The sequence below is a fragment of the Leiobunum rupestre genome, chromosome 2 (genome assembly GCF_980474605.1).
Source record: "Leiobunum rupestre chromosome 2, qqLeiRupe1.1.hap1, whole genome shotgun sequence".
In the NCBI taxonomy this organism is placed as follows: Eukaryota; Metazoa; Arthropoda; class Arachnida; order Opiliones; family Sclerosomatidae; genus Leiobunum; species Leiobunum rupestre.
In genome coordinates this window covers 2292046-2364134 of record NC_143385.1, presented here as the reverse complement: position 1 = coordinate 2364134, position 72089 = coordinate 2292046, and the positions used below count along the sequence as shown (strand labels likewise).

General features: G+C 38.5%; 5 protein-coding genes and 1 pseudogene across 8 annotated transcripts; 5 read left to right on the top strand and 1 right to left on the bottom strand.

Annotated features, from left to right (window-relative positions):
- The window catches only part of LOC149954668 (tubulin beta chain pseudogene), a 2163-nt pseudogene extending 1074 nt beyond the window's left edge, over positions 1 to 1089 (bottom strand).
- Positions 1090 to 16940: 15851 nt separating this feature from the next.
- LOC149954667 (uncharacterized) lies at positions 16941 to 21984 on the top strand. The gene is made up of 2 exons (XM_090165311.1): positions 16941 to 19602; positions 21670 to 21984. The coding sequence occupies exon 1, from the start codon at positions 16987 to 16989 to the stop codon at positions 18688 to 18690; it is 1704 nt and encodes a 567-aa protein (XP_090021437.1). The 5' UTR covers positions 16941 to 16986; the 3' UTR covers positions 18691 to 19602; positions 21670 to 21984.
- Positions 21985 to 27275: 5291 nt separating this feature from the next.
- Positions 27276 to 38035, top strand: LOC149954666 (uncharacterized). Of its 4 annotated transcripts, XR_016478453.1 has the most exons (6): positions 27276 to 27362; positions 31506 to 31638; positions 31735 to 31842; positions 32564 to 32776; positions 32850 to 35630; positions 37721 to 38035. XR_016478453.1 is itself a non-coding variant. In XM_090165308.1 (5 exons), the coding sequence occupies exons 4-5, from the start codon at positions 32774 to 32776 to the stop codon at positions 34716 to 34718; spliced, it is 1872 nt and encodes a 623-aa protein (XP_090021434.1). In that variant the 5' UTR covers positions 27276 to 27362; positions 31506 to 31638; positions 31735 to 31842; positions 32564 to 32773; the 3' UTR covers positions 34719 to 35879. The 4 variants fall into 4 exon arrangements, 3 of the variants coding, with proteins under 3 accessions (XP_090021434.1, XP_090021436.1, XP_090021435.1); XM_090165308.1 differs by lacking the exon at positions 37721 to 38035 and having other exon boundaries at positions 32850 to 35879; XM_090165310.1 differs by lacking the exons at positions 27276 to 27362; positions 37721 to 38035 and adding an exon at positions 27499 to 27647 and having other exon boundaries at positions 32850 to 35879.
- Positions 38036 to 41872: 3837 nt separating this feature from the next.
- Positions 41873 to 42952, top strand: LOC149954665 (uncharacterized). Its single transcript, XM_090165291.1, has one exon. It carries the CDS (start codon positions 41873 to 41875, stop codon positions 42950 to 42952), a length of 1080 nt encoding a protein of 359 aa, XP_090021417.1.
- An 88-nt stretch (positions 42953 to 43040) lies between these two features.
- On the top strand, positions 43041 to 44129 carry LOC149954664 (uncharacterized). The gene has a single exon (XM_090165290.1). The coding sequence runs from the start codon at positions 43041 to 43043 to the stop codon at positions 44127 to 44129; it is 1089 nt and encodes a 362-aa protein (XP_090021416.1).
- Positions 44130 to 44294: 165 nt separating this feature from the next.
- LOC149954663 (uncharacterized) lies at positions 44295 to 47127 on the top strand. Its single transcript, XM_090165289.1, has 5 exons — positions 44295 to 45669; positions 45718 to 45889; positions 46569 to 46752; positions 46830 to 46917; positions 47000 to 47127. Exons 1-5 carry the CDS (start codon positions 44295 to 44297, stop codon positions 47125 to 47127), a joined length of 1947 nt encoding a protein of 648 aa, XP_090021415.1.
- Positions 47128 to 72089: the final 24962 nt, after the last annotated feature.

Here is a 72089-nt window from a genome sequence, read left to right as displayed (position 1 = left end):
AAGGAAGAAACTTCGAACATTTATTGTAACTTGTACAAAATACACATTTTCCTACTTTGTTCTTCTGTTTTATTTAAACTCATTGCACATTTCTTCTTTACTTATTTGTTTTTGTTATTTATCTCAATTACAATGTATTGGCAAATTTATCATACCCCTGCAATTGCATTTCCCTGCTGCTTTTGTTTGTGTTTGTTGCAGCCTACTTCAAGGGGCTACTAGGCCACACTTTGAAGCCCTCTGGCGCTCTTTTAACTCATCGTAGGAGCATGGGGCAAAACAGGCATACTTCAACCCACCCCCTACAATTCCTTACAATTTTTGCATAACCTTTTGAAACACCTTGTATAATCTTTATGGCCATAGGTAAAGCAATAAGTTTCCGAAATCGTTACTGTACAATAAAGATTTTTTCACTTACGTCACTCTGATAAGAATAGTAAATTTACCAAAGCAACTGGACAAAAGAAAATTATGACCATAAAATGCGATTAAAATCGGTAAGTAACAGCGGTAAAGACCCTTAAGACTCCAGTTACACACTGCTATTACACATTTTAAATTGAATATCTTAGGATTTGTAACGAAAACATGTTACATTCCTGCTGAGTCAACACGGAGACAGATAAGGATCTGTTCTGTTGACTTCCTATCGCTGTTAAGGGAGCAAATCCTGGCATAAAATACAATGAAGTCAAGGAAAAGGGACCATGTTAACAGCCAGTTTGCGCAGATCGGTGTTGAGTTGAACAGGAAAACTCAAACAGATTAGTAACAATGTAGAGGACTCCAAATGGTAAGGTCTCCGTAGGTTGAACTTAATAGTTTCCGAGTTCCCAAACCAATGTCGTACAAAGCTTCGTTGTCGATGGTAAATGTTTCGTCCGTGTTTTCCACCAACTGATGGACTGACAGCGTCGCTTTGTACGGTTCCACCACCATGTCAGATACCTTCAACCGTATCAACATTTACTTATTTCTACATTCAAATGCAGTGAAGCCCACTTTTGGAGAAGGGACGACGGGGAAAATAGCCATGATCCTGTCGGGAAACTCTTCTCTAATTTGGAACCCAAGCAGCGTTCCCATTCCAGATCTAGTTCCACCACTGACGAGATTTGGTTGAAACTAGGTGGGTAGGTAGACCTTATGGTAACAAAGAATTTCACCAAGGGAAAAGTTGCAATGGGCATTAATTTTTCCATGGCAACCGAAAATGTTTTTGACAACACTGTATTTATATTTTCCCATTGAAAATGACATGGGAATCTGAGCACTTCTAAATAATAATAATAATAATAATCAAATTCAAACAACTAAATTCTATTTTATTAATTTTGATGAAATTCATTTATTACCGTCGAATTGGCAATTGGTTGGTAAATACAACTTTTTATTTCTATATTTCGCTTTTCTCCATTTTTACCGATTCTGATCAATTTTGATCAAATTGACCAAAATATCATAAAATTAATTTCCTTTGTCAATTTTGATCTATTTTTTTGAGTTTAGAAGCGCTCAGATTCCCATGCTATTTTGAATGAAAAAATATACGTACTGTGTTGTCAAAAACATTTTCGGTTGCCATGAAAAAACTAATGTCCATTGCAACTTTTCCCTTGGTGAAATTTCATTTTACCATAAGGTCTACATACCCACCTAGTTTCAACAAAATCGGTGATTATCACTTCGGGTAGTCTCCTCGTTAGTGAAGGGGTCAGTTGGACGCTATGAAGACAGTTTGCGGTTTCGGATTATTTTCGGACGACGTCCACCACGCTGTCGACCAGCTTAACATCCTCTATGTAGTGACCGGCATTGAGTTTCAGGGCTAGCTAGTTAATTAGCACGAGCTACGTTTAAAAATTCCAAATGAATATGAAACTGTCCGGCCTGAAGAGCTGCCCGAAACGTCTCGAACGAACTGAATTCAGAGGTCCTGGTTCAAGGTCCCCCAGAATTGCCCGAGGAACGTACTATCCGGCTTTAAATTTATTAAGAAACAGTTAAAGTTCGTATTTAGAATAAATGGTAAGGTTTGCGATGAAGATAGGGTTTCTAGTTATTTTACAATTAAAAAACCATTGGAATATTGCGGGGTACACGTTTTGTTTTCAAGTAAGAAGCGTAGTAATCCTAAATTTTACCCAAAAATGAAAGTAACTATGCAAATACTTGTGTACAACGCAGAATTATGCCACTAATAATTTGTTAGAAACACCATGTTTAGATTATATAAACATAAATTTACTTTCCTGAGTTTTAGAAATTTTATTTTTAGAACTTAAGGGTTCTCAAGAATTTATTTATACAAGAGGTGGGCAAACATTGTGAGCGTTCATTTTTGAAAAGCTTCTCGAATGAGTGAGCACTGCAAATACGAAGGTCGGTTGGTCTTGTTAAGCGAGAAAGAGAAATTGAGCCAGCTCAGGGTGATCGCCGATTATTTCGCTCAGTCAGTGATTTTTAACGGCGCGGTGAGCGAGATCTGCCGATCGAGTCGCTAGCCTGCTCAATTTTAAGCGCCGCTTCCCCTAGCGGCGGGATAATTCGTTCACTAGAAAGCGCTGACGGCGGGTTGAGTGAGATCGCGCCGAGAGAAGCGCTAGTTTTTTAACATTGGAATTTCTCATCCCACTGAACGACGGGGTAGACTGTTTCCCGGAATTCGCCCAAAGCGCTGTGAGAAAAAAGTTTCATTTCTTATAAATTATTTCATAAAAAAGTGCATTGAATAAAAAAATAGACAGTAAAATATTATTTGTATATATTTTCCCACCGCGCTGTGAGCGAATTGCGGAAAAATAACTATCCCGTCGCTCAGTGCGTTTAGAAATTCTATGTTAAAAAACTAGCGCTTCTCTCGGCGCGATCTCACTCAGCCCGCCGTCAGCGCTTTCTAGTGAACGTATTATCCCGCCGCTGGAGGACGTGGCGCTTCAAATTGAGCAGGCTAGCGTGTCGATCAACTGATTTCGCTCAACGCACCGTGAACGATCAGTGACTGAGATAATTTCACGGCACTCGGCCTGAGCTGGTTCAGTTTAAGAGAGAGAAAATAGCATCGCCAGTATTGAGCACTAGCTTACTTGATCACTCAAATTGAAAAGGTCTGAGCGTTCATTTCAGAATTCGCTCACAATATTTGCCCACCTCTGATTTATACATATTACGAAAAACATTCTTGATATTTTCGACATTTAGAATCGGTATTAAACTGATGTCAGTTAAATAACTGTTTGCTAACAACAGAAAGATTAGACATTGGTTCTTTTCGCGTTGCAAATTTGTGAACAGTCCATCGGGAGTGATTCATCAGATATCATCTCCCAAAACTAGAAAATATAACGAAAATATTGTCGCCCTCTGGGTTAATTTTTTTAATTACACTTTAGACCAATCATACGCGCTACATACGACTTTGTACAGTCTCTAAAATATAGGTGTTTCTTTAAAATACGGGAGGTCACGTGTAAATGTTTTTTCTACGTCACTAGCTAAAGTTATTGAAGATAGAGAGCGTGCGCTCGAGTCGATAAAGATTTTGGTATTTGAGGTCCACGTGCGAAACGCGCGTGCCAATAAAGCACTAAAAAGCTTAAGCTGGTGACGCGGGGAAAAACATTTTATACATTTAATTTTTTTATTGATTTATTTTATAGAAACACCTATTAAAACTACGAAGTATATTACTGAAATCAATATAAACCTTTGCCCTCTCTCTGTGCTTATAAATTCTTTTAGTTTATCTCTCAACCAAATAATTTTATAAGAGTCCCTCTGGTGCAAAAATTGAGCACTAAGTGGCACTTGTTGATTTAATTATTACTATTTCAAACGCAGTTTCCAATTTCGGGGCGAAAATTAAGGAAAATCGGGTCGATACTGTAGAAGGGATCTACAGATAGGAGAAATTCGACACACCCGCGCAAATAAATTAACGAGACTAACTCGTCCACCGTTTATAATCCAAATTTTATATGATTCTTGATAACCGTAATGTTATCTTGGGATAGTTGAAGTGAAAAAACAGAATATTCCAGGTTAATGCAACTAAGTCTTTATCCGGTCGTTAGACCCTAATATCAATACGAAATACAAAAATATAACAGACTTGGGTTCAGGGGTTAAACAAACTCAAGATTTTTTATTGGTACGAGTTATTAGTAAGTTTTTTTAATTTCTTCAAATTTGTTTAGGATTTAGCTATATTATCCCTTTTAATTATGGACTTATCTACTTTTTCGCGTATTTTATCATCCTTCTCATAGTCCATAGGTGGTTTCTTCTAACTTAACTTATCGTATATACTATTCTCCACCACACTCCCCCCTTTTCGGCTTTCCGTTGCTATATGCAACGCGTTTTGAAATTTTTAATGTTTAGGCTTAATTTCTCCTTTAGATTTGACAGTCGCCAGCCAGATTTCCCGCACGGTACTGATGAGTTCCAAATAGAACGAAACCGATCTACCGTTGGAATTGCTGGCTATTTTATTTAGTTTTTTTATGTAGTTTATTACTCGAAGATCTATTTGATCCGAGATTCGCGTCTTTTTGTTTGCTCGAAGACCTATTGGTACGAGTTATTAGTAAGTTTTTTTAATTTCTTCAAATTTGTTTAGGATTTAGCTATATTATCCCTTTTAATTATGGACTAATCTACTTTTTCGCGTATTTTATCAAGATTTTTTAATATAGTTACCCGCGGATTTTAAAGTAATTAAATGGTGGAATTTATACTTTGTTAGCTGTTAATATAAATTTAAACGAAAAAGTACGAAAATTTTATGAATTTTTCAACCAGAAATGGTTTAAATCGTTACACAATTTAGGCCATTTAAGACAGTAAACCATAGTATAAATACGTTTCGGACAAACCATCTTTCAAATTGAAAATGAAATATGAATATTTAGCCCAACACCCCGAAATTTATTTAAAATAAAATTAAAGTATACAGGCCTTTCAATAATAAATATCATCCGTTATAAACACGAAAACCCTACTACCATGGGATACGATGCCATAAAACCATTGAGTTGGCCGGTGTAACGAAACCACAGCAAGAACAAGAATTTTCGTACCATCGTCCCAATTTGGTTACCACATTGTCCTACTTGAACATGGACGATTTCACGCCTTTGGAAATAAATATCAAAACTTAACTAAACGTTTAAAAATTAACAATTTTAAACTAGTCAACCCTTCGGTCAGATTATTCATCGGAGCTGGTTGCTTATCGTTTATATAGCTTCATAAAAGATAAATTTTTCTAAGCAGAGCCCCTTGCCAATTCCCGATTCAATGCTTATCTGACTAAAAGCGCGGGTATTTTATCGCGGAGAAGCTGATCTATTTTCTCAAATGTTTATTACTTTCAATTAGGTGGTAAAATTACGTTACTGCGGTAAAAATATTTCAAATTTCTTAATTGTTTTTATAAATCACACAACTATTGATTTTTAAATCGGTTTTTGTGGAGAAGCCTTTTTCTAATTTTAGAAATTTTGTATATTTTTAAGCAAATAAATACTAGGGACCCTGGTCTTCAAATGCGTGCCTCCTCTAAACAGATATCGAAAAATTCGATATTTAGCTGAGAAAATTTAGCTGAGAAAATTAATCAGTTATCGAAATCCACAACGGCTGAAGTTGAATCAATATTCTTAACTATGGAAGAATAGGCGAAACTATAAAGTCGATGAGTAGTGAAAAAAGGGACTCACGTGACCAATTAACTTCGTTGGCTCGTGAATAGGTCTTTCTATAAAATGCGGTGATTGTGTTAGTTTCGTCGCGTGCACATTTTATCTTTCAGGACGCGTGCGAAAATGCACGTAGAGAATCGAACTCATCCACGTGGTTTTTATTTCCCATTTTAAAAAGTTGGGCAAGACCAAAATAACTTTATAATTTCGCCTATTATGATTAAAAGTAAACTCAACAGCAACGAAAAATATTGTAAATGTTTTGAATATGCTTGACTTAATGACCATATTCAGAACTGCCGATATTTAGCAGAGTAAATGAGTAGCAGCATGCCAGCACCGTGTCTGTGTACTCGGAAGAAAATAACAGAAATTAGCTAGGACAGTAACAGGCGCTAATTCCACATTTATTTTACATTTTAATTAAAGCTAGCGTAACTGGCACTAATACCCTATAAGCACCATGTTAACATAACTTCTGATAAAACTGGTAACCATAGGCCAAATAATGATAAATCCAGGACATGACTGCCGTACCTTCGCGCGTACTAAATCCGACATCTACTAGAAATAACAAGCAGCCATTTTAGAGGGGGGAGTAAAAGTGTATGAAAACAAAATTGGGGACTAATTCAAGCGGTAATTTCCGGTTTAATGGGCGCCATCTATCGGTGTTTAAAATATTACTATCTCTCCAGCCATAGACCTTCCAGTCACGTGGTTTTTAAAATGTTGTTCCGAAAATGGCGTATTTCCGCAATAGAAACATTATTCCGATAGGTGGCGATAGTAGTCGCGTGTTAGCACGGCTGTACCCGTTTTGGAGAAAAGTCATGTCCTGGATTTATCATTACTTGGCCCATGCAAGAACGTAGCCATTGCAGGGGGTCTGGGATGATACAATACAATTTTATTTAAAATAAACCACCACTTTTCGAGAAACATTGAGAATTTAAGTTATATTTCCGATATATCGGCTGTACCCATATCGGTTCACCCCTAATTATATGGCGCAATTTTGATGATATTAATACATATTGCTATATCGTAGGGTACACGGCGGTGGTATTACTTTTTTTGTAATTGTTAAATATGATATGATTATTAGTAAGTGGTTTCGCGTATACCCCATCAATTCCTTATGAGAAATCAAATCTGTAATATTATTTTTAATTAATAATAATAATAATCAGTTAAGGTAATACCCAAGGCACCACCTTAGGCCTAAATCATCAAGCGACTTTTCAAGCCATTAATTTGATGGCCGGGTTACAATGCGCAGGAGGGTGGTCCCAGGCCCTTCATGCCACGCGACGGAACAGCTCCCTACGCTAACTATTACCGTTAATTATGAAAGGAAAAAGTTATAAAGGCACTTAAACATATAGGTAAATTAAGAAAGGAATTCCACTTTTGTATATAACAGTTTTGATTTTTTAAATTTTAAAAACGTACGACTAGTTTCGCTTTCCCTTTCGGGAACATCATCTGGTTTTTAAGGAAGGGGATACCGAAAAGCTCGGAGGGAAACCTTTAAACCAGTGCGAAGAGAACTTGCAAACTCAACGCAGAAGGAGTTGTTCCGAGTTTTCACCCAATGCGACAAGCCGGGATCGAACCCGGCTCTTCTTGCTGCGACGCGAGAGTGCTAACCATTTCGCCAGCCCACTTTTTAGCCAGGAGGTATACCCCCGTTTCTTCACCCCCGTTTCTTCACCCCCGTTTCTTCACCCCCGTTTCTTCACCCCCGCTTCTTCACCCCCGTTTCTTCACCCCCGTTTCTTCACCCCCGTTTCTTCACCCCCGTTTCTTCACCCCCGTTTCTTCACCCCCGTTTCTTCCCCCCCGTTTCTTCCCCCCCGTTTCTTCACCCCCGTTTCTTCACCCCCGTTTCTTCACCCCCGTTTCTTCACCCCCGTTTCTTCACCCCCGCTTCTTCACCCCCGTTTCTTCACCCCCGTTTCTTCACCCCCGTTTCTTCACCCCCGTTTCTTCACCCCCGTTTCTTCACCCCCGTTTCTTCACCCCCGTTTCTTCACCCCCGTTTCTTCACCCCCGTTTCTTCACCCCCGTTTCTTCACCCCCGTTTCTTCACCCCCGTTTCTTCACCCCCGTTTCTTCACCCCCGTTTCTTCACCCCCGTTTCTTCACCCCCGTTTCTTCACCCCCGTTTCTTCACCCCCGCTTCTTCACCCCCGTTTCTTCACCCCCGTTTCTTCACCCCCGTTTCTTCACCCCCGCTTCTTCACCCCCGTTTCTTCACCCCCGTTTCTTCACCCCCGTTTCTTCACCCCCGTTTCTTCACCCCCGTTTCTTCACCCCCGTTTCTTCACCCCCGTTTCTTCACCCCCGTTTCTTCACCCCCGCTTCTTCACCCCCGTTTCTTCACCCCCGTTTCTTCACCCCCGTTTCTTCACCCCCGTTTCTTCACCCCCGTTTCTTCACCCCCGTTTCTTCACCCCCGTTTCTTCACCCCCGTTTCTTCACCCCCGTTTCTTCACCCCCGTTTCTTCACCCCCGTTTCTTCACCCCCGTTTCTTCACCCCCGTTTCTTCACCCCCGTTTCTTCCCCCCCCGTTTCTTCACCCCCGTTTCTTCACCCCCGTTTCTTCACCCCCGTTTCTTCACCCCCGTTTCTTCACCCCCGCTTCTTCACCCCCGTTTCTTCACCCCCGTTTCTTCACCCCCGTTTCTTCACCCCCGCTTCTTCACCCCCGTTTCTTCACCCCCGTTTCTTCACCCCCGTTTCTTCACCCCCGTTTCTTCACCCCCGTTTCTTCACCCCCGCTTCTTCACCCCCGTTTCTTCACCCCCGTTTCTTCACCCCCGTTTCTTCACCCCCGTTTCTTCACCCCCGTTTCTTCACCCCCGTTTCTTCACCCCCGTTTCTTCACCCCCGCTTCTTCACCCCCGTTTCTTCACCCCCGTTTCTTCACCCCCGTTTCTTCACCCCCGTTTCTTCACCCCCGTTTCTTCACCCCCGTTTCTTCACCCCCGTTTCTTCACCCCCGTTTCTTCACCCCCGTTTCTTCACCCCCGTTTCTTCACCCCCGTTTCTTCACCCCCGTTTCTTCACCCCCGTTTCTTCACCCCCGTTTCTTCACCCCCGCTTCTTCACCCCCGTTTCTTCACCCCCGTTTCTTCACCCCCGTTTCTTCACCCCCGCTTCTTCACCCCCGTTTCTTCACCCCCGTTTCTTCACCCCCGTTTCTTCACCCCCGTTTCTTCACCCCCGTTTCTTCACCCCCGTTTCTTCACCCCCGTTTCTTCACCCCCGTTTCTTCACCCCCGCTTCTTCACCCCCGTTTCTTCACCCCCGTTTCTTCACCCCCGTTTCTTCACCCCCGTTTCTTCACCCCCGTTTCTTCACCCCCGTTTCTTCACCCCCGTTTCTTCACCCCCGTTTCTTCACCCCCGTTTCTTCACCCCCGTTTCTTCACCCCCGTTTCTTCACCCCCGTTTCTTCCCCCCCGTTTCTTCCCCCCCGTTTCTTCACCCCCGTTTCTTCACCCCCGTTTCTTCACCCCCGTTTCTTCACCCCCGCTTCTTCACCCCCGTTTCTTCACCCCCGTTTCTTCACCCCCGTTTCTTCACCCCCGCTTCTTCACCCCCGTTTCTTCACCCCCGTTTCTTCACCCCCGTTTCTTCACCCCCGTTTCTTCACCCCCGTTTCTTCACCCCCGCTTCTTCACCCCCGTTTCTTCACCCCCGTTTCTTCACCCCCGTTTCTTCACCCCCGTTTCTTCACCCCCGTTTCTTCACCCCCGTTTCTTCACCCCCGTTTCTTCACCCCCGCTTCTTCACCCCCGTTTCTTCACCCCCGTTTCTTCACCCCCGTTTCTTCACCCCCGTTTCTTCACCCCCGTTTCTTCACCCCCGTTTCTTCACCCCCGCTTCTTCACCCCCGTTTCTTCACCCCCGTTTCTTCACCCCCGTTTCTTCACCCCCGTTTCTTCACCCCCGTTTCTTCACCCCCGCTTCTTCACCCCCGTTTCTTCACCCCCGTTTCTTCACCCCCGTTTCTTCACCCCCGTTTCTTCACCCCCGTTTCTTCACCCCCGTTTCTTCACCCCCGTTTCTTCACCCCCGTTTCTTCACCCCCGTTTCTTCACCCCCGCTTCTTCACCCCCGTTTCTTCACCCCCGTTTCTTCACCCCCGTTTCTTCACCCCCGTTTCTTCACCCCCGTTTCTTCACCCCCGTTTCTTCACCCCCGTTTCTTCACCCCCGTTTCTTCACCCCCGTTTCTTCACCCCCGTTTCTTCACCCCCGTTTCTTCACCCCCGTTTCTTCACCCCCGCTTCTTCACCCCCGTTTCTTCACCCCCGTTTCTTCACCCCCGTTTCTTCCCCCCCGTTTCTTCACCCCCGTTTCTTCACCCCCGTTTCTTCACCCCCGTTTCTTCACCCCCGTTTCTTCACCCCCGTTTCTTCACCCCCGTTTCTTCACCCCCGTTTCTTCACCCCCGTTTCTTCACCCCCGTTTCTTCACCCCCGTTTCTTCACCCCCGTTTCTTCACCCCCGTTTCTTCACCCCCGTTTCTTCACCCCCGTTTCTTCACCCCCGTTTCTTCACCCCCGTTTCTTCACCCCCGTTTCTTCACCCCCGTTTCTTCACCCCCGTTTCTTCACCCCCGTTTCTTCACCCCCGTTTCTTCACCCCCGTTTCTTCACCCCCGTTTCTTCACCCCCGTTTCTTCACCCCCGTTTCTTCACCCCCGCTTCTTCACCCCCGTTTCTTCACCCCCGTTTCTTCACCCGTCAAAATTTTCCATACGCGACCCCTTTCCCTCTCTTGAATGTTCCTTTAAGGAAAGGGTTGGTTAATACTGTCAGACAAGTTTATTGAAAAGAAGGATACCTGGAAATCTCAGGGTAGAGCTCGGCGTTTGGATAAGAATTAATCACTTTATTTATTTTTATCCATAACACACAATTATCCACAAATTATCCGAAATAATAATAATAATATCCACGAATAAACATTTAATCGTAATTTTTATGGTTAATCAAAATTTTTGCGGTTAATTTATCCGTTTCGCCGAGCTCTATCTCAGGGAAATTGACAAAGGGTCGATAATCAGGGCATTTGGTTTAAGAAAAAATAGAAAACAGGAACTTTACCTAGAACAAAATTTTATGATTATAATTAAGAAAAATACAATATGAAAAATAATGAAATTTCGCTTTAATAAATCGGTTAAAATTACGCCTTAAAATGTCAGGGAAATTAAAACCAAAACTTCCGTAACAAGCCTGATAGTGAGACACTTCGAACTAGATTTATTATAAGCTTCTACTTAGATTTGATTTGAAATAAACACTGCCGTGCGTTAAGGCTTCGCAATATCAAACAAACCGTTATAATTCGCGTATATGTGGTTAAAAATACTGTTCGGATCATTTAGTTTTACATCGTTCAAGCGAAAACACAGTTTTACGCGGATGTAGACGTATATCAAAGAGCACGTACACCTCGTTGCAATTCCGTCTACATGTATGCTACTAGCGTGCCGTATTTTTTGAGGATGACTCGTCGCTTCGCAGATGTAATAGAGTAAATACAACTCGCGTCGAATGCAACGAAGCATGCTTTTAATACATATACTTAACAACGGCGTTTTACGAACCAAAAAATTAGTTCCAGTCGGTGCTTCAATGTACGTTCCTAGCCGCCGAGACGTGTTTTAGCCAAAAACGGTAATTTGAACTTCAATTTAAATATTGTTGTAATATAAAATTTTGTTGAAGTAATAGGTCTGTTAAAATTAGGTTTATACAAGAATTTGAGTAACATTTTTGGGATTTTTTAACGAAAATTTTAATATTGAAATAAGCGAAATTTCAAAGGCTTCGTCGGGGATTCAAAAATATGGGTGAAAGTTTAGCAACTCCTCCGCCTTTCCTATAGATTAAACCAGTCCCTAGTATTAAAAGATAAATTAGAACGACGGTAGGTACCTTTACAACGTTTTTTATATACAGGTGAGAAACGTTTTTCTATTTGATAATTATTCCTGAAAAAAATTGCCTTTTTTGTGACATTTTTTATCGTTGTGGGGCGCACAAGGCGCAATACGGAGAAAATAATTATCTCCCTATACAGGGTGTTTTTTTTTTGGGGCGAAAAAGTGATTATTTCAAAAACCAGGTTTTCTAGGAAGTTGAAATTTGTACTGTACATTATACGTGCCGGGGGACACTTTCTCCTAAAATTGCATCTAAATCGAAAAATAGTTTCACGTTTTTTAAAAATTTAAATTTTAACCGCTAGGCTATAAGAAAATTGTTAATGAGAAAATTGTAGAGCGTTGGCCCGAAAAAAATAGACGTATTTTTCACTGACAAAATACGACTTGAAAAAGTGACAAGTTGGGCAAGCTAAAATAACTTTTTAATTCCATTGGGAGAGTAGTGTAACTTTATGAAAGTCAAAAATTTGTTAATCTGGTGTTTAATGCAATTTCAATTTTGGCTCTTGAATGTTTGGATTGGTTGGAAACCGGAAATTATTCAAGCCCCCTTCGACAATATGATTGTTCGCGCCCAAGCCTGCATCGCAGCCGAAGGTGGTATTTTCGAAACGTACTTATAAATTTTGTTTCTAAATAGGTAAATAAAATGTCTCTTTGTTTTCAAAACAAGTTGGCAAGCCAAAATATACCTCTCCTCGGAAGAATTGTCCCTAGTGGTATTAATCTCTCGAGATAACCCTTAAAGATATATCCGCAATTCAGAGTTATTTACTAAAAACTTAATCCCGGTTCAATTCCGCACGGTATACAATTTAATTATAATTAAAATAATTAAGACGGAACAACCGAGTTTAATTTATTCAGAATATTATAAATTAAGTAGTTACAACGGTGAGTTAGACGAACTAGAACAACGCACAATTGAATTTAACCCTATTTACAGAACAAGTTTATCAGTTAAATGTAATACGAAGCAAATTTTAATGAAAGAAATATCTACATAGGGTATTTGTATTTTTCTCGCTTACGAAATAACAACACAAAAAACCTTCTTTAAACCACTTCACACGAAAAAAATGATAATTAAAAGCCAACAATACCGGCCAAAAGCTCAACACAATCAAAAAATTAAAATAACAAAACCCAATCGACCAAACTTTTTAGCCAAAACGACCAATAGAAAAATATATAATAACAACCCAATCAATCAGACCAGAGCAGAGCAAAAATAATTAATAGAAAAATATATAATAACAACCCAATCGATCAGGCTAAGAGCAAAAATAACGAATAGAAAAATATTTAATAATATCCCAAATTATCAGGCTTCAGAGAAAAAATAACGAATAGAAAAATTTATAATAATATCCCAATCAATCGGACTTCAGGATCAAAATAGCTCATAGAAAAATATTATTACGCAGTCGAGTAATAAATTAATTCAAAACCAAGCAATAGAAAATAGAAAATCAAGAAGCGCAACACCTTACAATTGACACTAAGATGAATATCGTGAACAATTGGTGGAAACCCTGCCATTGGATGTTGAGAGGTTGCCATAACACTCAGCACTCTCTCCGTCCCGAAAGTCAAGAATAAGAAGAAGTTTGGAGAAAAAACGAGCGTACATACAAAACAGAAACACAACAAACACAATCGTCATAACACAAACTCAACATTCCCACCCAACACATAAACATTACAAAAAAATATCCACTCAAACTGAATTAAAACTGCCGCGACGGTGAGCGTTAACGAAAAGCAACAACCAAACACAACGCAATCGCAAATTTATCCGTTAACGCTTACCGTCACACGGTGGTTTTGGCCAACCTTTAATCTGCTAAAACGGTTATTCGACTGCTTACGCAGTGAACCAAGAAACTGCGTACGCGGTGATTACCCTTTGCCCCGAAAATCACTTTTTCGCGCAAACAAAACACCCTGTATATTTAAAAATTCATCAATTGTAGAAAACAGTATAAAGTAGTTGAGACTTGTTTATAAACAATAGGCTGAAAATCGAGTCAAAATAGTGTAACCAACGCGGCCACCGCTATTTTGGTCTGAGTGGACTAAAGGTACTAAAATGAGGCCAAAGTAGTTGTCAGTATATCGCATACTTTTTTAGCCAAATCAATCAGACGCCCGAATATCAAATAGTGTAGCCCAAGCGGCAACTACTATTATTTCCTGAAACATTTGTGACCCAAAAATCGGGCCAAAATAGTGCACGGCTGAATCTCGGAAATTTTGGCCTGAGCACAACGGAGCCCGAATAACAGGCCAATGGACTATTTTAGCCGGATTATTGGGCCTTAATAGCACTCCGAAAGGGATAGCTATTTTAGCCTGATAATCAGGCTAATATACCTTTGGCTAATTTGGCATAGAGTACCGATAACCTTCGCAACTCAGTACACATATCTCGGAATCGTATCTGCAAACGTCGGAATTAAGGGTGAACTAGGGTAAAGCACTGTGCTGGAAAGCGAGGCGGCCATATTAAACATTTGGGATATCTGCCGCTTATGCTCTCTCATATTTTACAATCACCGTGTCTGTTTGTCTGTCTTTCTGGGCTGCGCATTTTCGGGGCAAAGTGTAATCACTGCGTTCGCAGTTTCTTGGAATTTTATTTTTGTCATTGGGTGTATCATTAATTATTTTCAATTTGCGTTAGTATCGGGCGGGATTCGAACCCGAGCCCTCCTGCCGAACAGGTGAGCGTTTTACCACAGAACCACGGATAAATGTAACGCTTCACTGAAAACTAGAAACTCTTCCGAGGAGAGGTATATTTTGGTTTGCGAACTTGTATAATTATGCCTTACGCCAATGGGAAATTCGAGCGAGTTTCTTCAAACGCGTTCAATAGCTCTTCGGCCTGTATAGTACAGCAACTTAGAGGGGCATTTCGTCAAAAGAACGCCGTTGGGCCCCTAGGGCTATACGCTGGGTTTAAAAAAAACGGGTTTTATGGCGTTTTTTTGGGTTTTATGGCGTTTTTTACCTAAAATGATAACCTAAATCGATGATTTACTTCATTTATATTTTTTATTTTCAATTTAACACTACATATTTCTCGCAATTATTCTTATCATTCGTAGACGTAAAGTATCGTCTGCTCCATGTTCTGCTAAATATTGATTGAAAGTTGCAGAAGTTTAAAACTTACTGTTTAGTTAACACTGTTAACTTGCTACTGTTAGATTAGTGTTTACCAAAACACTGGTTATGTATTTTGTGTAAATACGTTGTATAAAAAAGCAATATTTTGTAATATTATAGAATTTAAAGAATTAAAGTTTAATTCTTTAAATTCTTTAATATAGTTTAATATAGTTTAATCATTAAACTATATTTTTAAACTTTTTCGTCATTTTTGAAACTTTTTAAGGTGGGTTTTTTTAAGTGGGCTTTTGTAAAGTGGGTCCAACCCAAAAAAACCATGGGTTTTTTTTTGGGGGGGGGGGTTAAATTCGAACCATGGCTACACGGGAGGTTGCAGTAACGCCGATGATGGGCAGCTTAGAAATCACACGTGGCTCTAAATCTCACACCCTTCTCACATTATGATTGGATAGATTCCATCGTCTTTTAATATTTTTCAATTCGCGCATTTAGTATCTTAATAGAAAACATTAACCGTTTATGATTTTGGCTGGCCAGTGATTCCAAAAGGGTGCTCACACTCGAATCGAAATTCCATAATTATTTATCCCGGGTCAGTGACGTCAGCCTTTGACCTCAAGAGCCGCGGGTAGGAAGAAAGAACACTTTGCGCTTTTGAATAAAAGCGCTATTTTTAAACCTACCGCTGTTTTAATTTTGTAAAAACTATCATTAACTAATTTTGTTCGTTTAGGTTAACAAATGTACGATCAACCCCGACTCGTTATCATGAAAGGATTACTGAATTCGTAAATCCAGATAAATGGAAAAGGACCGGAAGGTGTCTGTATTATTACTTCATAAAAATAACAGGGCCAGTTGCTAAGGTGATTGGGCGTTACATAATATTTTCTACTTTTCATATCTTATTAAGTTCTCTAAATAGTGGTTGAAATGATTTTCCCTTTCCAATTATATTCCAGTGTACCGATTGTCGCTTCAGTCTATTATAAATTAAATACTGGTTAACAGTAAGCTGCAATTGCGGACACTGCGGATCTAAACTTCGCCCGATGAGCTAACCATTTAAGGTAATTAGTAAAAGATTTAAAACTGATTACAGCTATTACCATAGAATAGCAGAGTTACATTACAGAGTGATAACAAAAGATTACTGTAATCATCTCAGTCAGAATGTACATGTACACCTATTACGGGAAGTGATCAGCCGCTCGTTTCAACACTAATCTAACCTAATTTTACTTCTAAGCCTCATTATTTTAAAATGAATTTCCGCTTCGTTAATATCAAACCTGAGGCGGGTAGCAACAGACGTAGTTTCTGTACTTTTTTAATTTAGTTTTTATTTTAATTGGAATGGTCTATTAAAATAATCCATAGATGTGATGAACATGATCATAATCTAATATTTGAGTTGTTGGTAATTTTTTTGTATAACAACTTGTTAAAAATAACTCCTTGAGGTATAGTAAAGAAGAAGCTAATGGATTATGGATTAATTGTGTCAAATGTAAAGTTTGGAAAATATTGGATTTGAAGAGAATGTTGGGAACTATTCCCTGACAAATCTCCTGGTCCCAGTGGCGGACACACATGGGGGGCACCCATCCCCCTTTAAGCTTAAACTTTGCGTGTGACTTGATGATTTGTTAATATACCTTTAGCTCAAGATGTCTTTTAGCACCCCCCACCCCCTTTAGTTTTTTCTGTATCCGCCTGGTCCATTGGAGGTAGAAGAACTAAATAAAAAAATGCATTATATAGTGTTATGAAAGTGTATTATTATTTCAGATTTGATTTCCTAAAATCATGCGAATATTATCTTCCAATGCCAAAATTACCTCTTGGTGAGGAATTCACCGGAAAGAAAATTCAAGCCACTTGAAAAAAGAACATTTATACATCTCCGCTCAAAGAAATAGTAATTCAAAGAAATAATTAAAGTTTTAGCATTGAATCGAGCTCAAAAGAATCTGTTGAATTACCTGGGTACGATAAAAAATGGTAATTGACGAGAGAAATATATTTCTAGAACTTAACTTAGGTTTCGAAATTTTAAATAACTTTTTACCAACAGCTAGAAAATTTTTCTGCTGATGATTATGATGACCCTGACGTCTACCACGAGGTATTAGCACTTTTTACCGACGAAGTACCACTATTAGTTGCCATGAATCAGAACAATATGGCCGTGACAACGGGAGACAATACCACTTTGACAACAGGAGACAATTCGACTTTGACAACGGGAGACAATTCGACTATGACAACGGGAGGCAATTCGACTTTGACAAATGGAGACAATTCGACTTTGACAACGGGAGACAATTCGACTTTGACAACGGGAGACAATTCGACTTTGACAACAAGAGACAATTCGACTTTGACAACGGGAGACAATTCGACTTTGACCACGGCAGACAATTCGACTTTGACAACGGGAGACAATTCGATTTTGACAACGGGAGACAATTCGACCGTGACAACGGGAGAAAATGCGACCGTGACAACGGAAGACAATGCGACCGTGACAACGGAAGACAATGCGACCGTGACCACGGGAGACAATGCGACCGTGAAAATGGGAGACAATTCAACCGTGACCACGGGAGACAATGCGATCGTGAAAATGGGAGACAATTCGACCGTGACCACGGGAGACAATGCGATCGTGACCACGGGAGACAATGCAACCGTGATCACGGGAGACAATGCAACCGTGATCACGGGAAACAATACGACCGTAATCACGGGAAACAATACGACCGTAAGAACGGGATACAATGCGACCGTAAGAACGGGATACAATGCGACTGTAAGAACGGGATACAATGCGACCGTGACAACTGGATACAATGCGACCGTGACAACGGGATACAATGCGACTGTGACCACGGGCTACAATGCGACCGTGACAACGGAATACAATGCCACCGTGACAACGAGAGACAATGTCACCGTGACCACGGGAAACAACACGACCGTGATCACGGGAAACAATTCGACCGTAACAACGGGAAACAATGCGACCGTGATGACAAGATACAATGCGACCGTGATGACGGGATACAATGCGACCGTGATGACGGGATACAATGCGACCGTGACAACGGGATACAATGCGACCGTGACAACGGGATACAATGCCACCGTGACAACGGGATACAATGCCACCGTGACAACGGGATACAATGCGACCGTGATAACGGAGGACAATGCAACCGTGACAACGGAGGACAATGCGACCGTGACAACGGGATACAATGCGACCGTGAACACGGGAGACAATACGACTTTGACAGGGGGAGTAAATACGACTTTGACAGCGAGTGACACTGAGGCCGTGAAAACGAGAGACAATTCGACCGTGACAACTGGATACAATGAAACTATGACCACGGGAGACAATGCGACCGTGACCACGGCAGACAATGCGACCGTGACCACGGCAGACAATGTGACCGTGACCACGGGAGAGAATGCGACCGTGACAACGGGATACAATGTGACCGTGACCACGGGGGACAATGAGACCGGGACCACGGGAGACAATGCGACCGTGACCATGGGAGAGAATGCCACCGTGACCACGGGAGACAATGCGACCGTGACCACGGGATACAATTCAACTGTGACCACGGGAGAGAATGTAACCGTGACCACGGGAGACAATGCGACGGTGACCACGGGATACAATTCGACTGTGACCACGGGAGACAATGTGACCGAGAAAACGAGAGACAATGCGACCGTGACAACGGGATACAATGAAACTATGACCACGGGAGACAATGTGAGCGTGACCACGGGGAAAATTCGACCGGGATCACGGGAAACAATGCGACCGGGACCACGGGAGACAATGCGACCGTGACCACGGGATGCAATTCGACTGTGACCACGGGAGACAATGTAACCGTGACCACGGGAGACAATGCGACGGTGACCACGGGAGACAATTCAACTGTGACCACGGGAGACAATGTGACCGAGAAAACGAGAGACAATGCGACCGTGACAACGGGATACAATGAAACTATGACCACGGGAGACAATGCGACCGTGACCACGGGAGACAATGTGACCGTGACCACGGGGACAATTTGACTGGGACCACGGGAGACAATATGACCGTGACCACGGAGACAATGAAACTATGACCACGGGAGACAATGCGACCGTGACCACGGAAGACAATGTGACCGTGACCACGGGGAAAATTCGACCGGGACCACGGGAAACAATGTGACCGTGACCACGGGAGACAATGCGACCGGGACCACGGGAGACAATTCGACTGTGACCACGGGAGACAATGTGACCGTGACAACGGGATACAATGAAACTATGACCACGGGAGACAATGCGACCGTGACCACGGGAGACAATGTGACCGTGACCACTGGGACAATTCGACCGGGACCACGGGAGACAATGTGACCGTGACCACGGGAGACAATGTGACCGTGACCACGGGAGACAATGCGACCGGGACCACGGGAGACAATGCGACCGTGACCACTGGGACAATTCGACCGGGACCACGGGAGACAATGTGACCGGGACCACGGGAGACAATGTGACCGTGACCACGGGAGACAATGTGACCGTGACCACGGGAGACAATGCGACCGGGACCACGGGAGACAATGCGACCGGGACCACGGGATACAATGCGACCGGGACCACGGGACACAATACGACCTTGACAGCGGGAGACAATACGACTTTGACAGCGGGAGACAATAAGAATTTGACAACGGGAGACAATACCGCCGTGATAACGGTAGATAATACACCGACGACTACAAAAGCGCCGTTAGTCCTGTCCGATGTCATTTTGAATAGCAAGAGTTTTAGAAAGCGTGAAAATTGCATTCGAACGACCTTATTTCGATCCAACAGCGTTGTAAAACGTAGTTTTTATGGAAAACGTTGAGATTCAAGATGAACAAATATAAACGGTTGATAAAGTATACGGACTTATAGTCTGCGGCCTATAAAAGGCGATTTCCGACATAAACTCTTAGATGAATGAAGCAAAAAACTTTGGCAATTTTTATTAATTAGCACTGCCTAGCAAACAAAGAAAATATCAAAAGAGGTCTGATCGTTTTGGGCTTTTTAAATGTCGAAAGTCCCAACCAGAAACTTTTAGAGATTTTATGGTTGACAGCGGGAAAAAAAATACAAACTAACCAGATAAGATATATGTAGAATATTTTAAACTGTTCGGTTCTCTAGGCGAGGAAACCACAAATATTTAATAGAACGAGTTACTTATAGTTACTTACAAAATTATTTTCATGATGTTGAGTTAGGTCTAAGATTGGTTTCATTTGAAGAGTTATTGATTTTTGCAACTGGAGCTGATAGAGAACCGCAACAGGGTTTAACGCCCCAACCCAAAATTATATTTCTTTACGAAATAGTGAAAAATAGTTGAAAACCATGTCACTTTCCTACTTTCAACACCTGTGCTTTAATTATACTGCCCATAATCCACAACAGTTACACCAATTTCTGATCCTCTATCGATTGCAGAATCAAATCTAGCCAAGATATTGAAAGTCTAATCTGATCTGAAAAAACTCGCTTTTCTAGGCCAAAAGAAGTCGAATTAAAAGATTTAAGGGTTAGATTAAAGCCTACTTTCTTTAACTTTTTTTGCCAAAAACATAACTTTTTAAAGGGCCCCAACAGCGTTAAATCACATCTGGATTCGAGTCTATCGACGAGAGAGTGTCGAGTATATAGACGCGAGAGGTTCGAGTAAATCGACGCGAGAGGCTCGAGTTTATCGATGCTAGAGGTTCAAGTATATCGACGTGAGAGGCTCAAGTATATCGACGCGAGAGGCTCAAGTATATCGACGCGAGAGGCTCAAGTATATCGACGCGAGAGGTTCGAGTATATCGAGGCGAGAGGTTCGAGTAAATCGACGCGAGAGGTTCGAGTAAATTGACGCGAGAGGTTCGAGTGTATAGACGCAAGAGGCTCGAGTAAATCGACGCGAGAGGCTCGAGTATATAGATGCTAGAGGTTCGAGTATATCGACGTGAGAGGCTCAAGTATATCGACGCGAGAGGTTCGAGTAAATCGACGCGAGAGGTTCGAGTATATCGAGGTGAGAGGTTCGAGTGAATCGACGCGAGAGGTTCGAGAAAATCGACGCGAGAGGTTCGAGTAAATCGACGCGAGAGATTCGAGTATATCGACGCGAGAGGCTCGAGACTATCGAGCGTCTTTACTATGTTGGCGCTAGGTTGAGTCTTGTAACAACCAAGTTATAATTTGGTCCGGTTTCGCGTGCCATACCAAAGAACAATTACCTTTTACCTCTGCAAGTTTTTATGGATAGGGTTAGCTGAAAAACATGGGTTAAATTTTATCAACTCAACACCGAGTTTTCACTGAGTGCCACATGCTGGTCGAAAGTGTTCACGACTGCTACCAAATGCAACATAAAACTCAAAAGTGTACCAAAACGGTTTATTTTGAAGTGAAATCTTGTCGCGAAGTAAAAAGAGGGAGTGGGAGAGGGGTGAAATCAATTTTTTCATTTTCTCCACTTCCGCGCCGCCGAGTGAGGCGTTTTGGAACGTATGTCTACGGGCGAGTAAATTAAAGAGATAGAATCGCGCCAGGTCATAGATAATGTTGCTAGTAGTCTGGCAACTAATACGCTAAGTAGTCTATTGTTAAACTAGCTTCTAGTAAATAGTGTAAATGACGCAAAGGTAGAGTTGACCCACTTTTGGGTCTTATGTCGCTTAATTTTATTGCTTCTTATATTGCCAGTGTTCATAACATCGCTAGTAGATTTCGATCCATTTTTTATTCACTATTGCAGGACCTCTTGTGTCCAGTCTTCAAAACGATCGTCAGGGAGATTTGAGGCACCCTTTCTTTTTCCAGTTTCGAAACCGCCTCGTAAACTAATCACAACCAAACAGCCGTGGCAGTCAATCACCTAATATACAACAATCAAGACTCAAAGAGCGACTACCGCCGGTAACGTGCGACATCTGGCTTGAGTTCTTAATAATAATAAATTACTGTTTATGTTACGTCACTATAAAACCAGCAATTGATTGGCCGATATATCTTTCATTTTTAATTTAACATTCGAGGTTTTTAAAAATAGCGGGTGATCATGTTCCTACTAACCGATAATAGATATAAAAACAATTTTAATAATTATAACTTAAACTTTAATTTTTTATTGTTATTTCTCCTAGGTGCTTAATTACGACGTGCAAAAAAAATATCCGGTAAATTATTATTCAGGTTATATAGTTGTTTAAGCCTCTGGTTAATTGGAAACGGCGGGCGATTTGAAATATTTCTTTGTAAAGTTAACTTTATTTCGAGGGTTATCAAAGCAGCGGGCTATTTAAACGGACTTCAATGTAAGATATGCCGAGAGATTTAAAAATTGAACTCACCAAATATATGCCCAATGCAGTTATTGATGAAAGGAAAATTATCCTTATTAACGTTATGATATTGTTGCGTTGGAGTGAAGACTCAGCAAACCCAACTGGAATATATTCCATAAATGTCTTATGGAATTTATAGCAGATGTTAAAACTAAAATAAGTTCTTACCTGTTTTATTGTGACGTTGCGTTGTATTCTACTAATTATAACTGCAACCATAGAAATTTCAACACATTCTTTTAAAGCATACCCTCCCTACTTTTCTCAATCTTAGTGTAAATAACCACCCATCTCCAAAAATTAAAAGAATATTAAAAAGTTTCATCAGAGCACAATAATTACTTTTTACTAATTTATCTTTTAGTGGAACTGTGTGCCTTATATGTTACTGTATAAGCTATTGGCTTTTGTTTTGCATTTATTCTATCAAACCATTGTTTTGAAACTTTAAGTTCATTTGTGGCCAGATTTTTGGTGTTATAAAAGTTAAAATTGTTTTATATCAAATTCCAAAATTATTACTTTATCGGTTTTTTTTGGTGAAATTGTGAATGTGTTTCACTAATTATAACTGCATATATCAAAGAAATAATCTCTACACATTTTGATTCCATCTCTATAATCAAAACCTGCCATTTTAAAGGCAGGGGAAGATGGATATGCTGTATTTATGCAAAAACTGCCAGTAACGTACAAAGTTTCAAGACCACTTTTTCCGATCTCATATCTAACCAAAAATTGCTAGAATGTCGTTCATAACAATATAATAATCAAAGATTTGCACATTTTGCTTTATTATTTATTTTATAATAATTTACATACCATTTGCATATAAAAACTATGAAAAATATATTGACTATTTTTCAGATGAAAGTATTATGACCACCGGAGAAGTTTTGTAAAAATATTAGTTATTTGGGGGGGGGGGCAGTACATGGTTAGTTTGCGCACATTACAGTGACATCTGCACTTTCACAGGTTCTCCCTACTATTTAAATCAATCAAAATATTACTTTCAGTCATTTAACTAGAGCAAGTCCAATTTAATTAAAAAAAACCTTTAAAAGCTATCAATCAAGATATTGGTCAAATATCTTATCAAATAAATTTATTTTAAAATATTTTGAGTAACATTCTTATCATTTCAAACCTGTTATTAAAAAATCTGGTAATTTCAGTAATATTGGAAAAAAATTTGATTGAAGTCCCAATTTGGTTACCACATTGTCCTACTTGAACATGGACGATTTCACGCCTTTGGAAATAAATATCAAAACTTAACTAAACGTTTAAAAATTAACAATTTTAAACTAGTCAACCCTTCGGTCAGATTATTCATCGGAGCTGGTTGCTTATCGTTTATATAGCTTCATAAAAGATAAATTTTTCTAAGCAGAGCCCCTTGCCAATTCCCGATTCAATGCTTATCTGACTAAAAGCGCGGGTATTTTATCGCGGAGAAGCTGATCTATTTTCTCAAATGTTTATTACTTTCAATTAGGTGGTAAAATTACGTTACTGCGGTAAAAAAATTTCAAATTTCTTAATTTTTTTTATAAATCACACAACTATTGATTTTTAAATCGGTTTTTGTGGAGAAGTCTTTTTCTAATTTTATAAATTTTGTATGTTTTTAAGCAAATAAATACTAGGGACCCTGGTCTTCAAATGCGTGCCTCCTCTAAACAGATATCGAAAAATTCGATATTTAGCTGAGAAAATTAATCAGTTATCGAAATCAACAACGTGCTGAAGTTGAATCAATATTCTTAACTATGGAAGAATAGGCGAAACTATAAAGTCGATGAGTAGTGAAAAAAGGGACTCACGTGACCAATTAACTTCGTTGGCTCGTGAATAGGTCTTTCTATAAAATGCGGTGATTGTGTTAGTTTCGTCGCGTGCACATTTTATCTTTCAGGACGCGTGCGAAAATGCACGTAGAGAATCGAACTCATCCACGTGGTTTTTATTTCCCATTTTAAAAAGTTGGGCAAAACCAAAATAACTTTATAATTTCGCCTATTATGATTAAAAGTAAACTCAACAGCAAAGAAAAATATTGTAAATGTTTTGAATATGCTTGACTTAATGACCATATTCAGAACTGCCGATATTTAGCAGAGTAAATGAGTAGCAGCATGCCAGCACCGTGTCTGTGTACTCGGAAGAAAATAACAGAAATTAGCTAGGACAGTAACAGGCGCTAATTCCACATTTATTTTACATTTTAATAAAAGCTAGCGTAACTGGCACTAATACCCTATAAGCACCATGTTAACATAACTTCTGATAAAACTGGTAACCATAGGCCAAATAATGATAAATCCAGGACATGACTGCCGTACCTTCGCGCGTACTAAATCCGACATCTACTAGAAATAACAAGCAGCCATTTTAGAGGGGGGAGTAAAAGTGTATGAAAACAAAATTGGGGACTAATTCAAGCGGTAATTTCCGGTTTAATGGGCGCCATCTATCGGTGTTTAAAATATTACTATCTCTCCAGCCATAGACCTTCCAGTCACGTGGTTTTTAAAATGTTGTTCCGAAAATGGCGTATTTCCGCAATAGAAACATTATTCCGATAGGTGGCGATAGTAGTCGCGTGTTAGCACGGCTGTACCCGTTTTGGAGAAAAGTCATGTCCTGGATTTATCATTACTTGGCCCATGCAAGAACGTAGCCATTGCAGGGGTCTGGGATGATACAATACAATTTTATTTAAAATAAACCACCACTTTTCGAGAAACATTGAGAATTTAAGTTATATTTCCGATATATCGGCTGTACCCATATCGGTTCACCCCTAATTATATGGCGCAATTTTGATGATATTAATACATATTGCTATATCGTAGGGTACACGGCGGTGGTATTACTTTTTTTGTAATTGTTAAATATGATATGATTATTAGTAAGTGGTTTCGCGTATACCCCATCATTTCCTTATGAGAAATCAAATTTGTAATATTATTTTTAATTAATAATAATAATAATCAGTTAAGGTAATACCCAAGGCACCACCTTAGGCCTAAATCATCAAGCGACTTTTCAAGCCATTAATTTGATGGCCGGGTTACAATGCGCAGGAGGGTGGTCCCAGGCCCTTCATGCCACGCGACGGAACAGCTCCCTACGCTAACTATTACCGTTAATTATGAAAGGAAAAAGTTATTAAAGCACTTAAACATATAGGTAAATTAAGAAAGGAATTCCACTTTTGTATATAACAGTTTTGATTTTTTAAATTTTAAAAACGTACGACTAGTTTCGCTTTCCCTTTCGGGAACATCATCTGGTTTTTAAGGAAGGGGATACCGAAAAGCTCGGAGGGAAACCTTTAAACCAGTGCGAAGAGAACTTGCAAACTCAACGCAGAAGGAGTTGTTCCGAGTTTTCACCCAATGCGACAAGCCGGGATCGAACCCGGCTCTTCTTGCTGCGACGCGAGAGTGCTAACCATTTCGCCAGCCCACTTTTTAGCCAGGTGGTATACCCCCGTTTCTTCACCCCCGTTTCTTCACCCCCGTTTCTTCACCCCCGTTTCTTCACCCCCGCTTCTTCACCCCCGTTTCTTCACCCCCGTTTCTTCACCCCCGTTTCTTCACCCCCGTTTCTTCACCCCCGTTTCTTCACCCCCGTTTCTTCACCCCCGTTTCTTCACCCCCGTTTCTTCACCCCCGTTTCTTCACCCCCGTTTCTTCACCCCCGTTTCTTCACCCCCGTTTCTTCACCCCCGTTTCTTCACCCCCGTTTCTTCACCCCCGCTTCTTCACCCCCGTTTCTTCCCCCCCGTTTCTTCCCCCCCGTTTCTTCACCCCCGTTTCTTCACCCCCGTTTCTTCACCCCCGTTTCTTCACCCCCGTTTCTTCACCCCCGTTTCTTCACCCCCGTTTCTTCACCCCCGTTTCTTCACCCCCGTTTCTTCACCCCCGTTTCTTCACCCCCGTTTCTTCACCCCCGTTTCTTCACCCCCGTTTCTTCACCCCCGTTTCTTCACCCCCGTTTCTTCACCCCCGTTTCTTCACCCCCGTTTCTTCACCCCCGTTTCTTCACCCCCGTTTCTTCACCCCCGTTTCTTCACCCCCGTTTCTTCACCCCCGCTTCTTCACCCCCGTTTCTTCACCCGTCAAAATTTTCCATACGCGACCCCTTTCCCTCTCTTGAATGTTCCTTTAAGGAAAGGGTTGGTTAATACTGTCAGACAAGTTTATTGAAAAGAAGGATACCTGGAAATCTCAGGGTAGAGCTCGGCGTTTGGATAAGAATTAATCACTTTATTTATTTTTATCCATAACACACAATTATCCACAAATTATCCGAAAAAATCTATTATTTTTACATGTTAAATTGCATTTTAGTCTGGATAATATCCACGAATAAACAGTTAATCGTAATTTTTATGGTTAATCAAAATTTTTGCGGTTAATTTATCCGTTTCGCCGAGCTCTATCTCAGGGAAATTGACAAAGGGTCGATAATCAGGGCATTTGGTTTAAGAAAAAATAGAAAACAGGAACTTTACCTAGAACAAAATTTTATGATTATAATTAAGAAAAATACAATATGAAAAATAATGAAATTTCGCTTTAATAAATCGGTTAAAATTACGCCTTAAAATGTCAGGGAAATTAAAACCAAAACTTCCGTAACAAGCCTGATAGTGAGACACTTCGAACTAGATTTATTATAAGCTTCTACTTAGATTTGATTTGAAATAAACACTGCCGTGCGTTAAGGCTTCGCAATATCAAACAAACCGTTATAATTCGCGTATATGTGGTTAAAAATACTGTTCGGATCATTTAGTTTTACATCGTTCAAGCGAAAACACAGTTTTACGCGGATGTAGACGTATATCAAAGAGCACGTACACCTCGTTGCAATTCCGTCTACATGTATGCTACTAGCGTGCCGTATTTTTTGAGGATGACTCGTCGCTTCGCAGATGTAATAGAGTAAATACAACTCGCGTCGAATGCAACGAAGCATGCTTTTAATACATATACTTAACAACGGCGTTTTACGAACCAAAAAATTAGTTCCAGTCGGTGCTTCAATGTACGTTCCTAGCCGCCGAGACGTGTTTTAGCCAAAAACGGTAATTTGAACTTCAATTTAAATATTGTTGTAATATAAAATTTTGTTGAAGTAATAGGTCTGTTAAAATTAGGTTTATACAAGAATTTGAGTAACATTTTTGGGATTTTTTAACGAAAATTTTAATATTGAAATAAGCGAAATTTCAAAGGCTTCGTCGGGGATTCAAAAATATGGGTGAAAGTTTAGCAACTCCTCCGCCTTTCCTATAGATTAAACCAGTCCCTAGTATTAAAAGATAAATTAGAACGACGGTAGGTACCTTTACAACGTTTTTTATATACAGGTGAGAAACGTTTTTCTATTTGATAATTATTCCTGAAAAAAATTGCCTTTTTTGTGACATTTTTTATCGTTGTGGGGCGCACAAGGCGCAATACGGAGAAAATAATTATCTCCCTATACAGGGTGTTTTTTTTTTGGGGCGAAAAAGTGATTATTTCAAAAACCAGGTTTTCTAGGAAGTTGAAATTTGTACTGTACATTATACGTGCCGGGGGACACTTTCTCCTAAAATTGCATCTAAATCGAAAAATAGTTTCACGTTTTTTAAAAATTTAAATTTTAACCGCTAGGCTATAAGAAAATTGTTAATGAGAAAATTGTAGAGCGTTGGCCCGAAAAAAATAGACGTATTTTTCACTGACAAAATACGACTTGAAAAAGTGACAAGTTGGGCAAGCTAAAATAACTTTTTAATTCCATTGGGAGAGTAGTGTAACTTTATGAAAGTCAAAAATTTGTTAATCTGGTGTTTAATGCAATTTCAATTTTGGCTCTTGAATGTTTGGATTGGTTGGAAACCGGAAATTATTCAAGCCCCCTTCGACAATATGATTGTTCGCGCCCAAGCCTGCATCGCAGCCGAAGGTGGTATTTTCGAAACGTACTTATAAATTTTGTTTCTAAATAGGTAAATAAAATGTCTCTTTGTTTTCAAAACAAGTTGGCAAGCCAAAATATACCTCTCCTCGGAAGAATTGTCCCTAGTGGTATTAATCTCTCGAGATAACCCTTAAAGATATATCCGCAATTCAGAGTTATTTACTAAAAACTTAATCCCGGTTCAATTCCGCACGGTATACAATTTAATTATAATTAAAATAATTAAGACGGAACAACCGAGTTTAATTTATTCAGAATATTATAAATTAAGTAGTTACAACGGTGAGTTAGACGAACTAGAACAACGCACAATTGAATTTAACCCTATTTACAGAACAAGTTTATCAGTTAAATGTAATACGAAGCAAATTTTAATGAAAGAAATATCTACATAGGGTATTTGTATTTTTCTCGCTTACGAAATAACAACACAAAAAACCTTCTTTAAACCACTTCACACGAAAAAAATGATAATTAAAAGCCAACAATACCGGCCAAAAGCTCAACACAATCAAAAAATTAAAATAACAAAACCCAATCGACCAAACTTTTTAGCCAAAACGACCAATAGAAAAATATATAATAACAACCCAATCAATCAGACCAGAGCAGAGCAAAAATAATTAATAGAAAAATATATAATAACAACCCAATCGATCAGGCTAAGAGCAAAAATAACGAATAGAAAAATATTTAATAATATCCCAAATTATCAGGCTTCAGAGAAAAAATAACGAATAGAAAAATTTATAATAATATCCCAATCAATCGGACTTCAGGATCAAAATAGCTCATAGAAAAATATTATTACGCAGTCGAGTAATAAATTAATTCAAAACCAAGCAATAGAAAATAGAAAATCAAGAAGCGCAACACCTTACAATTGACACTAAGATGAATATCGTGAACAATTGGTGGAAACCCTGCCATTGGATGTTGAGAGGTTGCCATAACACTCAGCACTCTCTCCGTCCCGAAAGTCAAGAATAAGAAGAAGTTTGGAGAAAAAACGAGCGTACATACAAAACAGAAACACAACAAACACAATCGTCATAACACAAACTCAACATTCCCACCCAACACATAAACATTACAAAAAAATATCCACTCAAACTGAATTAAAACTGCCGCGACGGTGAGCGTTAACGAAAAGCAACAACCAAACACAACGCAATCGCAAATTTATCCGTTAACGCTTACCGTCACACGGTGGTTTTGGCCAACCTTTAATCTGCTAAAACGGTTATTCGACTGCTTACGCAGTGAACCAAGAAACTGCGTACGCGGTGATTACCCTTTGCCCCGAAAATCACTTTTTCGCGCAAACAAAACACCCTGTATATTTAAAAATTCATCAATTGTAGAAAACAGTATAAAGTAGTTGAGACTTGTTTATAAACAATAGGCTGAAAATCGAGTCAAAATAGTGTAACCAACGCGGCCACCGCTATTTTGGTCTGAGTGGACTAAAGGTACTAAAATGAGGCCAAAGTAGTTGTCAGTATATCGCATACTTTTTTAGCCAAATCAATCAGACGCCCGAATATCAAATAGTGTAGCCCAAGCGGCAACTACTATTATTTCCTGAAACATTTGTGACCCAAAAATCGGGCCAAAATAGTGCACGGCTGAATCTCGGAAATTTTGGCCTGAGCACAACGGAGCCCGAATAACAGGCCAATGGACTATTTTAGCCGGATTATTGGGCCTTAATAGCACTCCGAAAGGGATAGCTATTTTAGCCTGATAATCAGGCTAATATACCTTTGGCTAATTTGGCATAGAGTACCGATAACCTTCGCAACTCAGTACACATATCTCGGAATCGTATCTGCAAACGTCGGAATTAAGGGTGAACTAGGGTAAAGCACTGTGCTGGAAAGCGAGGCGGCCATATTAAACATTTGGGATATCTGCCGCTTATGCTCTCTCATATTTTACAATCACCGTGTCTGTTTGTCTGTCTTTCTGGGCTGCGCATTTTCGGGGCAAAGTGTAATCACTGCGTTCGCAGTTTCTTGGAATTTTATTTTTGTCATTGGGTGTATCATTAATTATTTTCAATTTGCGTTAGTATCGGGCGGGATTCGAACCCGAGCCCTCCTGCCGAACAGGTGAGCGTTTTACCACAGAACCACGGATAAATGTAACGCTTCACTGAAAACTAGAAACTCTTCCGAGGAGAGGTATATTTTGGTTTGCGAACTTGTATAATTATGCCTTACGCCAATGGGAAATTCGAGCGAGTTTCTTCAAACGCGTTCAATAGCTCTTCGGCCTGTATAGTACAGCAACTTAGAGGGGCATTTCGTCAAAAGAACGCCGTTGGGCCCCTAGGGCTATACGCTGGGTTTAAAAAAAACGGGTTTTATGGCGTTTTTTTGGGTTTTATGGCGTTTTTTACCTAAAATGATAACCTAAATCGATGATTTACTTCATTTATATTTTTTATTTTCAATTTAACACTACATATTTCTCGCAATTATTCTTATCATTCGTAGACGTAAAGTATCGTCTGCTCCATGTTCTGCTAAATATTGATTGAAAGTTGCAGAAGTTTAAAACTTACTGTTTAGTTAACACTGTTAACTTGCTACTGTTAGATTAGTGTTTACCAAAACACTGGTTATGTATTTTGTGTAAATACGTTGTATAAAAAAGCAATATTTTGTAATATTATAGAATTTAAAGAATTAAAGTTTAATTCTTTAAATTCTTTAATATAGTTTAATATAGTTTAATCATTAAACTATATTTTTAAACTTTTTCGTCATTTTTGAAACTTTTTAAGGTGGGTTTTTTTAAGTGGGCTTTTGTAAAGTGGGTCCAACCCAAAAAAACCATGGGTTTTTTTTTGGGGGGGGGGGTTAAATTCGAACCATGGCTACACGGGAGGTTGCAGTAACGCCGATGATGGGCAGCTTAGAAATCACACGTGGCTCTAAATCTCACACCCTTCTCACATTATGATTGGATAGATTCCATCGTCTTTTAATATTTTTCAATTCGCGCATTTAGTATCTTAATAGAAAACATTAACCGTTTATGATTTTGGCTGGCCAGTGATTCCAAAAGGGTGCTCACACTCGAATCGAAATTCCATAATTATTTATCCCGGGTCAGTGACGTCAGCCTTTGACCTCAAGAGCCGCGGGTAGGAAGAAAGAACACTTTGCGCTTTTGAATAAAAGCGCTATTTTTAAACCTACCGCTGTTTTAATTTTGTAAAAACTATCATTAACTAATTTTGTTCGTTTAGGTTAACAAATGTACGATCAACCCCGACTCGTTATCATGAAAGGATTACTGAATTCGTAAATCCAGATAAATGGAAAAGGACCGGAAGGTGTCTGTATTATTACTTCATAAAAATAACAGGGCCAGTTGCTAAGGTGATTGGGCGTTACATAATATTTTCTACTTTTCATATCTTATTAAGTTCTCTAAATAGTGGTTGAAATGATTTTCCCTTTCCAATTATATTCCAGTGTACCGATTGTCGCTTCAGTCTATTATAAATTAAATACTGGTTAACAGTAAGCTGCAATTGCGGACACTGCGGATCTAAACTTCGCCCGATGAGCTAACCATTTAAGGTAATTAGTAAAAGATTTAAAACTGATTACAGCTATTACCATAGAATAGCAGAGTTACATTACAGAGTGATAACAAAAGATTACTGTAATCATCTCAGTCAGAATGTACATGTACACCTATTACGGGAAGTGATCAGCCGCTCGTTTCAACACTAATCTAACCTAATTTTACTTCTAAGCCTCATTATTTTAAAATGAATTTCCGCTTCGTTAATATCAAACCTGAGGCGGGTAGCAACAGACGTAGTTTCTGTACTTTTTTAATTTAGTTTTTATTTTAATTGGAATGGTCTATTAAAATAATCCATAGATGTGATGAACATGATCATAATCTAATATTTGAGTTGTTGGTAATTTTTTTGTATAACAACTTGTTAAAAATAACTCCTTGAGGTATAGTAAAGAAGAAGCTAATGGATTATTGATTAATTGTGTCAAATGTAAAGTTTGGAAAATATTGGATTTGAAGAGAATGTTGGGAACTATTCCCTGACAAATCTCCTGGTCCCAGTGGCGGACACACATGGGGGGCACCCATCCCCCTTTAAGCTTAAACTTTGCGTGTGACTTGATGATTTGTTAATATACCTTTAGCTCAAGATGTCTTTTAGCACCCCCCACCCCCTTTAGTTTTTTCTGTATCCGCCTGGTCCATTGGAGGTAGAAGAACTAAATAAAAAAATGCATTATATAGTGTTATGAAAGTGTATTATTATTTCAGATTTGATTTCCTAAAATCATGCGAATATTATCTTCCAATGCCAAAATTACCTCTTGGTGAGGAATTCACCGGAAAGAAAATTCAAGCCACTTGAAAAAAGAACATTTATACATCTCCGCTCAAAGAAATAGTAATTCAAAGAAATAATTAAAGTTTTAGCATTGAATCGAGCTCAAAAGAATCTGTTGAATTACCTGGGTACGATAAAAAATGGTAATTGACGAGAGAAATATATTTCTAGAACTTAACTTAGGTTTCGAAATTTTAAATAACTTTTTACCAACAGCTAGAAAAATTTTCTGCTGATGATTATGATGACCCTGACGTCTACCACGAGGTATTAGCACTTTTTACCGACGAAGTACCACTATTAGTTGCCATGAATCAGAACAATATGGCCGTGACAACGGGAGACAATACCACTTTGACAACAGGAGACAATTCGACTTTGACAACGGGAGACAATTCGACTATGACAACGGGAGGCAATTCGACTTTGACAAATGGAGACAATTCGACTTTGACAACGGGAGACAATTCGACTTTGACAACGGGAGACAATTCGACTTTGACAACAAGAGACAATTCGACTTTGACAACGGGAGACAATTCGACTTTGACCACGGCAGACAATTCGACTTTGACAACGGGAGACAATTCGATTTTGACAACGGGAGACAATTCGACCGTGACAACGGGAGAAAATGCGACCGTGACAACGGAAGACAATGCGACCGTGACAACGGAAGACAATGCGACCGTGACCACGGGAGACAATGCGACCGTGAAAATGGGAGACAATTCAACCGTGACCACGGGAGACAATGCGATCGTGAAAATGGGAGACAATTCGACCGTGACCACGGGAGACAATGCGATCGTGACCACGGGAGACAATGCGATCGTGACCACGGGAGACAATGCAACCGTGATCACGGGAGACAATGCAACCGTGATCACGGGAAACAATACGACCGTAATCACGGGAAACAATACGACCGTAAGAACGGGATACAATGCGACCGTAAGAACGGGATACAATGCGACTGTAAGAACGGGATACAATGCGACCGTGACAACTGGATACAATGCGACCGTGACAACGGGATACAATGCGACTGTGACCACGGGCTACAATGCGACCGTGACAACGGAATACAATGCCACCGTGACAACGAGAGACAATGTCACCGTGACCACGGGAAACAACACGACCGTGATCACGGGAAACAATTCGACCGTAACAACGGGAAACAATGCGACCGTGATGACAAGATACAATGCGACCGTGATGACGGGATACAATGCGACCGTGATGACGGGATACAATGCGACCGTGACAACGGGATACAATGCGACCGTGACAACGGGATACAATGCCACCGTGACAACGGGATACAATGCCACCGTGACAACGGGATACAATGCCACCGTGACAACGGGATACAATGTCACCGTGACCACGGGAGACAATGCGACCGTGATAACGGAGGACAATGCAACCGTGACAACGGAGGACAATGCGACCGTGACAACGGGATACAATGCGACCGTGAACACGGGAGACAATACGACTTTGACAGGGGGAGTAAATACGACTTTGACAGCGAGTGACACTGAGGCCGTGAAAACGAGAGACAATTCGACCGTGACAACTGGATACAATGAAACTATGACCACGGGAGACAATGCGACCGTGACCACGGCAGACAATGCGACCGTGACCACGGCAGACAATGTGACCGTGACCACGGGAGAGAATGCGACCGTGACAACGGGATACAATGTGACCGTGACCACGGGGGACAATGAGACCGGGACCACGGGAGACAATGCGACCGTGACCATGGGAGAGAATGCCACCGTGACCACGGGAGACAATGCGACCGTGACCACGGGATACAATTCAACTGTGACCACGGGAGAGAATGTAACCGTGACCACGGGAGACAATGCGACGGTGACCACGGGATACAATTCGACTGTGACCACGGGAGACAATGTGACCGAGAAAACGAGAGACAATGCGACCGTGACAACGGGATACAATGAAACTATGACCACGGGAGACAATGTGAGCGTGACCACGGGGAAAATTCGACCGGGATCACGGGAAACAATGCGACCGGGACCACGGAAGACAATGCGACCGTGACCACGGGATGCAATTCGACTGTGACCACGGGAGACAATGTAACCGTGACCACGGGAGACAATGCGACGGTGACCACGGGAGACAATTCAACTGTGACCACGGGAGACAATGTGACCGAGAAAACGAGAGACAATGCGACCGTGACAACGGGATACAATGAAACTATGACCACGGGAGACAATGCGACCGTGACCACGGGAGACAATGTGACCGTGACCACGGGGACAATTTGACTGGGACCACGGGAGACAATATGACCGTGACCACGGAGACAATGAAACTATGACCACGGGAGACAATGCGACCGTGACCACGGAAGACAATGTGACCGTGACCACGGGGAAAATTCGACCGGGACCACGGGAAACAATGTGACCGTGACCACGGGAGACAATGCGACCGGGACCACGGGAGACAATTCGACTGTGACCACGGGAGACAATGTGACCGTGACAACGGGATACAATGAAACTATGACCACGGGAGACAATGCGACCGTGACCACGGGAGACAATGTGACCGTGACCACTGGGACAATTCGACCGGGACCACGGGAGACAATGTGACCGTGACCACGGGAGACAATGTGACCGTGACCACGGGAGACAATGCGACCGGGACCACGGGAGACAATGCGACCGTGACCACTGGGACAATTCGACCGGGACCACGGGAGACAATGTGACCGGGACCACGGGAGACAATGTGACCGTGACCACGGGAGACAATGTGACCGTGACCACGGGAGACAATGCGACCGGGACCACGGGAGACAATGCGACCGGGACCACGGGATACAATGCGACCGGGACCACGGGACACAATACGACCTTGACAGCGGGAGACAATACGACTTTGACAGCGGGAGACAATAAGAATTTGACAACGGGAGACAATACCGCCGTGATAACGGTAGATAATACACCGACGACTACAAAAGCGCCGTTAGTCCTGTCCGATGTCATTTTGAATAGCAAGAGTTTTAGAAAGCGTGAAAATTGCATTCGAACGACCTTATTTCGATCCAACAGCGTTGTAAAACGTAGTTTTTATGGAAAACGTTGAGATTCAAGATGAACAAATATAAACGGTTGATAAAGTATACGGACTTATAGTCTGCGGCCTATAAAAGGCGATTTCCGACATAAACTCTTAGATGAATGAAGCAAAAAACTTTGGCAATTTTTATTAATTAGCACTGCCTAGCAAACAAAGAAAATATCAAAAGAGGTCTGATCGTTTTGGGCTTTTTAAATGTCGAAAGTCCCAACCAGAAACTTTTAGAGATTTTATGGTTGACAGCGGGAAAAAAAATACAAACTAACCAGATAAGATATATGTAGAATATTTTAAACTGTTCGGTTCTCTAGGCGAGGAAACCACAAATATTTAATAGAACGAGTTACTTATAGTTACTTACAAAATTATTTTCATGATGTTGAGTTAGGTCTAAGATTGGTTTCATTTGAAGAGTTATTGATTTTTGCAACTGGAGCTGATAGAGAACCGCAACAGGGTTTAACGCCCCAACCCAAAATTATATTTCTTTACGAAATAGTGAAAAATAGTTGAAAACCATGTCACTTTCCTACTTTCAACACCTGTGCTTTAATTATACTGCCCATAATCCACAACAGTTACACCAATTTCTGATCCTCTATCGATTGCAGAATCAAATCTAGCCAAGATATTGAAAGTCTAATCTGATCTGAAAAAACTCGCTTTTCTAGGCCAAAAGAAGTCGAATTAAAAGATTTAAGGGTTAGATTAAAGCCTACTTTCTCTAACTTTTTTTGCCAAAAACATAACTTTTTAAAGGGCCCCAACAGCGTTAAATCACATCTGGATTCGAGTCTATCGACGAGAGAGTGTCGAGTATATAGACGCGAGAGGTTCGAGTAAATCGACGCGAGAGGCTCGAGTTTATCGATGCTAGAGGTTCAAGTATATCGACGTGAGAGGCTCAAGTATATCGACGCGAGAGGCTCAAGTATATCGACGCGAGAGGCTCAAGTATATCGACGCGAGAGGTTCGAGTATATCGAGGCGAGAGGTTCGAGTAAATCGACGCGAGAGGTTCGAGTAAATTGACGCGAGAGGTTCGAGTGTATAGACGCAAGAGGCTCGAGTAAATCGACGCGAGAGGCTCGAGTATATAGATGCTAGAGGTTCGAGTATATCGACGTGAGAGGCTCAAGTATATCGACGCGAGAGGTTCGAGTAAATCGACGCGAGAGGTTCGAGTATATCGAGGTGAGAGGTTCGAGTGAATCGACGCGAGAGGCTCGAGTAAATCGACGCGAGAGGTTCGAGAAAATCGACGCGAGAGGTTCGAGTAAATCGACGCGAGAGATTCGAGTATATCGACGCGAGAGGCTCGAGACTATCGAGCGTCTTTACTATGTTGGCGCTAGGTTGAGTCTTGTAACAACCAAGTTATAATTTGGTCCGGTTTCGCGTGCCATACCAAAGAACAATTACCTTTTACCTCTGCAAGTTTTTATGGATAGGGTTAGCTGAAAAACATGGGTTAAATTTTATCAACTCAACACCGAGTTTTCACTGAGTGCCACATGCTGGTCGAAAGTGTTCACGACTGCTACCAAATGCAACATAAAACTCAAAAGTGTACCAAAACGGTTTATTTTGAAGTGAAATCTTGTCGCGAAGTAAAAAGAGGGAGTGGGAGAGGGGTGAAATCAATTTTTTCATTTTCTCCACTTCCGCGCCGCCGAGTGAGGCGTTTTGGAACGTATGTCTACGGGCGAGTAAATTAAAGAGATAGAATCGCGCCAGGTCATAGATAATGTTGCTAGTAGTCTGGCAACTAATACGCTAAGTAGTCTATTGTTAAACTAGCTTCTAGTAAATAGTGTAAATGACGCAAAGGTAGAGTTGACCCACTTTTGGGTCTTATGTCGCTTAATTTTATTGCTTCTTATATTGCCAGTGTTCATAACATCGCTAGTAGATTTCGATCCATTTTTTATTCACTATTGCAGGACCTCTTGTGTCCAGTCTTCAAAACGATCGTCAGGGAGATTTGAGGCACCCTTTCTTTTTCCAGTTTCGAAACCGCCTCGTAAACTAATCACAACCAAACAGCCGTGGCAGTCAATCACCTAATATACAACAATCAAGACTCAAAGAGCGACTACCGCCGGTAACGTGCGACATCTGGCTTGAGTTCTTAATAATAATAAATTACTGTTTATGTTACGTCACTATAAAACCAGCAATTGATTGGCCGATATATCTTTCATTTTTAATTTAACATTCGAGGTTTTTAAAAATAGCGGGTGATCATGTTCCTACTAACCGATAATAGATATAAAAACAATTTTAATAATTATAACTTAAACTTTAATTTTTTATTGTTATTTCTCCTAGGTGCTTAATTACGACGTGCAAAAAAAATATCCGGTAAATTATTATTCAGGTTATATAGTTGTTTAAGCCTCTGGTTAATTGGAAACGGCGGGCGATTTGAAATATTTCTTTGTAAAGTTAACTTTATTTCGAGGGTTATCAAAGCAGCGGGCTATTTAAACGGACTTCAATGTAAGATATGCCGAGAGATTTAAAAATTGAACTCACCAAATATATGCCCAATGCAGTTATTGATGAAAGGAAAATTATCCTTATTAACGTTATGATATTGTTGCGTTGGAGTGAAGACTCAGCAAACCCAACTGGAATATATTCCATAAATGTCTTATGGAATTTATAGCAGATGTTAAAACTAAAATAAGTTCTTACCTGTTTTATTGTGACGTTGCGTTGTATTCTACTAATTATAACTGCAACCATAGAAATTTCAACACATTCTTTTAAAGCATACCCTCCCTACTTTTCTCAATCTTAGTGTAAATAACCACCCATCTCCAAAAATTAAAAGAATATTAAAAAGTTTCATCAGAGCACAATAATTACTTTTTACTAATTTATCTTTTAGTGGAACTGTGTGCCTTATATGTTACTGTATAAGCTATTGGCTTTTGTTTTGCATTTATTCTATCAAACCATTGTTTTGAAACTTTAAGTTCATTTGTGGCCAGATTTTTGGTGTTATAAAAGTTAAAATTGTTTTATATCAAATTCCAAAATTATTACTTTATCGGTTTTTTTTGGTGAAATTGTGAATGTGTTTCACTAATTATAACTGCATATATCAAAGAAATAATCTCTACACATTTTGATTCCATCTCTATAATCAAAACCTGCCATTTTAAAGGCAGGTGAAGATGGATATGCTGTATTTATGCAAAAACTGCCAGTAACGTACAAAGTTTCAAGACCACTTTTTCCGATCTCATATCTAACCAAAAATTGCTAGAATGTCGTTCATAACAATATAATAATCAAAGATTTGCACATTTTGCTTTATTATTTATTTTATAATAATTTACATACCATTTGCATATAAAAACTATGAAAAATATATTGACTATTTTTCAGATGAAAGTATTATGACCACCGGAGAAGTTTTGTAAAAATATTAGTTATTTGGGGGGGGGGGCAGTACATGGTTAGTTTGCGCACATTACAGTGACATCTGCACTTTCACAGGTTCTCCCTACTATTTAAATCAATCAAAATATTACTTTCAGTCATTTAACTAGAGCAAGTCCAATTTAATTAAAAAAAACCTTTAAAAGCTATCAATCAAGATATTGGTCAAATATCTTATCAAATAAATTTATTTTAAAATATTTTGAGTAACATTCTTATCATTTCAAACCTGTTATTAAAAAATCTGGTAATTTCAGTAATATTGGAAAAAAATTTGATTGAAGTATTTTTCTTTGTAATATAACATTTTTTGTAGTTTTACAAAATTCTACGTGTATTGTTAAATACCTTTTTCAGATTTTGTTGGAATTGATACAATTGTTATTGAATTATCGATTAGATAAAAAATTATCTAAGGCTTCTTGATTTCCAAATTCTGGATACCACTGGAAATGTTTCCAATACTATACCTCAAGTATATTGAAGGATATAAACACAATAATAATTTTTTAAATTTTCAAATAAAATATATTTATTCACTTTAAGCACTTAAACAAAGTTACATAGAATAATAATAATAATTTTTTAAAGTATTAGTACAAAAAATATGATTAGTATTTTGTAACTGCGATCCTATATTAACGCAGGGTGAAAAAACAGGGTTTGGAAAAAAATTGTTTTTTAGGTTAAACCAGGGGTTTTTGGTTTAAACCAGTTTTTTTAAAACACTGGTTTATATTACTTTTGAATTATATTTTTCGCTTGTGTTAATTCTTTTAAAGGTACAAACTGTTCTTTATTAACTAAAATGTAATTAGAGTTAATAAAATTAAATACCAAAATTATTTGCCCAGTTTGCAAAAATAACTTTTTTATTTTCTGGCACTATACTTAAAGTTACAATTCTTTGACTCTCTTTAGCATCTTTGTTAATTACTTTAAACAAAATACAATCTTAGATAATCTCTCTGTACCTAATCTTTTATTAAAGGGATGATGAAAAGCCAATATAACCTATTATTTACCGATTCCTACTCAAAAAATAAACTGAAAAGCCTACCACTCGCGCTGACAACACGGTGTGTTTACATTTTTATACGCGTTTTTTACCTCGATTTTTTGCTCGTTGAAAGATTGTAGTATATGTTTCGCAACATTTAGGCTTCTTGGGTCAGAATAAATAATCTCAAATAGCGATAATTCAGACAATTTAGTTCAACGTTTACCAAATTTTTTCAGGTTAAATCTTATTGAAATATGTCTGCCGGTTACAAATGTGCAATTTTTACCTTTGACAATACTCGTCAGAATACGAAAGATAAGAACATAAAGTTTCATTACTTTCCCAAGGATCCCAATCTTAAAGGGGCTCCAAAGTTCAGTGGTAAAAAAAAAATTGAGCATGCTTTTCCTTCCCCCCAACCCCTCACTCGGCCTTGGCAGTTTAAGCCAATGGTTTAAAGCCCTGGGGATAGAAGATGATTGGAATCCTTCGGCTAGTTTAGGAGTATGTTCCAACCACTTTAAAGATGAATGTTATAATTATGACTATGACAACACCTTAAACCTGGCACAGTCCCCAGTGTATTTGGTAATATACAGCATGATGATTCTCAATTCAGAAGAATTATGTAACCGATCTAATGAACAGCCAAGGGTTCCGGTATATATGAAAAACAATAAAATAAAAACGGACTCAAAATGGCGGCTAAATAGAATATTATTTATTAAGAATTTAAGTAGCAGAAAATATAATTTTTTCCTTCAATGACCCATGAAACAAAAACAATAATATTAAGTCATTTTACCAAAACAGAGAGAGAGCCATGTCGTCCACAATACATTAAGACTTGCCCTAAAATTTAGTTAAAGAGATAAAGATACTGTTAATTATTTCTAACTACTGCAATGCCTAGTAATAATCTTGTCAGAATAAATGTCTCCTGGATTTCAAGAGACTCTGATGGCTATGACCTTCTTCTTCTTAATCACCCTTTTTTACGCGGACAGAGCCTTCTTATAAACTCGTCTCCCCTGGCATAGACCTTACACCCCACTAGGACTAACCTGTCAATAATTCAGTCTAGGCTTCTCTATCTCACTGGTAACTGGCAACCCTGTAACTTTATCGTCTGCTTAGCCCAGACCCTCTTTGTTACGGTGTACAGTATACTTACCAAAAAGTAGTAGGTATGTAACCTGGATCAAGGAATTTCCCCCTCTACCAGTAGGTACTTGGTGTGAAAACTATTTTTGTTTAAAGAAATATCATAAAAACTATTGCCATTTTTTCTTATCTTTGAAAAGGTTAGAAATTTTCTCCGTCGCCTCATTTTTTATTGTGTAAATATTGTTTTTAAAATTAAGTATATAAATCAAACGTGTTTGCCTGTTTACCAGTGCCAGCAAGTTCAGTCTAACGCTTCACTCAAATTTTGTATGTCGTTCTCTGTAAAATTGTAGTAATAAAAGTTTTTAATAGACATTACTCTAGTTGAAGTAAATTAGTTATTGCTAAGCAAGAGAAATAGACAATAAATTCTACAAACTAATGGTGCCGAAACCCGGGAAGACTTAGAATCCTTCAAGTATTCGAAATCTGGATTATGGACAAATTGAAAAGGAAGCGAGGAGCTATCAGAATGTCGATCACGAAACTCATAGAGAAGGTGGATAATGATTTGCAGACCGATCCATTCAACATCAACGTTCTGGAAATCTCGTTAAATCGTCTAATTCAAAAGGAAAAGGATTTGCCAAAGATGGACGAAGAGATCCAAGACCTTATAACAGAACAAGCAGATTTCGATAAAGATATTCTAGAGTCCATTAACTACATGGACCAGATCACCGATTGCAAAACGATCAATGAGCAAAAAATACGTGATGTACGAGAAGGTCCTCCATTGCAGAGGACAAGAACATCTAACGAAACCGTGAAGTTGCCCAAACTGACAATGGCGAAGTTTTCTGGTGAGCCAACTCAATGGACAGCGTTCTGGAGTCAGTACAATGTTGCCGTACACCAAAACAAAGGACAAAGCCACGTAGAAAAATTCACATACCTAAAATCGTATCTGGAAGGCCGAGCAGCCAGAGCCATCCAAGGACTTGCTATTAGCGACTCAACGTACGACGAAGCCGTATCGATTCTAACGAGAACCTTTGGAAATCAAGTCCGAATTGTGGAAAAACACATGGAGAACTTCTTGAAGCTCGAGACAGTACGAAGATCAAGCGAGGTACCTTGGCTACGTAGACTATACGATGCGTTGGAAATTGAAATTCGAAGTCTGAGGGCTATGAATATTGGATTTGAAACCTATGGTCAGCTATTAAGGACAATTCTGAAGCAACGAATACCACAAGATATCATGCTGGAATTCTCACGTATGAAGAAAGGTCAATTGACCTGGGACGTTCTTGATCTTGTGGAGTACCTGAGAGACGAGGTGGATACTAGAGAGCTGGCTTTCGAATTCACATATGCAGATGCCGCGAATAATCGAGACACCATATCAAGACCCTTTCAAGAGAGAAGCACGTCGAAACCATGGCAGAACTCGAACAGTCAAGGTCAAAGAAGATTACCTTCAGCAACACTTCTCAACGTTAGCACTTCATCAAAATGCCTCTACTGTCAGGAATCTGGTCACACTACGAATTCCTGTGATAAATCAATTGAAGAAAAGCTTCAGTTCCCTCTTTGCCGTTCCACATAGAGACTTCAACGTACAATTGCGAGACAAGGGATTGGAAATTGCAGACGAAGAATGTCAACGGTTTGATGGTCAAGGCGATATTGGTGTGATGATCGGAGCTGACTATTATTGGAGTGTGGTTACTGGCAAGACCGAGCCTTTGGAATCCAAACTAAGAGCGGTGCAAACAATTTTTGGATGGGTAATGCACGGGCCATCTATTTCGACGACCACAACGGTGGGAATAAATATGGTCAACATAATGACCTTGGAAATCGACAAAGAAATGGAGCTGTCACAGCAGATTAAAGCTTTCTGGGAACTCGATTCAATGGGTGTCGTCGACCATGGAGCCAAGACCGTTACCAATACTAGTATCATGGAAGACTTTAAGAACGAACTTTCAAGCAACTACGTTGTTGCCAAACGAAGAACGGAACGATTAATGGAGCGATTCAGAAAGAACCCCGTACTTTTCTCACAGTATAAAGAAGTAATCCACGAGCAAAAGGAGCAACAGATCATCGAGAAAGTTGAGAGCAACTCGAGTTCGAACTTTTCTAATCCAGTTCATTATCTGCCACATCAACCTGTTATCAGAACTGATCACGACACAACAAAGTTACGTGTGGTGTACGATGGATCTGCCAGTGAAGCGGACGAGCCTTCTCTTAATGATTGTCTTGCACCTGGACCAAACCTGAATGAAGAATTACTATCTATTTTGCTACGTTTCCGTAACAACAAGATAGCGTTGATCGCTGACATTGAAAAGGCGTTCTTACGAATATCACTATCACCATCTGACCGAGATGCAGTTCGATTTCTATGGAAAGACGATCCTAATCAAGAGAACTACGACACGTATCGCATTACAAGAGTGCCGTTCGGTGTAACTTCGAGCCCTTTCCTACTATCAGCAACAATCCAACATCACTTGAACATACATCAAGAAGCTAAGGGTGAACTCTGCAAATTAATCAAAGACAGCCTCTACGTTGACTTCATATCCAGAGCGCCTAATGAAGAGAAGGCGTACGAAATATCGAAAGAGACGAAGAATCTAATGAACAGTGCTAGTATGAACATCCGCAAGTGGCGAACAAATTCAAGAAAACTTCAATCGAGATGGGACAACGAGGAGAACAAGTCCAAGGATCAAACCACGTTCACGACAAAGGAACGAAAAGATAAATAAAAAGTATTGGGGTTGACTTGGAATCCAGACGAAGATACTCTAATCTTCCAGTTACGACCGCTTTTAGAATTTATGACTACTAGAACGAACTCCAAGCGGAGCGTTCTGCAATGCGTTTCGAGAATATTTGACTCAGTTGGGTTTCTAGCACCGTTTACGGTGATAATGAAAATGCTGTTCCAGAATTCGTGGGAGTTGGGAGTTCAATGGGACGATCCATTACCAGACGAGCCTTTGAAGAAATTTGATGAATGGTGTCTCGAACTACCGCACCTAAGTCAACTGTCAGTTCCTCGACATTATCACAATGGCTTCGATGATTCAGAAGTACTATACAGAGAGATCCACGTCTTCTGTGATGCAAGTGAACATGCGTACGCCGCTGTAGCATATTGCCACTACGTTCGTTCAGATGGCAACATTGAAGTGGCTTTCATAGCAGCTAAGGCCAGAGTAGCACCACTTCAGAAGATAACCTTACCACGATTGGAACTGATGGGAGCTGTGGTTGGAGCTCGTCTTGTCAATCACCTTCAGAAAATCCTACCACGGGGAATTTCCAGAATACAGATCTGGACTGATTCATTGGTAACTCTTCATTGGATCAAGGGCAAAGGGACTAAATGGAAACCTTTCGTAGCCAATCGGGTTATGGAAGTGCAATCGTTGACGGAACCCAGTACCTGGAATCACGTCAGAGGCAAGGAAAATCCTGCAGACATCCCAAGCAGAGGTTGTAACGTTGAAAGCATTCTTTCCAATAAAGTATGGTGGGAAGGTCCCAAGTGGTTACTGCTCGAAGAAGAGTACTGGCCCGTGACAAAAACAAGCGAACCACGGAAGGAAGACGTGGAAGACGAATGTCGTAGAAAGTACATTGGAACCACTCAATTCAACTGCGCTGTCGTTAAAAAACCTATACCAATCGTAGATCTGTCCAGATATCATTCATTCAGGAAGGCAAAAAGAGTAATGGCCTTTATCTGTCGTTTCGTTCAGTTTATCAAGAGTCGAGAGCTGACGAAGGGGACGCTGACAACAGAAGAACTAATTAAGGCTGAGAAAATACTGGTAATGGTAGATCAAACGCAAGATTTTCACGAAGAATTGACGTTACTAAGAAAACGTCAAGGTTTACCAAGTAGCTCGCAGATATTTTCTCTAAATCCAATTTTAGACCAAGACGGACTGATTCGTCTCGGAGGACGGTTGCAGAAGACGAACTTCTCGTACAGCGAAAGACATCCTTGCATATTATCGGGTAAAAATAAACTATCAGAACTAATCATTGTGTTTTTTCATGAAAGATTGATGCATTCCGGGTTACGTGATACTATGACCGATGTCAGGGAAAATTTCTGGATAATACAAGGAAGACAGGTGGCAAAAACGCTACTAAATCGTTGCATTATTTGCAAGCGATTTACATCAAAGCCTGGATCAACCAGCGTTGCACCTTTACCAAAAGACCGACTTACCGAAGCACCGTCATTTAGCATTACCGGCGTCGATTTTGCAGGACCTTTATTTGTTCGAGTCGGTAAGAATAAAACAGTCAAGGCTTATATAACAATCTTCACATGCGCAGTTACTCGAGGCCTTCACTTGAAACTGGTGTCAAGTATGACGGCTGAGATGTTTTTGATGGCATTTCGAAGATTCGTGTCCAGGAGACGTGTACCAAGCGTAGTTTACTCGGACAATGCCAAGAGTTTCAAACGAACGGACCAAGATCTACGAGACATTTGGACACACCTCAAGTCAGCGCAGATAAAAGAATATTTCGCTGGTCACGAAATAACCTGGAAAAGACTACGTCCTAGAGCTTCGCACTGCACACCAGTTTCGTAACCCTCGAGAAGACAAAGAAATTAAAGAAGGAGATATTGTGCTAGTCCACAACGAGAAGATACCGCGAGCCTTTTGGAAAATAGCTCGCGTAGACGAAGTGTTCCGAGGTAGAGACAAAAAAGTTCGGGCTTGTCGTGTATTTCTTAGTAATGGTAAATATATACGACGACCAATCCAACTACTATATTATCTAGAAGTGAAATGAATTTAAAATTCGTAATTAATTAAAAATAAATTTGATGAGTTTTAAGAAACTCGTCGGCGGGGAGTTTATGTGAAAACTATTTTTGTTTAAAGAAATATCATAAAAACTATTGCCATTTTTTCTTATCTTTGAAAAGGTTAGAAATTTTCTCCATCGCCTCATTTTTTATTGTGTAAATATTGTTTTTAAAATTAAGTTTATAAATCAAACGTGTTTGCCTGTTTACCAGTGCCAGCAAGTTCAGTCTAACGCTTCACTCAAAATTTGTATGTCGTTCTCTGTAAAATTGTAGTAATAAAAGTTTTTAATAGACATTACTCTAGTTGAAGTAAATTAGTTATTGCTAAGCAAGAGAAATAGACAATAAATTCTACACTTGATAGGCTTATAATTCGTCCGGCTACAATTAGACTAGTCGTTGCTAGTGATGATAGCGCGGAACCAAGCTCTTCCGCTGTGTCTGTCACTCCGGCATTAGAAATTCCCCGATCATTATATAAAGAAGAGGCCCCTTTGTGGAACCGAGCCAAGTTTTCACGGGGCTCGGAGTTCAGCACAAGCTATAGCGTATGCCTCAAGTGTAAACTAAAATTTTTTATCTAGTGTAAAACTGATTTTGGTTAGAGAAATTCTATTAATTTTAGAAAACCACTAAATCAAGAGGGGTTCAAACCGAAGAAGCAGCTTTAGTTCCTATAACCAAAACCGTATCAACGCTTGTACGACCAACCGGTAAAAATAAAAATATAACAATTTACTGAATTTACAATAATATGGTAAATGTGACTTGTTACTTCATAATATATATCTTTAGATTTAGACTTGACAGAGCTATTTGGTGTCCTCATAGTGTTTTCTTCTCCGATCGTGGCGATTGAATCAACTTATGACACCGAAGATGAAGAATCACATGAAGAGCCCATGCCACAAAAAATTACTTAATCCCCAGGATCTGGCTCAACTAAGACTGATGACCATCGTAGTGATTCTACATACGAACCGAATATTCAAAGATTTGAAACTTTAACTGATAGCCCAGACAATAAGGATTTGAAATATTCCGAGTATGAAATTTCAAATACCATTAAATTTAGTTTTTTTAAATTATTTTATTTGTTAAATAGAGAGGGATTTCCATCAGAACGTGATCCCCATATTGAAGATAAATATATTCGCATCGAAAAGAAATAAAAGGTGGCGCGATCTAAAGGAAACAAACCAGACGACATAATAGTGTAGATTGAAGATTTCGTACGTTTAGGTTTATTTCGTTCGTAACAATCTACTATTAAATCAAATTAAGGTCGTTTTAAGAGACCTTTTATCTTAAAAATTGTTACTTTGTATGGTTGTAATAACAACGGTACCATGGAAGGTATGCGGTTTCATCGATTTCATTCAAAGCTACCAAAATTAGATAAGGCTTGGGAAAGACACATAGTAAAACGATAGTTGTTTGATATTCTTATTTTAGAAAGGAAAATTCCAAATTTAGCTATTCTTGTAGCCTATAAAGGTAAGACAATGTTACGCTGGAGTATTTATTAAAAATGTGGTAGTTTTTTTAATCTTGAAATTATCAACAGATCAGTTCAAGCAGTATCCACATTGTTTAAGACCTTCGGAAATTCCTTCCAAGAATCTGACTATTCGTATGCGTGACAGAAAATCAACCAAAGTATCATAAAACAGAACTAGTAGATACAATGAATGGTTAAATAGACTAACCTCTCTGTATAATGCCAGGAGAAAAAAAGGAGTATTTATGATAAGGAGAAGAGATTAGCCGAACATTTGCCTACGGATCATCTTGTAGAACCTCAAAGTGGTGGAAAATATCAGCTGAATGCATTGAAAATGCTTATGTCATTCGTACTTTGGAAAAAGGAATTACAGTAAATACGCATGAAGAACATAAATGTAAAGTAACTGCTAGCTGCGGCATGTTGAAACCACAAACTGTTGTATGTTTGACTGGAATTCAATCAATGGAACTTCTTAATGAAATAGTTAAAGAACTTCCAACTGAAGATTTGTCTACCGGGAGAGTGTTAAAATTAATTTGTCCACTTTTCATTAAGAAAGGCAGGGCAAAAAACTAAGACGATGGCACAATTTTCCCATTAAGACGCTTTGCTTACATAAAAAGTTGCTAGTGCTAGGGTTCATGTCGAGCGTATAATTCAAAGATTGAAAACGTGCAACATTTAGGATTTACTACCATGTGCTGATAAAATGTTCACTGTTATGAGTGCTGTAGTAAATTTGTAAACATCTATTTTGGCAGATAATAAATTTTATTTGAAAAAATATTTAAAATAAACATATTGCAATTGAAGCATAAGCTTATGAACAAACTCTTTGTCAATTTTCAATTCAATTATTTGACAGTCATGCTTTTCTTTGAATAAATGACTAGATGCCCTACAGAGAGGCCAAAAATGGCAATGTTTAGTTCCAATGTTACGTGATGTTGGATCTTCGGAAAATGAAATACTAAGCCTCTATTTTGTAACCTTCCAGTTTGTCAAATACTCCAGTGAAATTACATGATAACTTCTTAGTTTTGTTCTCCTTGTTGAATACAATTCACTTTGTTTCGATAATGGTAATCTTATTTCAACTGTATTTTTATAAAACAAAAACACTAATAAAAATCATGTGGGCAATAGGTCAAGGCTTACTTCATAAATTAATTTAAAAAACAATTTCACCTTCAGTAGTGAGTATAAAGTCGTACCACTTTCTTCCTTGCTGATGATTTTTACAAGAAAAAGTATTTATTAATATAATTAATTGATTAAACAATGATATTAATGAAGAAAACTCCACGTTTTTATTTAACTGTCCTTATCTGAACGATTTGTTTCCTTGAGATCGTAGTTGAGCTTCATCGCCACTAGTGCGACGCTAATTTCAGACACTTCTACTATAAATGTAATTAACCATTATATATTTAATTTCGGCTCTAGGGTTTCCCTAGCGTCAGCAAAAGCAAGAAGGATTCTCGTTTTGGTTGTACGTTATTCCGGGTATAAGAATGTCTAGGGGTATGATTACACGTTAAGAAATAAATAAACAAATGATCGGGTGTCCAAGTAATATAATATAAACCAATATTGACAACTACACGAAAATACAAATATCCACACTTTAAATAAATATATACACCACACTAAAATAAAAACAACATGCAAATTAAGTTCGTTTCGCGGAATCACGAGGGGGAACAACGCGGGCTCTCTCTCTCTCTCTCTCTCTTGGTAATATTAAATGGAAACCATTCTCGGCTTTGGCACACCAATTTTGCGTTTAGTCTGTTGGCTCACACTTGAGATGGCTGCTCGAGTCTTTGGATGGGTACTTCGGTAGTTGGGCCTTTGGTGCTACTCCGTTGGATAACTTCTTTACTTGTTAAAATTAAACTTGGCCTAATACTGGGCCTGAACTCTTTAGTCTAATTCCTAACTTCTCGCATTATCCCGGGACTAACTGTATCCGGACTCTTCCTTCTACTCAGCTACCCTGAGGTTCTCGGGTTCCCTGGTTCAGCGGGACTCTCTTGAAAAATCGCCAACTCCTCGGTTTTACTGTAAAGGGAGGTCACGTGATTAAATCAAATTTCGAAGATGACAATTTGTAGGTCAATGATTGGCGAAGGTGAAAGGTTAAAGGAAGCTTGAGAGAGGCGTTTCTTTGAAAGGTGATTAGTCGAAGTATATTTGAAATTCGGTTGTGGAAATTGGTGACACGTGTCCGCATGTGGTACCACTTTTTGAACCCGCGGCACTTTCGGAAGAAGAGAGAGTAGTCTTTACACTTTACGTTTCCGATCTATGTAGAGAAGAGCGGATATCGAAGAATAGAGAGAGAGGGGTTCGATGGCGCACAATGGGACAAGATGTTAACGCGCGCAAAACACTGAGTAGAGGAGAGCCATTCTAACACATGTTGGGGTAATAAAAACTTTCGCGAACGAGAAAATACCTTTTGTAAAATAATACACTAATGATAAACATTTGCGCTTGGACACCCGTACGGGGATAGAAAATATAAAGGGGCTTAAAGTAAAATTGCTAATGGATAACGAGTATGCTTTCCACGTGTGTGAAAACGAAAAGATAAGATGCTAGGAAATTTTACGAAGAGCGAAATAAAGTGCTGCCAGATGTTTTAAGAAATGAATGGTAACTTTAAGAATATAGGAATTATTGTAATAAAGTAAGGATTATAAAAATTAAGCGTCGCACTCCCCCCTCCCCAAAACCGAACGTCCTCGTGAGGTATGTATAAGAGAAAAATTATTTACGGGGGCGAAGATTATATCGGGGGGTACGGTTTATACGCGGTGATTTACACCGATCAACTTTACCCTTTGCCAAGGGTGCGTTGTCATTACCCAAACGTGGAATAAAGACCTTTAATTGCGAAATGTGGTGGGTCCCTTTTAGCAAGCGACGGCTATTTTTATGACATAGTCGATAAGTATGTTCGGATAATTTTTCCGCTACTTCGTACGGGCCATCCCAGATAGGTGCTAATTTTTTTCCATATTGCTCAGCCACCGAGGACTGGTAATGCGTTTTCTTTAGTACCATCTCTCCAACATTTAATTGAAATGGCCTATGCTTTTTATCATACACGCGTTTTTGGCGTGCTTGTGCCAAAACTAATTTTGCTTGAGCGTTCTCGTAAGCATTTCGTACGCGAGGTCCAATTTTCAACCCGTGTAATTTAACATTAGAATCCTCTAACTTCTCTACCAGGTTTACATTATCTGGGATAAAGTAGTGGGGCTCGCGTAATTCGCGACCAAAATTTAAATATGCGGGGGTGTAACCCGTGGACTCGTGCCTCCCAGTTCTCAATGAGAACGCGTACTGCTATAGACCCACATCCCAATTTTGATGCGTATCCGTGACGTAAGAGGCTATTATGATACCGAGGTTTTTGTTGGCTCGCTCAGTCTGATTGCTCTGGGGCGAATATATGGAAGTAAGGCGATGCTTGACTCCCAGAATTTCAAAAGCTAAACCCATTACTTTCGATACGAACTGTCGTCCGTTATCGGAGACAACCCTTAGGGGCACACCAAACCTACTGAATACCTCTTCGACGAGTTTATTCGCTATAGTAGTGGCGGTGGCTCTTTTGAGGGGAAAAACTTCAACCCATTTGGTGCAATAATCTATTACCACCAACATTTGTGTATGACCCCTTTTACTTGTGGGGTAAGGACCTTTCAAATCTATTCCTATAACTTTCCAAGGTTTGGAAGGCGCGGCGGGTTTCATTAGCCCGGGTGGCTTGGTTTGGGGATTTTTAAATCTCTGGCAAACCTGACAAGACTTAATATAACGGGTAATGTCGGTGTTCATACCGTCCCACGTATACATTTCTTTGATTCGCTTGTTTGTTATGAAACTACCCAAATGTCCTGACGTTTTGTTGTCGTGGCAACAATGCATAACTACTGGGCGTAGGGATTCAGGTACAAGAACTCTATAACCACGGTAGGCTTTATCCTCGTATTTTGGGATAAATCGGCAAACCAGTCTATTTTCTTAGGCACCAAGCTTCCGGTGCTGCTAGGGACTTAGGATCAGTTAAGTACTTTTTAAGGAGGGAAATCTTTTCATCTTTGTCCTGTTCCCGAACAATCGTATCTAAATCTAATACAGCGATGGAATTTTCCTTAGCTGAGGGAACCATTGCGGCCGACAAGGTAACCTCAATAGGTAAACTAGTATTAGACTCGTCTTTATTTTCCGGAATGCGTGAAAGCGCATCGGCTACCAAATTAGATCTACCGGGGATATATTCTATTTGAAAGGGTTCGAAGGCCTGCAATCTAAGCATACACCTCGTGAGTTTACCGGTGGGGTCTTTAGCTCGGTGTAACCATTCCAAACTCTTATGGTCGCAGTAAACTTTAAAATTAAAGCCTTGAATGTAAGGTCGAAAATGTTCAATGGTTTCCACAATCGCGAGACATTCCCTCTCAGTGGTAGAATATTTCCGCTCTCCCGTGCTTAGAGCTCGACTAAAATATTGAATCACCCCTTCCTTTCCGTCGATTTTCTGACTCAAAACTCCCGCTATCCCGACGTCGGACGCGTCCGTCCTAACCGTGAAGGGAAGATCGTATCTAGGGGTAATCAGAACAGGGGTCAAAGATAGGGCATGTTTCAACTGATTGAAGGCCAGCTCCTGGTCAGCTTCCCAAGCCCACCTTCTAATCCTCTCCTTGTGTAGAAGTCGGGTGATTGGCTCTGCGATTTTAGCGAAGTTTGGTATGAATTTTCTATAATAGGACGCCATTCCCAAAAATCTCCTAACTTGCTTTACATTTCTGGGGCGGGGGTATTCTCTAATGGATTTTACTTTGTCGGGGTCTACTTCTATTCCCTCTTTAGATATTATATGCCCTAGGATACGGGTTTTACTTTGACAGAAACGGGCCTTAGAGGCTTTAGCGGTTAAGCCATGTTTGCCAAGAATACCCAGAACCTCATCCAATAGTCTTAAATGGTCTTCAAATGATTCTGTGGCAATTATTAAATCATCTAAATAGGCGAATACACCTTGTTTTCTTAATTTAATAACCAATTTATTAATTAGCCGTTGGAAAGTTCGAGGGGCATTGGTCAGCCCAAACATGAGAACTTTGGGGCGGAATAAACCTTTGTCAGTAACAAAAGCTGCTTTGTCACGACTTAGTTCATTTAATGGGATTTGCCAATACCCAGAGCGGAGGTCGATTAAGGTAATATAATTTGGTTTATGAATGGACTTTAAAATGTCGTCCATTCTAGCCATGGGAAATTTGTCCTGTTTGCTCACACCGTTGAGCTTTTGATAATTAATCACTAACCGATCGTCTTTGCCCTCCTTTCGAACTAAAAATGCGGGGGCACACCAATCACTATCACAGGGTTCGATAAAGCCTTTTTCCACCATATCTTCCACGATGGCGTTCAATTTATTTTGAATTGGGGGGGGGCATAGCGATAAGGTTGGCAAGCAATGGGGGGACTATCACCTGTATCGATATAGTGCTCGGTGGCGTGGGTTAGACCGGCTTCTTTAGTGAAAACATTTTTATGTTTATCAACTACCCTGTACAATCGCCTCGTTTTATTCTCATCTAGGGGGGCATTACCAAGGGCTTTGCTTAACTCTTCCGCGTCAACACTATCATCCGAGGCACTAAACAAATATTTATCAATAACCAAATTATTTACACTATTGACACTGATTGACTCATCCCTATTTTCAAAGGAATGAATTTCATTAGGGTACGCTTTCCAAAAATAAGTTTGCGCGTGGAAATCTACATGCATTTGGCCGTGTCGAAGTAAGTCTAGTCCAATAATAGCTGGAAAATTCAGGTTTTCTATGTACACCGCGTTCATATCCAGCTTTATATCTGGCACTAATAAAGGGACCTTTACCCTTCCCCTAGCGGAGACGAATTTTTGAGTTGGAAGCTTAAGAATGATATCTTCCGGCTCCGTTAGATATCCTAATTTTTCTAATTGGGGTTTTAAAGAAAGGTTAATTAAAGAATGGGTTGCGCCACAATCTACTAGAGCTTTACAAGAAACACCACCAATTTTTACACTAACAAATAAAAGTTTTTCCCCAATAAATTGTTTAACATTATTAATTTCCGATATGGGGTGGTGTCCTGACGGGGGGCGATTTATATTATTTACTGGTAAGTACGGCGGCCTACGCCCGGCCCTTTCTGTCCGCCGTTCTGCCCGTTTCCCTGGTGGTTAGGGTTAAAGGAGTTAGCGGGCCTATTTCGCCAACTTCTATTAAGCTGAGGGCATTCTCTTTTAAAATGATGGTACAGTAATTTTCAAAACTATTTTCAAAAAATAAAATTACTCTAGATTGTAGATTTAAAGAGGAAATTAAGGGGTGTAGCAAATACGCAAGGCTGCAAAGACCTTGAGGTTTGGATGCAATCGATTATCTACCACCTCTATTGGGTAGCTCGATCATCCAAAACTAAAGAAGAGCGCATCGGGAAATGGACTTCGTTGATGAAACACATTTGTAATATACATAAGGGTCACCACAAAGCCTTTCCTTACTACCTCCATGGTGAAAGTGCGGATTTGGATACAAGGAGGTAAATCATTCAATCAATCAAATCCACGCACCTAACACTTTGGCCGTAGTAAGCCAACTTTCGGAGAAATTTTAAACACATTCACTAAATGTTTTCCACTCTGTCCTGAATTCGTTCATACCGAAGAGGGTTCAGTTTCACAAAAGACTACATGTATGTTATCTAGGTTGTCCGTACAGAGTGTAATCACATTTTGATACTAATGTAATGCTCTTTTTTATCTTAGAACGTACCTAGCAATTCTTCATTTTAATGAAGATGGTGAAAAAAGCCCAACGAATAAATTTGGAAGGTGAAGCTCAATATTATTTGGCGTACCCTAAAGGCAAAGGTGGAGAAGCAACTGCCAAAGCTATTTCGGAAGAAAACACATATGGTGTGTTGGAGAAAGTCTTTCGCAGTATGTAAACAATTTTTCCCCCATTAAATTAAATTCGTTTCCCTGAGTACTTTGGTAAACTTCTACAAATGGCATATGAAAATGCTTCTACTAAACTCAAAGGTGTGGAACTTATGGCTCCTGGTCTCCAAATATTCAGAAGAGGTAGACAAAGAAGTAGCTGTAGCGAACAAACGCAGCAGATTTCAATGAAATCAAAAGCGTTAACGTGCCATTATTAAATTGTTACTAAACCATTATATTTTTAACTGTACTAGTTTTATTTTAGCTGTATAAATGAGGTTTTTCTACAAGAAACAATAATATTAATTCCAAATATTTACAAGACAGAATAACACGAGAGAGTATTGCAATACCTAGAAAATAGGCACTACCACAGGTGGGGGATGACATAAAATGAATTCACACTTCAAATTTCATAACCACAGCATTTCAAACCTTAGTTGTTATATTAGCGAATGCATCAACTTTTTTAAAGTCATTTAGGAAGAATTCTAAACAAAGCGAAATTAAACTATACAAAATTAATTTAGATCACATAATTGATAATGTATTTTTGTATTATTATTATTCAAAAATGCTGTTGTATTGCTACAGTACCGAAATTTGAAGATTGAATTCACCCCCCTTCTGTAAAATAGGCACCACCATCGGTGGGGGATGACATAAAATGAATTCACATTTCAAATTTCATAACCACAGCATTTCAAACCTTATTTGTTATATTAGCGAATGCATCAACTTTTTTAAAGTCATTTGGAAGATGCGTCGCTTGACTCGAAGTTGCAATGGAAGGCTGGGGACTCTTTCTCTGGAATTTGACGACTCTGCTGTAGTCTCTTCGGTTTACGGGGTTCCGGGTTATGGGAGCTTCATGGTTACGGGATTTCCGGATTACGCAAGTAGGCTCCCAGCAGTCTTCATCGGGATAACTCTTTCGGACCTGAACGGGACTCTCAAACAAACTCTGGATTGGATTTATGTCTCTCGCTCTCTTGGGATTTGGAATGGCCTTCTTTTTGGATTCATTGGTTTTCGTAGCTGGATACGTCTGGGGACTTTCTGAACGTCATTATTATGAATGTTAAATGATAGGGGACCTCATGATTTCATTTCGATTTCGCTAAAGTTTCTAAGTTTTGGTTTAAAATTTGAAGTTTCTAAGTAAAGGGTCGGGCCATGGCGGAGCAGAGCTAGGGGTTTCCTTCTGGTTTCTTTTTTTTCTAGGGTGCTGGGCCTTTTTATACCCTCGTTGTTGTCACTCATTCCTCAATGATGGTGCTCTTTTTGGGCATTGGGTCCCTAGGACGTATGGGGGTGGCTTACGCCTTTGGCCATGCTTTTTCGGGTCTACGGGACTTGACGAATTTGAGATTGGTGGGGAGTTGGGGGTCACAGTGACACTTTTTAAATGTAAATTACCCCACTGATTTTGAAAATCACATTTATTTTCTCCCAAATTAAATTTTTTAGAATGTTCAATATTTGAGAAATGCGCGTATTTTGTCACGCAAACAGCTGAAATTGATGGACAACGATACCCTTATTGATATTCTCGAGTTCCGTTTCTTGGCGATTCACGGTTTTTGTATTAATTGGTTTTTGTCGTTTACACAGCTGGTCCTTAATCTAGAGCTTTGCATTAAGAATAAATATTTTAATGTTTTCTAAATTATAATATAGCGTAATCCAATAGAAAATGAAGGAATATATGCGCATTTAAATCATTTTTCTATCTATAAGGAATCTTCCTTCACGTTGACAACGAGGTGTGCCTCCCCTAGCTTAGCTCTCTTCCTTCTAGGAGTAGTAAACACACCCCTACCACAGGAGTGTCAGCTTCGCAGAAGATGACCGAGAGAAGGGCAGACTTATCTTATTGGTTTCCTTAAATTCAAATATTAGCCAATGAGGGCATTTGTTTATAAAATTTCTAGGCACGTGTTTGCACGGAGTTTATTTTTTCGAGGTTGCGTTTTCGTGGAGTTGTTGTGAAGTTATTTATTTTAAATTAGTTATTTTGTCAAGTTAAGTTTTGTATTTTTCAAAACAGAATGGCGTTATTTTTTGATGAGTCGCGTGCTTATCAACTGATAGATAATTAAAAAGACGGAATTTCTTTAGAAGAAGCCGAGGCTTAAAAGGAGGTATGTAGCCGATAGTGGTAATTTTGAAACTTTAAAAGCCCCAAAATTTCTTAACCGTTTATATTTTTTCAAGATGAATTTGAAATACCATTCAAAAGGGCCTTCTTATTTGCTGTGAGAAAATTAAGTAGCTTGGAAAACTTAGCTAATGACAAACAACTTATCCTATAACTAAGACGAAATTTTCCAAAGTTGAGCGATAAAATCTCACAAATAAGGTGACTGTTAAAAGATAATTTGGAGGATTTAACTGAGAATGATTACTTTATAAAAGCTCTACAAAATTAAAAAAAAACACCTTTTCTTTAATCAAGGTAATATCTACAATCGCGCTTCTCTTAAGTTTACAATTTTTAAGATTTCAATTTGGTTACAGGCTTTTGAGGAGCTTCCAGATTTATCCCAAAATTTCTTGGCTCACTCCTTCCTTCGTCGCATGTATGATGAATATTTAGATTTGCTATCTGTAAAAGACAAAGATGAATTAGATGCTTCGGGCTTCATGGATTACGTGCCGACACTGGATGAACAAAATTCCCTGCGGTAAGAAAACCACAATATTAGACAATTTCATAGGTACTCAAGATATGCCAGTGGATGAAAATGAATGTTACCAGCAAACAATAAGTAGAGGTCATCTAGTCCGCATCACTGACTCAGGATATATATTTTTTGAATTAGTGGACAATTTAACGTGAGCCAATTATAATGAAAGTTTAACAAATGAACAGATGCAACGCCATGGCGATATCAGTAACAATTTTTAAAAAATAAAGAATTAACGGACATGTAGGCTGAGTTGAGTGATGGGTCCAAAGATTTACCAATTATTGTACACTTGTTTTTAAAAATGAAAGGAAAAGCTCTAGCAAGAAAAATTAACGAAGATTATCAAATTAAAAGTAAAAAACCAATAATGGGTAGCAAAGGTATTAGACCAACTTTACAGGCAATAGAAGCAAACAAAGATTAAATGTGAATACTTTAAATATGAATTTTATGATAAATAAAGTTTCTAATTGAAATAATGAAAACTTCTTACGTTTCTTCTTAATTGCTCTAATAGTATTGAGTCGCCTACAATTATGCATGTATTCTTGAATTGTGGGGTTAGTATTTGACCCAGTAGAAGCTCGATGAAGACTAAATTGCTGTTCAATTAAGTCTTAATTAATTTTATTTGTTAATATAAATGGAGCACCATTGTCTAGCATAAATTTTACAATTGCAGGTACAGAATACGCTGTAAAAATATTTACAATAACTAATTACCAAAGCAATAAGAATGTATAATCTTACCAGTTCTCATTAAAGCTTCTCTAGTTTCAATACTTAATAGAATTTTGTTTTTCTTGCTCTTTTTAAATTCACCTGGTCGTTCCTTGACATCTCGCTCCCAGCTTGGATTAATAATAAAAGCTAACGCTTAGCTTTTATTATTAATCCAAGCTCCCAGTCTTCAAGATATTTCAAGAAATTATTTTCCAACCACTATTTATTGAAAAGGATAATATTGAAAAAAAAAAAAACAAAACAACTTAAAGACAAAATAAATAATTAATATTTACTTTCAGCCTTTCATCATCAGTGGAGGTGTATGCGGCATTGTTTTTATTTCTTGAAGTTTTATGCTCCTTAAGATGTTTAGTATTTACTAAGTCTAAAAATTTATTGAAGGTCCTTATAAACAATATTGTTTCTGATAGTTCTGGATCCTTTTGTAGTTCTAAAGCTGCGGCTGTTGAAGAGCTTAAAACCTGAGCTGCCAGTTTTACAGACATTAGTGAATACGAATTAGGGAAAACATGACTGAACGTGAGTTTATGGGCTATGCGTAAAATAGTTTGACGCTTGTAAAGATTAATTATGTGATATCATAGTGATGTTATCTTCTACACTGTAGGACCACCCGAGTCGTATGGCTTCCTCAATGATATTTATACCATTTCGAATTAATACTGGTTCAGGATTACATGGTATTGGATCTGCATGCTGTTCAGTCGTCCATTACCACCAGTGAAATGATTGGAACACACGAACCAATGTTTCTTTACATTTGCAGGATCTGTTGTTTTTCCGCACAATTTCATCCGTAAAACACATTTAGCCAACACAGTTTTAGGTTTCGGGAATGGAATAAACCAAACCCCTTCATGTGGGCCATGTAATTCCTTCGAGTGTCATTTGTACAACCGGGGTAAATACAGTGTTTGGTCGCGACCATTTTTATGGATTTTAATATAAAACGGTAATTTGTTAAATGAAAATATATTAGTACAAAATAACTATAAAATAAATTGTGTAAAAAAGGAAGGTGTATTTGGCCCATTGTATTAAAAAGATACGAAATATTAAGAGATAAAAGGCTTCTGTGAAGAATTCTCCATAAGGCTTACCTTATTTTGTATGAAACCTAAAATTAATTGGATGTAAACAAAAACGGAGACAAAAGAAACTTCCCCGAAAACTTTAAAAACATTTTTGAGCGCAGAAGAATAAACAGACGAAAAAATCAACCAATTACAATCGAGAATCATTTCGATTTCGGCTTGACCAATAACAGAAGTCTGCCCTGTCTCCTGTAAAGGAGATGTTATATGCTGACACTCCTGTGGTAGGGGTGTGTTTACTACTCCTAGCTTCCTTCTTGAACTGAAAATGTTACGAGGCGTGGCTTTTTTCCGTAAAACAAGAGGTTAACTCGATGCTACCGTCTTTTATCGTTCAACGTCTAACACGCATCAGGTTCATTAAGAAATAAACTTGCTTTTGGTTACTAAGTTATAACTCTAGAATCAGTTAAGCGCTTTATTATTGGCAGAGCCATTTCAGAACTAGGTTAAACTAATCCTTATGAAAAAGCCTGGGTTAAACGTTTCTTTTGAAACAAAAATAATACTGATGATTGTCGAAGCGTTAAGTCAAACGTTAATCAGTTTTGTCATCGTACAGTCTATTTCGTGCCTCAGATCATTACTTGTGTAAAAGTGGAAGGTGTATTTGGCCCATTGTATTAAAAAGATACGAAATATTAAGAGATAAAAGGCTTCTGTGAAGAATTCTCCATAAGGCTTACCTTATTTTGTATGAAAATACCTCTGAATGAAGTTGCATTTAAGTTAAATTCCTTCTGACCATTGCCTTGTCTATTTTTCATTTTGTTTTAAGATATAGGGAGCCTTTTAGACTAATTGGTAAGTATAATAATGTCAAATTTAAAGGAAAAGTAGTGTCAGTAAGGCGTCATATGAAACTGTAGCCACTCAAATTGAAGGTTAGATTTTCGCACATATTTTATCAAAAGCTAATCATAGCCCCTTTATAGTTTCTATGAAAACCACCAAACAAAAGATACAATAGAGAAGTTAAGTCCACCCTCAAAATCGCGAGAGGATAACTAAGCTTTGTTTCGCGCAGACTGTTTACTTGGAACGTTTCCCGGACTCGATTTAAATCGTCATAACATTTGGAAACAATTGACTTTGATAAAGTAAAATTATCAATTTTCACTCGATAGTCTGTGTGAGTAGATTATATTATGATCTATAACCTTAGATTACCAATCTATCGGTGCTTTAGAAATGACAATTCTCCTACGTTATAGTTACTTACTTGGAATGTCTGTGGATCGTAATGGAATGTCTGTGGATCGTAATGGTGGTCCTGATGATACTCACAAAAACTGTCTTCATTAACGATTGGAATATTTGCTGCGTGCGGATGCTAGCTAAATTTTGAAATACGCTCAACGTCTTATATAGGTTGTCTATCAGAAATAATTAGCTAGGCTTAAACCCAAGACTGTATGATAACACGTAGATGTTTTCATTTCTTTTAAATTAATTTTATAAAAATCAGCAGATAACAGTTAAATGCTTCAAAATAATCTGATTTTTTTAAAGCAAATGGTCATTTTTTATCCAATTTATTTTCTGTTAGATATCAGATAATACACGTTATGTTTACTTTACTTGAGGTAATGGATTTTTTAAACGTCACTTTAGCAAAAACGTTCTTATTTTATATAAAAAATTCGATATAAAATTGTTCTAAAACCTGAAGCATATAGGCATTTATTTAAACGATTTTTATATTTAATAGCAGATCAATAAGTATTTTCAATGTGTTAAATACATAAGACAAGAGAATGGATTCTCTTGTCTTATGTATTTAACACATCAGGCAAAACACTATTACCCTCTTTATCTTTAACATCATTTGAAAATACTTATTGATCTGCTATTAAATATAAAAATCGTTTAAATAAATGCCTATATGCTTCAGGTTTTAGAACAATTTTATATCGAATTTTTTTTATAAAATAAGAACGTTTTTGCTAAAGTGACGTTTAAAAAATCCATTACCTCAAGTAAAGTAAACATAACGTGTATTATATGATATCTAACAGAAAAGAAATTGGATAAAAAGTAGACATAGATATTCCTTAATTGTAAGAACTAGCAACGTTTAAACCCTCCCCATTTGCGCTCACGATTTCATAATTCAAAATCGATTTAAAAAAAATTAACTTGTTTTCCGATAAATTGTTTTCCGTGAAATCTAACCATGAAATTATTCTGAAAAAGGCAAACTAGATGCTTTAGTTCCATTCTACCGAAATCCCATTCGACCGAAGGCGGTTTTTGAGGTGTCCCATTCGACCCAATTCCGCCGAAACGTGCGGTTTTTATGAGTCCCATTCGACCGAACGCTGCTATATAAATTGGCTTTTGGAATGAGCATGAATTATATTTTTATCTTCACATAGTCAAGAAAAGTAACTGAACCAAAACTGAAATAGTAAACTTAACCAACTCTAACCTTACCTAACCTAACCTAACCTAAACATGGATCTTCGATAGTACATACCTTATAAATAAAATACCAAATCACCCCGCCAATTGGGCTACATTTTAAAATTCTTTCGGTCGAATGAGATTTCGGTCGAATGGGAATAAACGAACTAGATTTGTATAAAGAGTGCAAACCTCGCATTATTTTTGAAAGAACAAACACCAACTTAAGATAACATTTATTCTGTGACGTTGAGTAAAATGTTCATAGCATGGGGTCATTTTAGGAAACGTTATTCAGCTTAAGTTAAAGTTGTTCTCGTTTTGGCTCGCTCAGCCAATATCACAAAAAATTTGTTCGTTTCTCCTATCACTTGAAAATATTTGCACATATGATATATTACAGATAATTACCAATTATCTGAAGGAAACGATTTTTAAAATATCGGGTTATGCTTATTTCAATGATTAGGTTCGGGTTTACATAAGGGATTGTTTTGTAGTTTGTGTTTAAAATTAAGCTGTAATATTTAAGAAATTAAAGCTGATTTTACTTTTCTAGAATTCAGAATGGTTTTTAGAGTGGGCGTTATTGAGGTGAGTTACATATGTTTCATAATTATTCAAGAGCTTTTATGTTTGATGGCAGTTATTCATTCAATAATAAAATTATTAACGCTAGTGACGTGTTTACTTCCCTCGAGCTCATGTCGATGAAAAATACAACAATAATCACGTCGGATCGTCTCTACATATTTATTCATCCGATGAAGAAATTAATACATGCAGTATGGGATATAGAGACATCAGAATCTTCGATTTGCTATTCGACAATGGATTTTAACCCGAAATTGCAATTCTCATTAAAAACGCCAACAATATTGCCAATTATATGTGATCCGTTTTTGAATATCAACTTAAACTTGCAATAATCGAATTTCTCAAATCGCATACCTTAAAGAACCTAATTTCACTAATGCGTACGAAGTGACTACACCATTCTAAAACCGAAATTAATGAATAATCGAATTGAGTTGGCGTTTAAATCAAGTATACGTTAGAATTTGGTCGCTGGTTAAAGTTTCAATATTTCACATGTGAATTTTTCTCATTGTATGCAATTGAAAACCCGATTACGTTAACAACGTTGAACACTATAGTTCATGCTTTGATTTCAACCTCAGAAAATGTGTAATTAACTTTGGTAAGCAGGGCCGTGGTCATGAAATAGAGGTAGATATCATATCTTCCTAACGTTTTAAGAGTTGTGAGATTGTAGTTCAATAGAAAAAGGGCATTTATATATGGGATTTTATCGAGCACGCTGAAGGTCGACCAGCACCTTAGCCTAGCTTGAGAAGAGAAAATATAAATTTGAACCTGCCAAAAAATATAAACCATTAATAAGGGTGTAGATAAATGTGTCTTATTATTGAATACAGAAAAGAAACTAAAATTTGGAACCCTACGATTACTTGTTTGATTTAAACCGTACAATACAAATTATGTAGTATCTCGTTTCGAAGACATTCAATAACTGTTAACTTGAAACATCGACCGGACAATCTTTGTCATAAAGAATCATAATTATATAATTTTAGGTGTGTGTTCGATAAACTTAATAATTTAGACAACTTGAAAGTCCTTCTCAAATCTGGGGAATAAATCTTATATACGTCAAAGAAGGCTTGGAAAACACCTTTGAAAAACTATTATTGAATCATTTCTCAGTTAGTAGTCGATAATTTGGCTGGTATAATGGTTTGGGGGATCGATTCGTTTTGACCTTATCTTGGGCAATGTTTCGATTCGATTAGGGATTCGATAGTATTTTCCGTTTCGATTATAGTTAAGTTTATTATTTGAGAATAAGATTGGTATTCGACAATTTGATTTTCGATTAGGATCGATTCGTGAACCTTTACTTCCAAAAACCATGCTAATGGAAAATAAAGGTTCTTTCGGCACCAGCTACAACAAAGAATCACTATGAACGCCCGGAAACATCGAACATAATTTAACGCACATTAAGACAAAAATATTCTTATGGCAACACAAGGCCTAAACAACATTCGTAATTAATAACTACAGTGTCAGGAATAAGTTTTATGAAGCAAACTTAAGTGAAATTAAAATATTGGGTTTTTCTTCATTATAATTTATTTCGGTATTGTGTCGTTTTCGTGGGCGTAGATGTCAAATCCAGCAGGCATAACAAGTAAATAAATATCTATAAAAATACACCAAAATTAAATAAATTAAATTGAATATTTCAATAGGTTTTTAACAGAGAGGTCATTTAATTAAATTTTCTGAATAATTTTTAAAATATTCCGAATGTTCCTATTAGGGTCTTTTACAGGGACGAAATTGCATCATTTTTGATTGAAACCAAACTCTTAGCACATTTTATCAAATGCATAAGATTAAAACTGATAAAGGTTTTCAAAACTGACAAAAAATTATATTTCTAGCAACTAATGGAAATTGAAGCCGGAAAAATGTATATGGAATCTAAAAATTACATTGAAAAATCAATGAATATAAAGTAAGTTTTTAACCAGGTTGTCTATAGCAACCAAAGAGTGAAGTAAATTACCGACAAGCCTCATACCAAGACCATGATATGGTTTCTGTGGGTTTATAACGGTAGCGTGCAATCAAAATGGAATCAGACGATACGATACTATTTTGCAGGAATCTCTTGAAAGGTTGCAATGAACTCTCCCATTGGTTTCGAAATAAGTAATTTTCATAAACGCGCCAATCCATTTATATTAAACGTCAAATTATCTATAATATAAGAAAAATAATTTCCAACTCCATCTGAAGTTTTTAAATAGATCTTAATGGTTATTTCGTTGTACAATGTTTATTAATATGTAATAAATATCCCCAGGCGGCTCAAAAAAAAGAAGGAATACCCAGGGTCAATATCTCGTTAACAGGGTCATGACTAGAACGAAGTCCGCGCTTTTTTTGCAGCTCAAGCCATGCACACCAAGATAATCGACTAAGCTGCCACAGGGGCAAAGTTGTGGCACACAGATGCGGTGCCCGACTGTTAACAGTCTGTTATTCGGAAGGTGTCGTCGTTTAAAAGAATGCTTAACGTTGGTGACAGAAGAAAGTTATTACTTGCAAAAACGCCTTCAAGTCGTTAATTATATGTTCCCTTAAAGCGTAGCCAGTCACGATCTTGAATGTTTTGTCAACAAGTGGGTCTTCCCTCATACGTCACTGATCGGGGAAAGCAAGGACTTTTCTGCAGGACTTTACAATGTTTTTCCTTCACTGCGAAAAATCGAGTCGTGCGAAGTAAGGAACGATTTTGACAACTATAGTTTTCGGCACTTGACAACGAAGACAGAAAAGCATAAGTGATGGCTTAGAGGCGTGGCAAATTCCCAGGTCACCCAAAGCAATGATGAGCGATGTCTGTACCCCAGAAGACGGCACCACCGAACTATGTTGAAGGCGTTACAGAAATCAAATGTAAGCCAGCTGAGACTTCTGAATCGGAGACAAATAAGTGCGTAAAAATAATAAAGTAAGCAACTGACACGAATGAGAAGTTCATATGGCCAGACCCGGTTGTATATTGCAAGGGTGGTATCATCGCTTGTAGCAAAAGAAGCACAGCACCAGAAAAATCGTAGCTTTGCTTGAACGTTTTTCCCATTCTTACGAGATGTCAACTTCTTTTTGGTAGCTTAGTACGCGCGTGAAACGATAAATATTGTTTGTTACACGTGTAGCAAGCAAACATTATAAACCAACAATAAAATATGGGCGTAGCTCCGAGCCCGCAAACGAACATAGGTCTAACCAACGCTGTACTTAGAGGAAACGAACCTTGGGACTAGCCAATACTGAGTAAATATAAACAACTTAAAGTGAACAAAATAAAAAGATAAAATTCCTTGTATTCATACCAATGAAGTTTTCCCGAATGTAAGAAAATTTATCCATTTCCAATTATTTGGAAATTATTTAAACTATGATTTTCAATATTTAATTTCGTAGAGAAATTATAGTTCTTAGATCACAAAAACGTTTCCTGTTTCAATAGCTAAACGAACGCTTGTAAATTTACCCTTAGGAATTATCATGATACATCAAAGTAATAGTACTAATAATAATATTAAGCTAGGCCTAAGTCGTCAAGCAACTTCTAAGGCCATTAATTTAGGAAGCCGGGTAACAATGCGTAGGAAGGTAGTGGCAAGCCCCTCATGCAATAATTCGTGGGTTACGAAAATTTTCTGTTTTGGATACCTAACCGGATGTTGAATAGTTTCTTAAGCAAATTAAAACTTAATATTGTAATGGTGCGCTTAATGAGGCTTGTGCCCCCCCCCCCCCGGCTTCACCACTCTACCGTTACATTTTGCCAAATGCATGCCTGTCAAACGTCATATTTCTTGAAGACTTTAAGATGGCCTATTGGTAATAATAATTAATAAATAATTAATATTAATAAATTAATAAAATAATGCATTTAGACGAAGATCCTACGTAAATAAAAATTGTCAGCTAGACAAATACTCAAGGGACCACCTTAAGACTCAGTCATCGAGCGACTTTTAAAGCCTTTAGCTCATGTGGCCAAGTTACATTGCGTAGGCGGGTGGTGCCAAGCCCTTTATGCCAGGCGATCCATCGGCTCCTTGCACTAACTATTGCCGTTAACCTTAACAAGTTTTAACGGAAAGGGAAACCGAGGAGCTCGGGGGAAATTACATAAAACCAGTAGGTAGAGAACTTGCTAACTCAGGAGATGTTTCGAGTTTTTATCCAGGAACACAAGCTGGGATCGAACCTGGTTCCTCTTGCTGCGAGGCGAAAGTGCTTTCCACTCCGCAAGTCTCAATAATACCTAGGGAAGTCTATTTTGAGCTTTAAAAGTTGTATACACTCTAAAAATGATTGGCATCAAACAACACGTTTTTTTCACATTGTGGTCGGTGCCATATTTAACACCCTAAAGCGTGGCTTTTAACACCTACTTCAGTGTAATTTATTATATTTTTACAATGTCATTGCGAATATTCTTGGAACAAAGTGTATTGTAACACCCTATAAATAACTAATTTTATGGTTATTTGTGTAAAATAACAAGAAAATTTCACCATAAAATGAGCTATTTAAAATGGTAAAGGTGTTGAAATACACTATTTTAACAAACAAAACTATTTACACGAACATCACTTCAGTGTATATTAACACTATTTAGCTAAAATAAGGGTGTTGACCTACACCAAAGTCCCACTTTACCTATTAGCCGCTGTGTAAAGTAACACCTTTCTTGTAAGCTAGAGGTGTTGATGTACACCAATCTTAAGACTAAAACGCTCAGCTATCGTGTAAAATAACACCACCAAAGCGAGGTAAGGGAGTTAGAATACATCTACAATTTGGTGTAAAACAACACACTTTAACTAAAAGAGTGTGGATGTAGTACACTTATTAAACGATTTGGGTTTTTAAGTAACAAAATCGTAGAACAATATTTTAAATTTTAATTAATATCTAAAGTCATAATTTCAGCTAGAGAATTCAACAGCAGACCGGTTTCGCCCTTGTGGAGCTCATAAGTACTGTGTCGGATCTCGGGCTTTTCTCGGAACTCTGCCCATATAAGTAAAACTAATACAACTGTGTTGACCTGTGTTTGACTAGTATATTGCAATTTATAATAATACGCATCACAATTAGTACTTGGCGGTTTCATATTCAAAAAGCAACGGTTGTACTCGGGCGTCCGTCGAAATCGTAATCAATCTCATGTATGAGAAAGGAAGCCAAACATTTAAATTTAAAAAATATTACTACAAGCATTAATAATTTTAAAAACATAACAAAACATTGTCTGAACGCCGTCAAATGTTTCTGTATTTGAACTCTGTGGCAAATAATTCAATAAAAACGACTTTCTCCAATCACTAATTCCACTCGTATCTAACGTTTTAAGAAATGATAATCGCGTATTTTCTGTAACTAAGGGTATTTGTGAACGGGTAACTTACCGAAAAGGCGCAATTTTAATTACAGACTTGGAAATCGACAACATTTCCTATTTTACGGAAATCCGTTACTACATTACGCTGTATCTGTGTAGTAAAAAACCATAAGTAATTCTATTTAATTCGGATTGCCATTCTTATGAAGTTGACTTTGAACCAAGCAGTTGGGCTTCATTTAAAGCCGGCCGGTAAAAAAACATTACCATTTACTTAATAAATATCCAATTAATCAAAACATGTATATCACTCTGATAAATACTGCATGGTCAATAAATATACGCGTCGAAGTTGATGGTTTTGTTATTTAAAATCGATTTTGAACACGAAATCGAAACCATGTGAGGTTGGTGTAAAATAACACTCTTCTCTTGATAAACGCCTGTGTTTCACTCAACACTGTTTTAACGCGTTTCTAACGCCAATAACAAACACGTTTTTTTCTGATAAACACCTGTTTTTGTTAAGCACCGCTGAAACACCCTTTTTTCGAGGAATATGGTGTACAATTGGTGTATACACTAACTGTTAACTTTTTGAACACCATGTTTGATAGTGCAATTAACACGTTTTTCGTCGAACACTGTTTTAAAACACTTTTAACACGGAAGATGGTGCAAAAAATGGCGTATACACCAATTGTACACCTTTTGAACACCCTTATTTTAGAGTGTTATATACACGTTTTCTGATAAAAACCTATGGTTCGTACAAAACCGTTTTAATACCCATTTTACACGGAAGATGGTGTAAAAATGGCGTATACACTAATTGTACACCTTTTGAACACCTTTTTGTTGTAGTGTAATAAACTCGTTTTTGAGATAAACACCTGCTTTTTATTCAACACTGTTATTACGCTGTTATAACCCTTTTTTAACGCCATTAGTAAACACGTTTGTCTGATGAACACCCTTTTTTATATTTAGCATGGTTTAAACACCCTTTTTACTCGAAAAATGGTGTAAAAATGGTGTATACACAAAATGTACACCATTTGAACACCATTCTTTTTTAGGGTGTAGGTTAAACACCTTTTATTGGTTTAATTTACGCTTTATTTCATGGACAGTGTTAGTTATCATGCTTAGTGATAAACCAGATAAATTATTAATCTAATATTATTTTTCTAGAAGAAAATTTCTGTTTATTTTACATAACAATTGGTAAAAGGCCATACATCTCAAAATCCATTGTGTAACTTATCCACAAGAACCTATAAACCAAACCAAACAACGCGCAAAAATAAAATTAAATCAACAGCCTTCTTGGGAAGCTTGGAGAGGAAACTTTTCCAACACAGAGACCACTGATCAATCTGCTACATGAACTTCACTGAACGCAGCTACATAGGACCGCCTCTTTGTTTTCAATCTATCGCGTGGACTAAGATCAAACTGTCGCGCACGAAAGAAACGAGAATCAATTTTCTATAAAACAAAAGGTTAATTTTATATTAATTGATATATTATTTTTAGTTATTTAAATATTTACAGGTTTTATCGATAAACATAACAGATGACAGCACACCGTTCCCGCAAAAAGTATAAATGATCCTTTGACCATACAGGGTGGTTTTATTGCTCGAAAAAGTGATTTTTTTTTCAAAAACTATGTTTTCTAGAAAGTTGAAATTTGTACTGTGCACTACACGTGCCGAGGGACACTTTCTACCAAAATTGCATCTAAATAGAAAAATATTTTCACGTTTTTTGAAAATTTAAATTGTAACCGCTAGGTGCTTTAAGCAAATTGTCAAAGAGAAAATTGTAGAGCGTCACCGAAAACGTACAAATAGCGTTGGCGCGAAAAAAATAGACGCCGTTTTCACTGAAAAAATACGACTTGAAAAAGTGACCAGTTGGGCAAGCTAAAATATCTTTTTTTTTTAATTCCATTGGGAGAGTAGTGTATCTTTATGAAAAGCAGAAATTTGTTAATCTACTTACAAACAAAATTTATAGTACGGTTAAAAATACCACTTTCGGCTGCGATGCAGGCTTGGGCGCGATTAATCATATTGTCGAAGGCGGCTTGAATCATTTCCGGGGTTACTTCCGGCAAGCGCTTACAATTCGTTGACGTAGCTCTTCAAGGGTCTCAACCGGAGTGGCGTACACCTTGTACTTGACGAAGACCCAAAGAAAGAAATCCAACGGAGTCAGATCGGGCGACCTTGCTGGCCAGTGTACGGGACCGTTTCTCCCTATCCAACGTTGTGGAAATTCGTTGTTTAGGTAATCTCTCACGGCTCTGTGGTAAAGAGGCGGGGCACCATCTTGCTGAAACCACAGTCTTGCTCATTGCGCCCACGGGAGTTCGTCAAGTTGTTGTTCTAGCTCATTTCTCAAGAAATCTAAATAACTCTGGCCATTTAGATTTTGCGGTAAGAATACTGGACCAATTAACTGGTTTCCAACAAGACCAATCCAAACATTTAAGAGCCCAAGTTGAAACTACCCTTAAGGCACTTGGATTTTATTAATATTAATGTGTATTAGTTTTTATTGTTTAAAAAGTTGCTTTCAGTTTAATGCTTAACGGTCCTTACATTTTATTTCATATTCCTAAATTGTGGGTTAAGGAGTTTTTCGATAATGAAACGTGTAGTAATCGTACGTCTGATTGATTGTAAAATTATTGTACCTCTGCCGTTATAACCATTCCAAGGTCGAGATATGGATTTCTGGTCAAAATTTAAAACATGCCTTTAAATGTTTAAATTCATGAATAACACAATTTTGATTTCTTTTAGCGCCAGTTACGTCATGTTGTCATTTGAAGATTTATTAAAATACACTGGAAGAACTGAATTTCCAAAGGTATAGCAACAGTCATTTTCTAATTCATGAAACAATCTTCCAAGATAATTATGGAAAATCTAGCAACAATAAAGACTTGTTGAGGTTAACGGTAATAGAAAGTGTAGGGAGCTGTTGGCCCTATCGCGTGGAATGCAGGGCTTGCCACCACTCACCTACGCATTGTAACCCGGCCACCTGAATTAAAAGCTTCAAAGGTCACCTGATGACTTAGGCCTAAGGTGGTGCCTTGGTTATTAGCCTTGCTCATTATATATCACTTTGTCTTTATAACAATGTGCATATTTATAACTGAATTCATTGGTCCATCTAAATATTTTAATGAATTGAACATTTAAACTTTTAATACTATGTTTTGAGATCATTAAAGGCGCACTTTTTTTTAAACACTTAATACGTAGTGTCCTCATAAAAATAAATTAAGCTTAGTAACCGTTAATTAGTTAATTTTCAAGGTAGGAGTAATCAACGTTAAACGATTTCATTGAAAATATTTTTTGTAACTAGGTTTATCAAAAACCTAAGTCCCAAAGTAGCAAGAGTGTTGAGGACCAAATTTTATATCATACAAGTCCATTCGATCCTATAACCGCATGTTAGGTCCTCAGTCACCACGCATTTATTATAATTATGATTTTTAGCGAGATGTAATACAAAATTTGGTTTTAAAAATGATGCTATTGCTGTTTATTTCGCGTGCCTAAATTAGTAAAAATCAAAATCTATTAACTTTTGTTATAACACTTCCATAACTAAATGTTCATTTGCAATACGTTTTCTACCACCGGTACAAACTAAACGGCGCTGAGTAATATCTAGTTACAATGCTAAAGCTCAAAGTTGTAATTTAGAGTAGCCATCGATCTCAACAAGCGCTAGATATATTTGATGCAAATAATATGACCATTTGAAATGATTTTCAGCTATGCTTACCAATTTATTTGTCGGCTTTTTCCTCTTGTTAAATTTTAAATCATCTTATTTTTCAGGCTGTTGATATGATTTTAGTGCCAGTTCAACTATTAGTAAAATTCACGACAGAGTTCTTTTACACCACTGTAATTGGAGTAACTAACTTAAAAATTGTCACTGGGGCACCAAAATCCGTGACCAGAACATCCTTTACAAATATGATCGATGTTGAAACATGGGTAATAAGTTTTTAAAATCTATAAGATCATCACATAGCTAGTTTTTATTTTCTTCAATCTTTAATCGGTGGGTGATTGAAATTTTTATGGTTGGTTCATCCTTTTTCCACCACTAGGAGTAAGATCAAATTTGTCACAGATAAAGTTTTAGAGAGTCATCGAAGTTATACCTTTAAAACTATTTCTTAGGGAACCACTATGCTATTTAATTTACGAAAACTATTAGCAAATAAGGATGTTTTGGTTTTTGTTTTACTTTTCTTAACACAACACTTTCAACTCGGTGCTTAATAATAATTTCATGAATTTTCATATTGTTATTAAACGGCAGTGATTTTTGAATTTATCGAATGTTACAACCCTCTTTTCACATAAATTACAGCATATATCTTCAGATCAGCGATTATTTCCCTGGTTACTTTTCG

What these genes read in the sequence shown, in the direction of transcription:
- LOC149954667 (XM_090165311.1), top strand. Translation starts at nt 16,987, where the DNA reads ATGAATCAGAACAATATGGCCGTGACAACGGGAGACAATACCACTTTG.
- LOC149954665 (XM_090165291.1), top strand. Translation starts at nt 41,873, where the DNA reads ATGTCGATCACGAAACTCATAGAGAAGGTGGATAATGATTTGCAGACC.
- LOC149954664 (XM_090165290.1), top strand. Translation starts at nt 43,041, where the DNA reads ATGATCGGAGCTGACTATTATTGGAGTGTGGTTACTGGCAAGACCGAG.
- LOC149954663 (XM_090165289.1), top strand. Translation starts at nt 44,295, where the DNA reads ATGAAAATGCTGTTCCAGAATTCGTGGGAGTTGGGAGTTCAATGGGAC. An exon ending in ACCTTTATTTGTTCGAGTCG is followed by an intron (nt 45,670 to 45,717) that starts GTAAGAATAAAA and finishes TCACATGCGCAG; the next exon opens with TTACTCGAGGCCTTCACTTG. An exon ending in GACATTTGGACACACCTCAA is followed by an intron (nt 45,890 to 46,568) that starts GTCAGCGCAGAT and finishes TACACTTGATAG; the next exon opens with GCTTATAATTCGTCCGGCTA.